Genomic DNA, 71,472 nt, shown 5'->3' with positions numbered 1-71,472 from the left:
GGTCTTTCCGCTTGTGGCACAGAGAAATCAGCAGGCTGCTTCAATCTGAGCACAGTTGTCCTTTAATCCCGGAAAATTCTCAGTCTCTCTTTTTTACATAATAACTTCATTCTATTTTCTTTGATTGACTCCTACTAGTCACATATTGAACCTCACACATTCTTCCTTCAGGTCTTTTGTTTTTTCTCTTATATATTCTGTCTCATTTTTTCTTATTCCCTTGAGGAGATGGTCTCTACTTTATCCCCCTATCCTTCCCTGATTTTTAAAGAATTTAGAAATTATTTTGTATTTCAGAAACTTTTTCATATTCTCTGATTGCTCCCTCTTCTTATAAAACCTTTTTCTTGCTTAGCAGAAGCAATGTATATAGAATCTTTGAGAATACAAAATAGTGGGGGTTTTCTTTTCACAAAAAGAAAGTGTTCTTTTTTTCCCTGTATTAGCTTCATTTGCTTAATATATTTATTTGTTTTTTCTTTCTTTTCCTGTTCCTATGGCTTGGTCTTTCTAGCCACTGGCAGGGATTTCTACAGCACCTGGATGTGGAAATCCCTACTCACCCATTCCCAATTAAGTACAAAGCCACCTCTAAGTTCAGTACATGTGGGGGGTGCTGGCTCACTCTGCGTAGCTGGGGATGTGTCCACAAGGTGAGAAAGCAGAGTACATTGCTTGGGAAACCAGTTCCCATGACTAACTAGCTGGGCTTCTCTTTATAAGTTTCACTGTCTTCTGAAAATAATTGTACTTCCAAAAAGGGAAGTTGATGAGGTTATGGGGATTATTTGTATGCTGATCTTATTGTTGCTAACTAGGAAATAAATTCTTTTTGTGATGGGATAGTCTTCCTGGGACATAGAGGAGCATCTGACCCTTACAGAAGTACAGCGTCTCCTGCGACCGTGTCAAAATCCCTTACACTAAGGAGCAAGGAAATTGAATCAGATATTTCTGTGATGTCAACAAAACCAGAGGAGCGCAAGCCTAGCCTGCAAGCTGGTGTGGCTTTCCTAGCTCATGATGAAGCTGAGACCTCACTGGCAGCCCTGATGGGGACAAAACCCACAGCGCTCCTAGCATGAAAAGATTTGAACCCAAATGAAACAGAACTCTTTAATCACATCAAAATGGGGATGTAGTGTGTCCTCAAAAGTGTTCTCTGCTACTTACAGCTTTCCTTTGCTTCTTTATATCAACATTCCTCAAGCTATGTATAAAAGCAGATGGCTTCCCTTGCTAGTGTGCAGTCTTAGACATGGAAGTGACTTAGTAGTCACCGATTTAAGCTCTAATCTTAGAGACGAAGAGACGGAAGCCCAAGGAAGTTTTCAAAGTGTGATATCGGAGGTCACACCACCAGCTGGTTGGAGAGGATTGTAATTAATGATTTTTGATATTATTCTGGTAGTGATAAGCTCCTCTGAGTGCTTTCTTAAGATCTTAAGGATGGGAATGTCCTTAAACCAACTGCTTTGAGGAATTATTATTTTCATACCCTTTTCTCAGAAATGTACTCCAGATTCCAAAGCTTTATGTATACTTAAAAAAATATTTCTATTACTAATTTTCCTCTATTTGGCTTTCAGTGAAATACAGTAGGGAAATAAGATGACACTTTCAGGGTTTAATTTAATTTAATTTGGAGAGGTCACCTTTCCTTTGGAGTGTTTTCATGAGTCTATATGGTACACATTTACAAGGAGCATTTGTCCCACAAATGACTTCATCAGGATGCAGAATCTCAATAACAAATATTTATTCACCAGACCATCTGCTACAAACACATAAGGTCCCATTTCCATCAAGTGGGCTCCTTGCCATTGTCCCATTTTGATGCAGGTGGTTTCAGAGCAGGACTGCATTAGCTAAATGTAATGATCAAAGCTGCTTGTGATAACAGATCCCTTGATGAATTTATTTCTGCCCAGAATTCTTAGGAAGTAGCTGGATATTGACAGAAGTAGCTGGATATGGACAAACTGTAAGAGAGAAATTTCTAGGTCTGAGAGAAGGATCTTTGAGAATAATAGGGTTTGGGAGTGGAGGTGGGGGTCCAAACCATACAGCTGTTATTCCTGAGGCCAGGAGAGGCCTGCCTCTCCCTGTATGGTGACCGCACTGCCATGCCTTCTGCACCCTCGTTAGTGGTGGCCTCCGTGAGTCACCTGCCTTCCTTTGGACTTTGGGTCATGCACTTGTGAAATGAGGCGTGGGGGGAAACCCCCACAGGGATTGTTGCAGCCCCAACATTCCATGCTTCTACGTCACAAAAAAAAAAAAGTTTCTGGAATGTAGGTCAAGAACAAACCGTTTAAAGTTTCTCTGGCTCTGGCCACAGAGCATTTAAACAGAAGCCTACAGAGTTCTTTACCGACGTCACACCGAAGTTGGAAATCCAACAACATGTCCCGGTGAGAAGTGCTTTAGAGATCTTTTAAAAGCATTCACATCCACTTCAGTGTTTCTCCAGCCCAGGGACGTATTTTATCTTGAGTATGATGCTGACGTTGACTTATAAACACTGGAAGTGCAAATACGCATGTTCAGCTGTATAATATAGTTGGATAATATTGTTTAAATAAGCAAGTTTAATTAAAAAAAAAAAAGAAAACTTCATTCATGACCCATGGACAGTGTTCTGAGCATTTGGAGCTGACACGTGACTTTTGTGTGTGACACAGGCACTGAGAACAGTGAAGTAAACCCGATTCCTCGGCCGTCCACACAGTTGACCGTGACTGCTGACTTGCACGGAGACTCAGACACAACTCCTGCCCTGCTCCCTGGGGGCTGGAGTCTGCCCCTGGAGGTCACATAGCTGTGGTCACCTCGCTTCTCAGCAAGGACACTCCCAAGGAGGCAATGTGGTCCCAGCCTCCTGCCCCCTCACGATTCCAGCGGCTGCAGGAATGCCTGCTCTAAGCCAGAGCTTCCTTGGAAAAACACAGGTTCAACCAAAGCCAGCTGCTGTTTGGTCAGTGACCTGGTTCCACATGACAACAGACAGCAAAGGCAGGCAGGAGCTGTGACACCCGAGTGACGGCCTCCCTGCTTTCTCTGCATTGTGTAACCCTCCCCAGCCTTCATTTCAACCTGTGTTCTCAGGATTCTGTTTTAAAGAAGGACGTGGGTCTAGAAGAAAAAGAGTATTTACTTCAACATCAGCCCAGAAAACTCTTAGGAATGAGCCAGTGGTCATGCAGAAGACGGGCATGTGTTTTCAGGTGGCGGAATGAATAAAATCCAGGGCCCAGATCTCAGAGCCGGCGCGCCAGGCCCCGCACCCTCCCAGCCACGCGGCTGCGGTCTTTCTACCCCCTCTCCCCGGACAAAGCGGTCAGGGCCGTGTGAGGGGGGCAGGGGGACACACTGGCTCCCTGATAAAATGGAAAAGACAGTGATGATGTCCCAGAGATGAAATAAGTCAACCCCTCCGACTCTGGACTCTGTAACTTCAGGCATTTGGCAGAGCTTAGGGAGAGCTGTGTTTCTTCTCGCCATCGGGGTGGCCTCCTTGTGGATTGCACGTGACCGTGCCTCAGAGGGACTCCTCTCAAAATTCCAATTCCAGAGCAAGCTGATCTGAAAAACAGATTAGCGCAGACCGGCAGTGTTGATCAAGCAGGGGTGAGCAGAGCCACCGCGTAGGTCTCCTTATGCTTATGATATGACGACAGGATGTCTGAATGTTGGGGCACCTGGGTAGCACAGTGGGCTGTGTGTCAGACTCCTGGTTTCAGCTCAGGTCATGATCTTGGGATCCTGGGATGGAGCCTGACATCAGGCTCTGCCCTCTGCATAGAGTCTGCTTGAGATTGTCTCTCCCTCTCCCTCTGCCTTTCCCACTCGTGCTGTCTCCCTCTCTCTCAAATAAATAAATAAAATCTTAAAAAAAAAAAAAAAGAATGTCCAAATGTTGCCAGCCCCCGGGGTACCATCGAGGCATCCTGCCTCCTGACCTTGAGGCATCACCATCTGGACACAAAGAAGAATATCAAATGGCAGGTTAGTGCTGGGCCAACCCTCCCAATTAAGTACCGGCCTTGCTTTCCTTTCCCTTCAAGAGCGGCGTGAACCCCATGAAGGTAAACAGTGCTGCATCAAGAGATCTTAAATCAGAGTAACAAAGTCCAGAGTAACAAAGGCTCCTTGGGCAGAGCTCAATTAATAACTTCCAGACCCTGGCCCGGGTTTTGATAGTACTGCGGATATTCCCAAGCAAAATCCTAACAGGAAAAAATGCACTTGATGAGGTTGGGTTTCCATGAGATTATTCCCACCCATAACTGAAACAATTGACAAAGACGTCGAAGTAAATTCGAACTGTCACCCCCACACACCCAGAACCTGGCCAGCCCTTCAAAGACGCAAGGCTCTGCAGGGAAGAACACTCAAGAGTTAAGACATGATAAATGATCTGTGCAAGCAGGCATTTGAAAGTGACAACCAAGACCTAGAGGAGTTGAACAATGTGTTTGTGACGGGTTAGCTTGAGTATGAGTATTGGAAAGACAATGTTTCTCAGCTGCTTCTTTAATTATAGCTTTGAAAGAGAAGGTTGTCAGTTCCACCTTCATGGAGGAAGCTGTCTGGCCATGTCTCCGTTAATTATGGCTGTCTGTGTATCGTTGAGAAGGTTCTCAAGTCCCCGGCCTTGTGGTAGGTTCTGGGCTGGACGGGGGGTCAGTGTAGTTCTTCAGAAAGGGCTGAGGTCAACAGGCCATGCACTTGGCTCACGCAGCCCCCTCTAGCCTTGACGAGAAACCGCAGCTGCAGGAGTGACACGCCGTCTCCACAGTGCTGGCTCCCTGGGCGCCAACACCAACACCCACCATCGTCATTAACATTATTGATGGAGAGCCGCGTGAGTCACCGATGTTTTTGTCGTCTGTCTTTTGCAAAGGGGTAGGCTCAGGGAACAGTTGGACCCACCTGTCGGAAAAGCTCTGGCTAGGAAGAGTTCCAAATGATATGCAAAAATACCTCCCCCTCCAGCCCGTGAGCTGAACACCACCTCTGTTCCCCTTGGGTGTGGGCTTGACCTTGTGGCTCACTTCCAAAGGACAGACTATAGAAAGGAGAGAGTAACATTATGTTGGAGAAACCTGGCAGACTCCACCCGAACGAAGTGATCAAGATTATCATGTCCAGCGATGTCACATCCATGGCATGAGCCCCAAAATGATAGCGACATCACGGCCATGGCATGTGCCCCAAAATGATGCCATCCAAGGGAACCTCACTGTCCCGGTATTCTTTCTAAAAAGACCCTGAGCCCCAGGGTCAACATGAGAAAAACCTCAGAGAAGACAAATCGGGGGGCATTCTACAAAATAGACCAACACTCCTCAAAACTGTCAAAAACAGCAAAGAAAGACTGAGAATCATCTCAGACCAGAGGAGCCTGAGGAGACAGGACACATAGATGCCGTGTGCTTCCTTGGATGGGATCCTGGACCAAGAAAGGTCATGAGTGGGGAGACTAGAGAAATCCACAGAAAGTCTGACGTCTGGTCAGTAGTAATGCAGCTGCCTGAATCTCTTGCTCCAGGCAGATGAACATGGTTAAGCAGGACGGTAAGATGGGGGCAGATTAGGTGAGGGGGGCATGGAACGGGGCTGGGACCAGGCGCAGGTGAGAGAGGCATCTGGGGGCAAATTCAAGGAGGCACTCATTCTCAGGGTCTGGCACGTGCTGGCCTGGCATGACTCTGGGTAGGGACTTTCTGTGCGACATTTGCAACTTTTCTGTAAACCTAAAATTATTCCAAAATAAAACATTTATGAAAGAAAAGGTTCGGGTTGGAGTCTTGCAGTATCCTCATTAGCATGTGGAACTGTGGTTTTCCTGGCAAAGGAAGGGGAGACTCTGGCGCGATGACCAACTGGTGCGACGACAAGGCAGGGTCCCACGAGTGTAGGGGTCAGCCCATCACACCTGCTCTCCAGGGGCACAGGGACCTGCAGCATCGTGTCTAACTCATACAGTGTCAGTAGGCAGTCTCAGAAAACCAACTTGGGGGTGACAGTCAAGCAGGAGCAACCCCGCTAAGGTACCCATGTGTAACAAAACCCAAAGAGACTTCTTAACTTGGGACCTTACAAACCCAATCAAAGTAGCTGTTGAGGATGCTGGCCCACGTGTCATTGGAAGTGTATTGAGGGGCCATACTCACTGCTTACAGCCCAAAGGGAATGATACAGTATGGATTCTGATAAGAATCCCTGAAGAACTGACAACAGCCCTAAATCAAAGTGGACGGCATCTAGTTGGATCTTGACCTCGGTGAGATCCATGTTATTCTGACCACACCCAGTCTGGACTGGTTGGGAGGGCGCTCCAGCCTAGCACCCCATGCCTATTGGCCACAGACGCTCTCAGCCTTTACTAAGAACCCCAAGAAGGAGCCACATAGCATGACAAGCCTCTCTCCCTCCTTTGGCATTCTATGTCTGCTGTCTTCTTGGAAGATGAGCACTTTCACTGGCTGTGTCCTTGACAGATTGCAGCCAGGCATAGGGCAGGATGGAGGGAGGGAGAAAGGAGATTTCAATTCTTTGAGGGAGAAGAGTCATCTCCTACTTGAGTTGAGAGCTAAAATAAGTTCTCCCGTTGGTGCAGTGCTCCGTCATTTCCGGTGTAATGCCACGGAACGCCCACGGGCGAAGCACTCACATGCCAGCTTTTCCTCTTCCAGCGCCCAGCGCCGGGGGAACCGAGGGGAGCCAGCTACCCCGGAAGCAGCCGGTGCTCATGAGGCTGCGGACACAACAACGAACAAATAACCTTTTTCTTTTTTTAATTGACAAGGTGAAAAAGTTTTAAGATCGGGGAATCTTCCCTGAGGAAGAGCTGAATGTCGATGATGGAAAAGAACACTGAATAAACCCAAAATATGTTTTAAGGAAACCCCCAAATGCCTTCTGCATAATATTATCTCCCTCTGCTAGAACTGCCAATTTTGAGTTTCTCACTATTTTTATTTGCTTGAAAAATAATCATTTTTATAAATAGATTTTTAAATGTCAAACTAACTGGCTGAGTAATTTCTCTCTACTTATCCTGAGTAACTAATTAACCCTTGCTTAACTTGGGGGTGCATGTCTAAAGGGTTGGGGGAAGGTGTCATCATCAATAAGCATCCAGAGGAAATAATTCTGGCTTCAAAAGGCTTGACTTTCAGGGCACATTGGTGGCTCAGTGGGATGAGCCTCTGACTCTTGATTTTGCTTCAGGTCATGATCTCAGTCTGGTGGGATGAGCCCTGAGTTGGGAATCCCAGCTCAGTGGGGAGTTTGCTTGGGATTCTCTCTCTCTCTCCCTCCCCCTCTGCCCTCCCTCCCTGTGCGCATGCTCTCTTTCTAAAAAGATAAACAAAATGAATCTAGAAAGGAAGGAAGGAAGGAAGGAAGGAAGGAAGGAAGGAAGGAAGGAAGGAAGAAAGAAAGAAAGAAAGAAAGAAAGAAAGAAAGAAAGAAAGAAAGAAAGAAAGAAAGAAAGAAAGAAAGAAAGAGAGAGGGAAAAGACTTGACCTTCTCCCACCCCGGCAGTGCCAATTCCAATGCCTGGAAGGTAGCTGTCTGTTTGATATCCTGTTGGCTCTGGCCACTCATCAGTCACAGCCCACAGCCAGGGTCAGAATAAGGCGGATTGAAACCACTGAGGAACCACTAACCAGGGGCCGTGGGACTGCTTCCCCTGCAGCCACAGAAAGACCTTGACTTATTCCTCACACAGCAGGAGGCCGCCGCCTGTACCTCCGTGCAGTCTGAGATATGTGGACACCTGCTCACTTGGGTGGTTCTGGGCTCCTTTGATGGGCCAGTCAGAACCAGCTTGCAGCTGGGCTCAAGGGACCAGGAGGTCGAACATGACCCAGGACTTAGTTCTCTAAGGCCTTGCTTCCGCATCAGGGTTCCCTGAGACACACTAGAAATGCGCATTCTCGCCCCTCCCCTAGACCCACACTACAGGAGCCCGGAGTGGGAGCAGGGACCGTGACCTGTGAGGTAATACGCCTTCTGGGTCACTCTGATGCATGTTCAAGTGCCAGAAACCCTGGCCCTCAAATGGACTGTACATTAAAACAAAACAAAAAAACACATTTTAATCACCAGAGTTTAGAATTCTGTCAATACGAGCTATGGCATGGACACTGAGATTCTCAAAACTCCTCCAGGTGATTCCGACGGGCCGCAACAGTGTAGAAGCTTGGAGCTTCCATCCTTCTTTGACTTCCTGCATCATCCAGGCCCAGGATACCCGTTTGTCTCTGAAGGTCAGTGTAGAGCAGAGCTCGTTGTTCTGGCTGCACATTAAATCATTTAGTGAGGTCTCTGAGATTCTCGCTAAGTTGCTTTTTAATTTTATTATGACCATTACTTCTCAGGTAATTCGCGTGTGCAGCCCAGGTTAAGAATCAAGGGATAAGAAACCACACTCCATTCTCAAATGGGTAGAGCTCTCCCAACCAGGCCTTGAATGATCTCACAGATGGGATTAGGGTGGTGTGATATTATGATTTATAACAGGAAATAAATATTTGGTCTTTCTCTCTTCCTGGCATAGAGCTCAGAAAACCTTGGAATTCCCTGAAAGGCTGAGAGCAGTTAAGGTGTCTTTTTTGTGTTAATGACTTTGGGAACAGCTAAGGCTCCTTGTCAGTAGAGCCAACCTCTGGGAAGTGCAGAGGGGCTGGAGACCGAGTTCGGTCACCGATGGCCAACGACTGAACCAATTGTGCCTATGTAATGAAGCCTTCATAAAAACCCAAAACGACAGGGTTCAGAGGGTTTCTGAGTGGGTGAACACATGGAGATTTGGGGCGAGGGACACACCTGTAGAGGACAGGGAAGCCACACCCTTTGTCCCATACCTGGTCCTCTGTATCTCTTCAGCATACCTGGCTGTTCCAGAGTTAGGTCTTTTGATAATAAGCCAGGAAGTAAAGTGTTCCTCTGAGTTCTGTGTGCCCCACTAGCAGGGGAACCCAGGGAAGCAGTCATGGGACCCTCCAATCCTCAGTGGGTCGATCAGAAGTGCAGGAGACAACCCGCACTGTGATCGGTGTCTGCAGGTAGACAATGTCAGAATTGAGTTGCAGGACCCCCACTTGGCATCCCAGATGGCTTGGTGGTGGGGAGCCCTCGCATGTTGGAATTGGTGACCACAATTGGCAGGTGGGAACTCACTTCAGAGATAAAGGTGAGTTCACTCTTCCTAGTAGTTTGGGATGGCTTGGATCTTTGCTGTTCACAGACCACCCCTCTTGAATGACACTTAAGATGAGCCTTGAGGTCTTGCACCTGTCCTGGGACTTTGGGTTACAGCAAACCAAAGACCTCCCCTCCACCTCCCACCCCCACCCCCGTGAGAAAGCCTTCCCAATGTCAGCCCCCTGGCCTGGCCTCTCTTCAAAGCTCGTTCATTGGTGGCATCTTCTCTTCTACAAAAAAGAGGAGAAAGCCCATCTTTTCCCTTTTGATGTTCCCTCTTTGTATTCAGGGGCATTCATAATTAGAGCAATTTTATTAAATCTTTTAAATAAATAATCCCAAATTACATTTTAACGTAGCCTGTTTCACTGTAATTAAAGTGCCCTGGTATATGTGAATCACCCAGAGGAAATCAAGGCCTCCTTTTACATTTCTAAAACAAGTGTGCAAATTCTTACTTAAAAGCACCCCGGCTCAACTGTCCCTTCCTCTAGGAAGGTCCACATGACCTCTCCCAAAGTAAATGAACCCCCTGGTCAAGGGCCTTCTGGCTCCGCAGAACTTTCCCCCCATCACTCAAGAGTCTGCAGCTCTTGATTCCTGTCTGATCTGATTCTCTCTGTCCAGGGAGGACTCGACCAGCAAGGCGGCTCCCTCTTGTATCCCCAGGGCTTGGCCCAGTGGCTGACGTAGTCATTTAATGAGCACTGCTATTCCTCCTACTCCAAAGAGCAGAGCATGTGTCCCTGCTCACACCTTAGCAGCCTTCTCTGAAAAGGTGGGACATGCTGCACCTGAGATCAGGGGGACGTGGGCAGTTGGACACCCACGTGGGTGCTGCTATTTCAGGAGCGCAGGCTGCACAGCACCCGTGGGGCTATCGGATTTTGGTTTGCTCTATTTGGGATTGCTTTTGCTCAAGATGATCCAACACAAAGCAGGGGACATGCCACACTTGAAGGGGTCAGAAACTGCCCCACTACATATTAATAATTGCTACCATGATGGGGAGAGGCTAGAAAGAGCAGACCTTATTTAAAGAGGGTGGGGCTCTTTCTCCTGATTCCCTATGATTGATTGGAAATTTCTGGACAGAATTACAATCTTAGTGCTTGTTTTGGACTGAATTGTGTCTCCTGAAATTCATATGTTGATACCCTAATCCCCAGTGTGACTATATTTGGAGATGGGTCTTTTAAGGAAGTAATTAAGGCTAAATGGGGTTCTTGGTGTGGGTCCTCATCCAATAGGACTGGTATCCTTATAGGAAGAGGAAGAGATACCAGAGCTTTCTCTCCACACACAAGGGAAAGGCCCCAGCAGGACAGTGGCCATTGGCAAACTGAGGAAGGAGCTCTTTGCAGAGACCTCCTCTGACCTCAGACTTCCAGCCTCCAGCACCATGAGAACATAAACCCGTGTTGTTTACACTGCCCTGTCTGCAAAACTTTGTTCCGGCAGCCTGTGCAGACTCATCGAGCAATCTTCTCTGCTTTATCAATAACTATGTGTTTGATTTTATCAAGTAAACCTGGGAAAATAAGCAAGATGATTGACTTCCGAAAGTGGGACTATTCAGACATGAAGCGTGAATGTCCCCTACACTGTAGCATTGGGAGCAGGTGTTAACAGCTAAGACTTCACTCACATTGGACCTCAACTCTTCTGACCTTGTGTCATCCTTTACGCCCTCCCTATAACTCAGGGGTTCTCAACTGGGAGCACTGTTGTCCCCTACTAAGCAAGGGTCATTTGGCAATATCTGGAGACACTTTGGGTTGTCACAGCCACAGTTACGTTGATGCTGGCTTCTGATCGATGGGGACAGGGATGCCGCTAAATGCACAGAACAGCCCCCCACTGCACATGCACACACAGTGACACTGCCCCAAAGTCTGGGCTGAGAAGCCTGCTTTAATTCCACAAATTCAAGCTCTAAGTTGTTACCATGTTTTCAAACCCCAGCTTCCTTCAACTAAACCAATCATTAGTTGAAGCATGCGAATAATTCTATTGTAGAGACCAAAAGAAAGTCATGGAAGAAAATTGGAAAGAAGGAAGGAATCGTTAGCTTTCCAATGGGGTTTATTAAAATCAAACGATTAATCTTATCACATCATAGTGCAAATAAAACATCAGCTACCAAATAAGATGAGTGTTCTTTTTGACGCTGACTGTGTCACCTTGGCATGTTTTCGGACGGGTCTCACATTACAACGACGGCAAGAGAGAGCCCGCACGACATTCTCTCTGTAAATACAATGTCAGCCAGCGGAGAGGCTGGTGATTACAGCCGCAGGAGACCAAGCTTCCCAAGCACGTGCCTTTGCTGCTTCACATTTTACAATTTAATAATATCTCATATAATTATACACTGGGACAGGCTGTGATGTCAGAAACGCACTCCAAACTCTTCTTTGCGGGGGGGGGGTTTCAGTGGCTGTGCTGCACCCAAACGCTTTCCCGGGCTTCAAGATGTTCTAATCTTTTTATAGCTCTAGCTAATAGAAACAGAGACAGCAACGGCAAGGCAGCTGCTACAAAGGACCTCTGCGTTGCATGCCCGTGTCCTCCGTGGTGCTCAGACACCACGGCATTCAGGGAGATGATGCTTGGCTTGTGGGGGGGCGCCACGTGGCTCCAATGTTGGAAACAGCCCGATCCTGCGTGACACAGGCCCAATCTATGCACTGCTCCCTGCTTCTGTGTTTCTCCAGCCCCTGCGTTTGGGTTTCCTGGGACTGCTGTAGCCAAGGACCAACAACTGGGAAGCTTAGACAGCAGAAGTAGGCTGCTTTCGGGTTGCAGGCCAGAAGTCTAAGGTCAAGGTATGGGCAGGGCCATGCTCCCTCTGGAGGTGCTGGGGAGGACTCTGGTCTGGGCTCCTCCCCAAGGCCCGTAGATGGCCAACTTCTCCCTCCCTCCGTGCCTGCCCCTGCATCGAAATTTCCCCCTTTTATAAGGACACCAGTCATATTGGAGTAGAGCCCCCTTTAATGACCTCATACTGTGGACTGAATGTTCGTGTTCACCCCCCAAGCCCAGAGGTTGAAGCCTAACCCTCCAGGGTGATGAAATGAGGAGGGGGTGCCTTCGGGAGGTGCTCAGGGCATGACGGTGGAGCAAAATGTTCTGTGCCCAGCCTCAGATGCAATTGCTCCCCAACCAGGCAGCGTTGAACTCACTCCCGCTTTTAGGAAGTAGTGGACAAGACCGGGACATTGAAAGAATTGCAGGATGCTGGAGGTCTGACCAGTTCCAAAGGCCACTTTCCCAGCCCACCCTGCTGCTGCCAGTCACCTCTCTCTATCCTTGTAATTACAGTGGATTAGCGTTACCTTAGCTCTTCTAAGTCTCTAAGAGCCTTACAGATACCCTAGAGAAAACCGGAAAGCCCTGGTGTGTCGCAAACGTGTCATTGGGAAACTTGCTTCCACACAAGACTTTATATTTTCAGCTTAGGGGACAAGCACAGCCCTTCGGCTTTGTAGTGATTTTTCTGAGTGTTGTTATTATGGTATCGGAGACCCTCTACCTGATTATTTGTGTTCTATTTTTTCTGCAATACAGAATTTCTTGTCTTTGAAGCAGGCTGTGACCCTGTACAACTTGCATGGGTAAATTCACTCTGTCATCTCAGTGAAGACAGCTTCCAGGGCAATGAGCCTCGTCACATGAACCTCAGATGAATGAGGACCCACGGAACCCGTGGGCTGCCCGGACCCTGACTCGGAAGCAAGTGGCTGAGTCAAAACTCCTGATGAAGTCATCACTCTCCCTCCTTATTTTTTGGCTTGCCCACCTTGACCCATGTCCACCTCCCAGTCTGGCCAAAAGTCCTCATGCAAGATGGACTGCGTGCTTTGCCCCACAAATCAAGATATGTGTATTCTGTCGATTTAAATGATGTCCATGACTTAATACCATATTAGCAAATGGAAAAGCACTCTCACGGCAATTGGGTCGTATTTCATGGAACACCAGTGGCAGACAGAAGCTTGTGATCATCAGCGAATTAATAGAACAAAGGGTCGGCTCATGGGCCCCCAAGATGGCGTTCACCATCAGCACCATCCCCTTCTTACTGTTTCATTCAGTGTCTGACGCCTTCCACACAAGCATTCTAGCTTATTTTCTTTCTCATTCTATTACAGATTAAATTGTGTCCCGCCCCCCCCCCAAAAAGATAGATTGTAGTCTTGCCCCCTGGTACCTGTGAATGTGACTTTTTTTTTTTTTAAGATTTTATTTATTTATTTAACACAGATAGAGACAGCCAGCGAGAGAGGGAACACAAGCAGGGGGAATGGGAGAGGAAGAAGCAGGCTCATAGCGGAGGAGCCTGATGTGGGGCTCGATCCCCGTAATGCTGGGATCACGCCCTGAGCCGAAGGCAGATGCTTAACCACTGTGCCACCCAGGCGCCCCCTGTGAACGTGACCTTATCTATGAATAGGCTCTTTAGAGATGTGATGGAGCGAACAGGAAGCCCTGAGGGTGCGTGCTAATCTGAAGAGTAGCGTCCTTGTAAGAAAAGGGAATGCCACGTGAAGACGCTGGGGAAGCCGCTGTGTGAAGTCGGAGGAGCTCGGAGTGGAGCAGCTGCAAATTTAGCAATGCCTGGACTGCCGGGAGCCCCGGAGCCGGGGGAAGCAAGGAAGGATGGAGCTTCGGAGCCCAACACCTTGATGCCATATGTCTGCCCTCCAGAACCAGGAGAGAATAGGTGCTCTTGGTTCAAGGCCCCCAGACTGTAGCACTTTGTCCCAGCAGCGCCGGGACCCTGAGCCTGCGCCGCCTCCTCTTAGCCAATCATCTTCCGAGCTAGAATTCAGCTGGGGCGCAGTGGCGAGGCACAGTCCATTTAAATAAAACTCATCCCGGCAAAATTTTGCTGATGGTAAGAAGCTGAATTCGTTTTAGGCCAAAAAAACAGAACAAACAAACAAACTCTGAAAAATGGATGAGCTCCTCGGTTTTACCAACAGGACACATGAGATGCCTACCGCTGCCTGCCCTCCTGTTTTGCCCACGAGTGGGGATTTGCCATGAGCAGCTGGAGTGCAGGGTGGAGAGGTCGCCACGAGAGACCAGGCTGGCTCTGGGATGAGTGCGGGGCGCCAGGCTGGCAGGTCCAGCCAGGTATGTTTGTATCACCACCGGCCGGCTATCTCCTCTCTCCTTCGGCCGCTCCCTAAACTACGGCTGATCTGCCTGGCTTCTTCCACGACAAAAAGCCCTCACCGGGGAGAGGGAACATGCATGGGCCATGAGACAATTAAGGACTCACACTTGGAGGGCCAAGGAGGGGCTGAGGGAAGACCACAGAGGAAAGAGACGAGACCCCAGCATGCAGCCTTCTACCGCCCCGCTTAGGACTACTTTGAATCCTCCCAGGAGCTAGAAAGGGTGAGTTTTATGAAGCAGGTGCGTCCCCATCAGTCTGCTTAAACAATGGCCATTAATGGCCCAAGCCTTTCAATCTAGAGGATTGAAAACAAAACAGAGGAGGAAGAAGTTGTGATGAGCTTTATTTCTAAGCAGGCTTCTCAAGGGTAACAGCGACCCACCCACCCCACAGCCCTGGCTCTCAGTGGAGTTCGTCGGGAGTCCGTGATCGGGGTAGTGTGGTCAGCTTGTTGCCTGTCGCAGCCAGATGCATGAGTCCTGGTCCTCTGACACTCTCCAGGATGACTATGACTATCTTTCCACCAAGCCCGGAGTCTAGCCCACGAGTGACCCTCAGTGATTCCTCCAGTGCCCACATTTCCCGGGGTTTTTGTGCCAGGTGACCCAGGTCAGCCCTCTCTCAGAACCTGACCTGTGCCCAGTGAGATACCCTTGGGGTGCGAGAGCCAGGGTACGGCCCTGGAGGAGAGCCTTGTCCACATGGGCCACGCTCTGTTCCAGCCACTCAGTCAGCCACATGGTCCATCTGGGGCGCTGTCCACGGCACCACTGTGGACAGGCCCCGGAACAGGAGGCCACGCAGGCACGCTGTGTGGAAAGGCTGCCGCTTAGGAGGATGACGAGTCCATGCCAGCTGCCAGGGAGAGTGGCTGTCTGAGCCCCCAGGCAGGGTCCAGGCCCCTCGACCAGGCCAGCGTGCTCCACCTGAGTTAGAATGCTGGGCACAGCAGCGGCTGTTTACCACCTGCCCATCCAGCCCAGCAAGCCCAGCCTGGCTGCACAGCACACCTGGGGAGATTTTCAAGGGCCCATGGCTGAGCATTACCCAAAAGGTTCTGTTTAAATTCCCTCGGGAAGTGGACATCCGATTTTCCCAGGACAGACCCACACCTCCGCCCAGGCGAGTCTGTGTATCTCCAGGTTGAGAAGAGCTGAACAGAACATAAACCTCTGTCATTCCAGTATCACATCCTATTCTTTTCTTTCTTTCTTTCAATTATAAATCCTAGCACAGGATATCCCATTTAACAGGTGTCCCTTGAATGAATGAATGAGCGAGTGAATGGAAGAGTGAGTGAACAATACCTTTACGTGGATTCCTCAGGTTGAGAGGAAGAGTTTTTTTTTTTTTTAAAGATTTTATTTATTTATTTGACAGAGAGAGAGCGCGCAAGCAGGAGGAGTGGCAGGCAGAGGGAGAAGCAGGCTCCCCACGGAGCAGGGAACCCGATGCAGGATTCGACGCAGGGCTCGATCCCAGGACCCTGGGATCATGACCTGAGCTGAAGGCAGATGCTTAAGGACTGAGCCACCCAGGCACCCCGGGGAGGAAGAGTTTTAAATGCAGTCTGCTAATTCTGAGGATGTAAGGTGGTTACTTCTGTTACATTTTGATTCACTGGAATTTGTCATTTGATAAGAAAGGGGAAACTCTGTATGAAAAGTGAACAAAGGTTTTTTTCACACTCACAAAATTGGCTAACAGCAAACCTGTCTGACTCAAAAAAACCGAGAGTAATTTGACTTCAGAATTAGGCTCACCATGAGGGTGGCCGACACAAGCTTCAACTCGTGTAAACGGGAAGCAAGCAGAACCGGTGAGTGAAAGGGGGACCAGTGAAACCCTTTGTAGGGGTAGCTGTGACGTTGGGTGCGTCTTCATTCAGTAGAAACCCCAGCATCTGATCAGACGCAACTCACCGTACCCAACACTTACACAGTAGGGGAACCTCAGACAAGCAGGAGATCAAGAAAGAACTTTGAAAATGTGTAAGTAATGAAGGAAAGTAGGCACAAGTTAGGTAAAACCAACCGGTCTAGATCTAGAGAAACCTCCAATCACAGATAGAAATGAAAGCATTTTCTAAATGGGTGAGCAGTACAATGAAATCACTGACTGGAAGAACAGAGGGAAAAAAGTTTTCATAAAGAAAGTAACAGTCTTTCTATTACTAATCCATCTTTTTTACTCCACAAGAAAATATATTTAATAATAATCTTACATGAGGCTTCTTTTTTTGTTAAAACCGTGCTATGTTCATTCATTCATATACTGTGTTCCACTGGATTAAAATGTCCTTGCAAACAGGAATGTTTTCCTCCTTCCTAACATGTGCCAGTGCAGTGACTGACGCCATTCTACCGGGAAGCATGTGCCTAGAGCTTCTTATTCTAATTATGTCATTTAGGACAACATATGCATGTATGTACATGATATATAAATAATACTGTATGATATATATTATATATTGTAGATTATAACTGCACTAAACGGAATTATTTTTTCTATTTAATTATTATAGAATAATCATAATTTTATCATAATATTTATATACAATGTAATTATATTTATAATTACCTAAATATAAAATCTTTCAAAGTATATCATATTGGAAACCCTAAAGTGTCTCTGAACCTAAGACATGATTAGCTTTTTGCCTTTTTAGATAGGTTGCCCCTAAAGATCTTTAACGGATGGATGGATGGATGGATGGATGGATGGATGGATGGATGGATGGATGGGAAGGTGAGTGGATGGATGGATGGATGGATGGATGGATGGATGGATGGATGGATGGATAGGTGGGAAGGTGAGTGGATGGATGGATGGATGGATGGATGGATGGGTAGGTGGATGGACAGAAGGATTTATTAATATATAGACCTATATCATGAATCAAATGACATTTTAAAATAGAAGAACTATAAAAAAGTTATCATGCTTGATACAACTACAGTTCATAAAATTCCCCTAACGTTTCTCTGAAAAGACTTCTTTTAAGGCTTCTTTTAAGACTGAAAGGATAGCCTCACATGGTCACGAGTAAATATATAGAATTCAATACTCACCAAAGTTATGATTGAATGGTCAAAGGAATTAAGGATTTGGTAAATTCCCAGCACCCATTAGCTTCTTTAGGGACAGTCACAGCCTCAAACCCACGTGTTTTCACCCAAGTCTCAAGCAACACGACTCAGTGGCAAAGTAGTTCTGGGCAGGGTCTCTTCCGTGCTAAGTGCCATCCTTCTTAGGGTCGAGACAGGTGAACACAGAGACAAGGTGGGGAGTGGGAGGCTTCTCTGGACGTGCTGTATGCCAGACTAGAAACTCAATCCTTTTAGGTTAAAACAGGGGTCAAAACCAGGGCTGGTTTTGCCCCCCGGGAACATCCAGCAGCATCCAGAGACATTTGTAGTCCTCACAACTGGGGTAAGGCCTGCTTCTGGCAGCTGGTGAATCGAGACCAGGGATGCTTCTCAGCCCCCCAGAATGCACGGGACCGCCCCACAACAAAGAAGTATTTGACCCAGAGAGTTAATAATATCAAAGTTGGAACACCCTGCATTGAATTAATTAATGAAGCTTTAGAAACTTGAGATGAAAATAGGGGTAAAGACGAGCATCATCAATGTCTTTTAGATCACGAAGGGAGTGGCCACAAGTATTGACCGAGTGCCTAATACGTGCCGGGAATTTGGGGGAATTTATGATGTTGAATGCTTGCTGTGGTCATTGGGAGGCAGGCTGTTACATTGTTTCTATTGATGAGCAAAGTTAAGTTTCACAGAAGTTAAATAATATGCCCCAAATTGTGATAGTGTCCATGGAATCAGCCCAAAAGACTACTCGCCAAAATGGCTCTCCTTAGCAAATCAAAATCCTTGCCAAAGCACGAAAGACGCAAGTTTAAGGCTAAAAGAAGGACGGACAGCCTCACATGGTCATGAATAGATATGCAGAATTCAATGCTCACAAAAGTTAGTTGAAGCTAAGAACAAATATAGCTTCACAAGATGCCATACAAACGTATTAATAATATTATTAATGGCATTCTTACAGGAAAGTAGGCTGTTTGCGGCGTGTTTCTGAAATTGACATTAGAAAGGACAGTCATATCTTTCTAGAAACTACCTTGAGACTAGGCCTAATCCTGTGTCTCTCACTCAACAGTCAATCAACAATTGCTTGTCAAATCAATCTGAGATTTTGGTGCTCTGGTCAAAGACAAAATTCAACTGAATGGGCTGCAGATTTTTCCAGGCTTGATAATTTGTAAGTTTAGATGTTCGTAGCTAAGAGAAAGAGGGGAAGAAAGGGAGGGAGGGAGGAGGGAGGGAGGAGGGAGGGAGGAGGGAGGGAGGAGGGAGGGAGGGGGAGGGTAGATGAAACAGATAGTGGATGAAGCCAGCTCAGGAAGTGACAGGATTTGGGGGAGTTACATTTAAGAATACATAAACACATCTCAACCACCAATTCAGGGAAATCTCCTTGAAGATGGCGTAATATATTCAGGCATAGTTTCCAGATTTCTCCACTCATGTATTTCTATTTTAACACAATTTTCAAATCTGGATATATTAATACTAGCCCCAAATCTGAATATTTTTAAATTTTACTGTTTTATAAAATTCAGCAAATCTGCGACCTTTAGCTAAGGAGATTTCACCTGTCCTCACGACCCCAGATGTCGTGACGTCTGCATATCGTCAAGAGGTAGATCGCACTTGCTGCTCGGCACGTGGGCTCGTTCCCTGTCCCAGGCACAGCTTTTGTGTATTACTTTTAAAAATAGCCCACTTTGGTTCCGTGCCAGAGCTGGCTCCTCATTTGCTTCTGCACTCGCTTGGAGAGGTTCCCAGACTGGAGGGTCGGCGGAGATGTGTGGGAGACTGCAGATCGCAGCCAAACCCGAGGCAGCCCTAGGCTCCGGGACAACTAACCAGAGCCCACGGACTGCTTCTGTTCCTGTCCCCGAAGCCTTTCCAAGAGGCCTTGCCACTTCGGAGCCTGTCTCTGAAATCCAGGGTGGGACTAGATGTGTCTTTGGGGCTCATCCAGCTCAGAGCAGGGGGAGCAAGGAGCCCCATAGATGCCAGCCTCTCCGGCCCCTACAGGTGCCCGGCTCAGCTCAGTCGGGCCACACCTCTGGCCATGCTCCTGCTGCCCCCTTCCTTCCTTACAGAGCCCTGGGGGCCCGACCCTTCTACCCTTCAAGAACGGTGTGAGGCGACAGGGAGGAAAAAAACCTCTTTATCTCACTGGGTGCATTGTCTATGTTGGGGTTGTGAAGGGAAGGCAGGAGAGGGCGGTGACAAGGAGAGAAGCAGAGGGGAGGGGAGGGAAGAGGAGGGACGAGAATGTCCCCTCTGCCCCTCATACCCTCCACTAAGGACACTGCCCCCATCGGCACAATCTCCAGGCCCCTTAGTGAGCCCCTAGGGTACCAGGTGCTCTGTGGGGTGTTACAGAGGAGGCTACAGAGGAGAAGGCGAGGTCCCTGCTCACAGGCTGGTCATGACTCGCTTGGGGAAAAGAATAAGCAAAACCATCCATTACGGTGATGTGCTTTCCAATGGAGTCACGAAGGCAAAGCTGTAGGACTCAGCTTCCTCTCCTGCCCCCTCTGTCCCAGGCCCACCTGGTTTCCAACCAGAGCTCCAGCACCGCATCCTGGGATAAGCAAGGAGAAGCTCCCAGTGGTACCAGCAACACAGAAGCAAGTGAGCCCTCTGGGGACAGAGGTCGAGTGTGTGTCTCTGTCTGTCTGAGGGACGGTGAGATCAAGGGCTGAATGAACGGCCAGGAAATCATTCCACATGCTGAAGTTTCAAAGGCCACCGGGCTCCCTCTCCCTGCACACAACAGTGTTTGAAGGACAACCACATTCTGTGCGCCAGCAGACTTGAAAGGGAGCCTTGACGACACGGTGCTTCCCAAACTAGCAGGAGAGGAGGGTGGAGAAGGGAAGCCACAGCCGTCTAGAGTAGACGGGGACCCATACTCGAAGATGTCTCCCCGCGTTCTGCATGAACCCAGGCTCGCTGGGGTCGACTCCTTCATCAGGGTGTGCTAGTTTACTGGGACCACGATAACGAAGGACCATTTTCTCACAGTTCTGGAGGATGGAAACCCAGGATCAATATGGCAGCAGAGCTGGTTTCTTCCGAGGCCTCTCTCTTGGGCTCGAAGACGGCCAGCTTCTCCCTGAGTCTTCCCACGCTCTCCCCTCTGTGGCTGTGGTCTGTGGCCTGATCTCCTCTTCTCGTAAGGACACCAGTGGTACTGGATCAGGGCCCACCCGAATGACCTCATTTTGCCTTAATTCCTTCTACGAAGGCTCCCGCTCCAAGCACAGTCACATCCTGAAGTGCTGGGGGGTTAGGACGTCACTGTGTGAATCTGGAAGGTGGGGAGGACACAGTTCAGCCCCAAACAGGGCAAATCTGCGAAGGTGTGTCTCGGGGTGAGAAGGGACTCAGCATTCCCCTCACCCCTGACCCCCGCACACGTACACGTGGCTGACTGATCCAGATAACCGGTACTGCAGGCGACCACAGGTAAACCGAGGCAGGCGAGCCAAGGGTGTCTCAGGGAGCGGTTAGCCCCTCAGGGTGAGGGAGAGGTCATTTTCCAGCACAGAGAACAGAAAGGGGGGAGGGGAGCGGGGGGCAGTGGGGAGACAGGGTAAGGCGAGGGTGGGGGGCGCTGGGGGCCGCAAGGTGAACATGAGGCCTGGGTCCCACCTGCTTCTCAGTTAGCCCGCACCTGGCCCCGCTGCTCGGCCTAGGCAGGCAGTTCAACACGCACATTTCAGGAGAGTAAAATGGCCGACACCGATGGAGAACAGTCCACACCTCAGCCTGAGTGTTTCCTTCAAATCTCAAAAATTATAAATATGTTGGCAAAAAAATGCTCTGCCCTTCAGGACAACATTCTAAATTCTTCTATCCAAAACCCAAAATGTTGTTTATATAATGAGTTTGAAAACAAAAGGAAAATATTAGAAGGCGTTGTTCATGAATTCTGATAAGGATATTATTCTGTTCAGAGGCATCCTAATTATCAAGCTACACAATAAACCTCAATTCCCACAGAGCTATTCTTCTCTATCAGGCAGATGGTAATTGCTTTTTAAAGTGTGTGTGTGTGTGTGTACAACTCGTGGCTTATCTGTTTAAGTTATCTGTTCTGAGGAAGCAATATCTATCTTTTCAAATTGCCTAATTTTTTATTCTGCAGAGGCTAACTCTGAATAAAACCTTTTTTCAAGAAACATATTGCTGCCCAGATGAAAAGGCAGTGCTAGGAAAATAGCATATATTCTCAGAAAAGATGAGGTTGCAGAGTGACGGCTTCAGAGGGAGGTGTGTAAGCCTCCCCCCGACCCCATCTCCCACTCGTGAATGCAGAGGGCAGAAGTAAAGGTTTGGCTCTTCTTTTTAATTATTATTATTATTATTAATAGAATAACATTTATTATGGAAACCAAGTAGAATTACAGACTTTAGAGAGGTTATATTTACTTTCTTTTTTTTATAATAATTTTTTATTGTATTATGTTAGTCACCATACAGTACATCCCTACTTTCTGATGTAAAGTTCCATGATTCATCACTTGCATATAACACCCAGTGCTCCATGCAATACGTGCCCTCCTTAACACCCACCATCAGAATGGGATAGGCTGGTGATGGGTATTAAGGTTTGGCTCTTCTGCACGCTGCGCGCCAGGCAGGTTGGGATGAAAGTGGCCTCCAGCTTTGGCCACATCCCAGGGGGGAAGTGGAAGAGGAGCTCCAGCCATTTTTGGAATAGCCAAGTATTGGTTACTCCCAAAGACTTAGAGGATCATTCCCTTTCTTTAAAAGATGGCTTCATATCAAGGGCTCCAGCTATAGCCCAGAATAATGTCTTCCTGCCTATAAATGTTTCACGGAGACAAATATTTTGTGGCGGAGAGAGGGGATTACCTTTCATTAGTGGAGGACGATGCAGGGCAGAATTTTAACGCTGTAGGTCAAAGCTTATTAGAAAGACATGAAGTCAATTTGGCATTTTCTGAGAAGTGAAAGATGAGACTAGACTAGACCAAATGAGGACAGGAAGGACCATAATAAGCAAACAGCGCTGTGCAGGGCACGGAGAAAGGGTAAGGTCTACTTTGTAAGCCTTGAACACTTTCAGAGTGAAATGCCAATTCAGCCTGAATGTTCACTCACCAGCTACCCCCCTTCAGGGCAGGAAGGGAGAGTGCTGCCCCCGGGCCATCCGGGCCAAAACCAAAGGCACTGGAGGGGGAGGAAGGCCACCTTGACCCACAAGGGCAACATCGGGTGTCAGGGAGTCCTGTGGGGTGCGGCCCCCATGCTCACAAGGGAAAGCCGCGCTATCCTGGCTTGCTTGCCCACGGAACAGCAAACAGCCCGGCTTCATCTTGTGTGTTGACTCAGAGAGCTGGTTTCAACAGAGCGATGCAAGTCTGAGGCAAAGAGAAAAGGGTCATCACAATATCATGGTGCACTAAAATACATCACCCTTGCAAACACAATAATGGGGCATTTGAGACATTTTGTAAAAGGGTCCACTTGCTTCTAATGAATTACTATAGATTTTTCTGTCGTGGTGCCTGTGTATGTAACAGCCCACCCACATTACCCATCTGTCCAAAACACATACATTTCTTGCAGAAATGTTTATAATTAAAATTTATATTTTTAACAAGATAAAGGACAAAATGAAACCCAAACATGGGTTTAGCAGTCTAGAGGCTCTCAGAGTCAGCAGTAGAAATTCAAAAATATCATTTGTTCCTGAAATAAATATTTGAAGTCTCGAACCACCAGCATCATTCCCCAAATATCTTGCTTTCATCCAGTTAAACACTCTTAACACTTTGGGATACTGTGGGATTCTAGAACCATGATGGGACAGCAACAGCCTTACGCCTTAATTACCGCCTCCACATTCCATCAAAATCGTCATGATGTTGGACACTGACTTGTCCCATCTTTTTTCCCCTCGTTCACACTTACTCTCAATTAAGCTAGACTTGAGTGTGGTGTTCTCCACCCCCAGCCTTTTCTGTGTGTTTGAAAGACTTCCACGGCAGATGTCACACACTACAGATACAACCCTTCCCTGACCCCCCCGCCAGGGATTCCAGGAAAAGATCTGAGCTCAGCGACCCTGTGGCATTGCCTTGGCCTTGGCTGTTACACAGCAGTCATGACTCATTCCAGTGTGGGGCAACCAGTGGTGTCCCTCCCACATGTGGTCCTACAGTTTGTGTGGTCACGTGGCTCCAAGCAATGTGGGATCTCTCAGAGGCTGGCTGCCAACCTGAGACCCACTGAGAATCAATCCCCAGCTTAAAAAGCAGATACACAGGACAGTGGGGGGCACAAATCACTGCTACAACAACGACCGCCATAACATGACAACTCAGGTGAGACTCTTGCCCCCCCCCCCTCCTGGAGCGCCTGGATTTCTACATGAGGAAAGCTGCAAAACATATTTCCAGAGAGGCGGCATCACCAGTGGGGATTGCTGTGACCAGAACACAGGTTTTTCTACTCAAATACGCATTCCCGGATTAATTCATCTGTACACGTATTCAATTCTTCAGTAAGAGTGCGTTCAGAAATGCTGTCCGCTGGAAGATAGCAGACCAAGTTTTATCTCCCCTTGCTCTTGAAGATAATCGTTGCATATATTAAAATCTCTGATTTTGCTTTTTTAGCATTGTTTCAGATGTTAGTTCTTTGTTTAGAGTGGCTTTTTCTCAAATGTTTGGTGGAGTTTTATTTACTGTGAATATGTGATTGCTCGGGAATCCCTGCCTGAATGCTGAGGGAGGCTGATTCCGAATCTCTTGTCTCCCACGATGGAGGGTGAGAGGTATCCTTCCAGCAGGAGTGAACTGGTACTGGTCAACCAGATAAGCAACTCCCCTCATCCCTGGATCTCTAGCTACGCCCACACTTTCTCCTAAGTTTGGGGACAACTTCCAACACTGCCTGTTGTTGACACAGCCAGGCTCACCTCGGTGACCATCTGGAACCCCTTCCTGGTCTTTCTCTCCACTTACTCTGAAACATCGCCAAGCCTTGTGGAAGAGCTTCTGTGCTGTGGATTCTTCATTCTCTGACAATCTGCTCCAAGCTGCTATTGTCTTTCAAGGGCTCCTCCAAATTTCAGGTCCACAGATGAGCGTCTTTCCTGTTTTTGGCAGTTATGCTGGTGGGAGTGGTAACTGCTACAGTCAACTTGGAAAAGCGTTTAGAAGATTTCCTGTAAAGTTAAACGTACGCCTAGGCTTTGACACAGCCACGCCACGCCTTTTCATAGACCCGAGAGAAGTGAAAACATGTCCAAGGAGACTTGCACGTGCGTGTGCATAGGGGCTATATGCACCATATTCACAACTGGAAGCAGCCCAAATGTCCTTCCGCAGGAAGGCAAACAGATTGTGGTGTGTTCACGCCATGAATTCTGCTCATCAATAAAAATGAACTACCAACACACACACAACATGGATGAACTACTTTATGCTGATAAAAATCACAACAGAGGGTGTCTCCAGTGGGGGGTGGGGCTGCAGAGGGGTGGGCTGGTCCAGAAAGGAACTTTTGGAGTGACGGAGTTAGTCCGTATCTTGACTGGGGTGGAAGTTACACAGGTGTGTACATTCTTCAAAATCCACTGAGATGTGCGGTTAAGATCTATGCACTTCACTGTATGTAAATTAATCCTCTATTTAAAATAATTTTTAAAATAAGATGCTATTTTTGAGCACGAACTATGCATGGTTTATTTTGAATTATATTTTTCAAAGCTGACATGAAGCAAGAAGACATTTACTGTCTTACACTGCTGATAAGATAAACAGCAAAGAGGTTCAAAAGATCCCATTACATTCTAATGCTTTGAAAATGCATAAGATAAATATAATACATGTTCTCAGTTTCAGCTAATTATAATATTTCACTCACCACCCCTCAGCTGTGCCAGGAAGCAGAACTGACTTTCCTTTCTCAGAATACTATATTCCGACCTATATTTAGACCGAATATTTAAGGTAACATTGAATAGAGGTGCCACCTTGACACACAATACTAGCTGTCATTTCACACTTCCACACAACCAGAAAGTAGCTGCCTTTGCCTCAAACAAGATGAAAAGGACAGGAAAAATGAGATGATTATCTCTGGAAATCTCTTTACGACAAAGCGGTTTCTTCTTCAGAAAAGAATGCATGACTCATTCCATCACTCAAGCATCCCTTCAACTGCCAGGGGAAGTCTATATTCCATAATTACAAAAGCTGCCTCAGACCCTTCCTTCTCTTGCCCCCAAAACTAAGCATAGCCCAAGAGGAGCCATGCGGAGATCGCCACGGTGATGGTTCTCCCCAGGGCCTCCAGGTAAAATCACACACGCTGACTGCCGTTGGATCGGACCACCTGACTCTCCGAGGTCCCAAAAGAACCAAGGTGCTGTGATGTGGGGCTGGCTCCCCATGGATGCTCCAGCGACACCAGAGACCAAGCAGCTGTGGACTCAGGCGGCCCAGGGGTGGCGCACCTGCAGCCCTTCCAGCCCCCACAGCAGTTTCACCTGTGGCCCTTGGGCTCCCGCTCCAGGAGGTGAGTGGCTAACACCTTAGGGAAACACCCCTCTTTCTCTTGGCTTCTTTGGCACCTCATTTCTTCTTTGGCTTCTCAAATATTTCAGAACCCTTGTCACCAGTTATCTGGATTGAATCTCTTGCATGGAAACACAGTGTATCTCCGTGTTCCTCACCACACCCTGATTAACACAGGGCTGAGGACCAGGAGCCGGTTCTGAGGCTGGGCAGACTCCCTAACGGCACTGAGCTGGAACTGGGTGATGGGCTTGATGCTGAGGTCAGTACGCATAGCAGCAGCAGCACACTTTGTGATCACACCCTCTGTGGCCTGAGATGAAGGACACACAGAGCAGGGAGCAAGTAGCTGTGCACTTGGCCATCAGGGCAGAAATGCAGACGCCACTGGGGGTGCGCGGGAGCGCTGCATCTGATTGCTGGGACAGCTTACAGGATAAAAACAGCAAGCCTCGGGATCAGAACTCTGAGCTCAAGAGGAGTCCGAGCCAGCAGGACACTCTGTGATCACCCTAAAAGACTGTCCTGACTCTTACAGCTGCAGGACTGGTACAACTGAAAGTCAGTCCGCAAATTTGATTCTTGGAATTGCAGAATTACATAACACTTTGAATTCACAGCCTTGCCAACCCTCTGATGTGAGAGTTAGGACAGCAGTTGGGAGAAGTAACACCCTGACAACTGACACGAGTCCATTGGGTTGAATCAGAAAGCTTTGAGAACTTACAACCCTAGAATCCCTCGAGGGTCCCTTGTGCGTGACTGCTTTCGAGAAGTAGTTTCTCCTCACCTGGTTGAGGATACTAGCCTCCCTTTGCCTGAAGACCTATAATAATCTTGCCCAAGGAAGTTGCCTTGTGAAGGAGGGCCTGTTGTCCTCAACACTCACCCACCACTTTTCATTGCCACTAAACCTGGAGCCCGGCTCACCCCAAGGGGACACATGCCATGTTGGATCCAAGAGGAGAGATCTTATAATACAAAAGAATTGCGAGATGGTGTTAATTTGTGCCGGCAGAAACCTGTGTCCCAATTCGAAGGGCAGAGTGGGGAATTGCTCGGTGCAGGTCAGAGGAAATGTCAAATAAAGACTGCCTGCACGCATGTTCCGAAACCCTTCATTCTACAGTTCGACTTTCCTAAACTGAGTTTTTAAATCTCTACTAGGACAAGACAGGTGGTAAGGACTTCTAAGTGACTTCCCAGCCTCCCTTGGAGCCAGGTGTGGTGTGGGGTACAAGTAAAGGTGGTGTGTCTAACCTCCAGGGCATTTCCCGAACCAGAAGAAGACAGCAACTGAAGCCACCGAGAAAGCCATGTGGTAACTGCCCTGTCCCATTATATACAAGAGAAATAAACTTCTTATTTGAGCCTTTGGATGACTTTGTTAAAACTTAACCAGTGTTCTAACTAATGTAAGTCACACTCTTAAATTACAAATACTCCTACGGAACTATGCACTACTTAAAATTTCATATGAATAGTTTAACCAAGGTGTTTTTTTCCAGAACCTTGAAGTTAAGTCAGACAGCCTCGTGCTTGGAGCGCCGCCCGCCCGGCACGGACGGCAGACCACCATAATTGATGACCACGTTCTCCAAGCCCAACGCTAGCCCTCATCACAGCACCTCTGGCAGCTTCTACTAATTGATCCAAGGTGGCGAGGACAGAAAATGCATTAACCATCCTGAGTTAGGTTTGGGTAGAAAAACAGCGAGCTGGGTTGATCACTGAAGAAAAAAGCTTTGAAAACTAAGAGCAGCACGAGGGCGCATGAGTTATGGAGTGAGGGAGCGCGAATCGTGAGCACTCACAGAACATGTGCTCAGTGGGGACACCATTGCAAGTGGGAGACAGTCACATTCGGATCCCAGTTGTGGAAGGCAGAGCTCTTGCTTACCAACTATAGAGTTTATCAACCAAAAAGGAACGTAGAGATGTCACTTGAAGAATCTCCACGATGGTCAGGAATTTGTTTTGGAGGCTACACGGCCTAAATGACACCTGAAGGTACCACCGAGTTATCCCAAGGGAAATCTTCCTGCCCTCCTGGCATACAAGCATGTAACGGAACCATCAACCCTGAGCTCCAAAATCCCCCGGGGAGTGACCTCTGCCTCTGAAGTGTCTTCCCCACCCCCTGTCTCCAGGACAAACCCACATTGGGCCCCCATTTTCTAACCGAAAGTTCTGCTGTTACATTGGATTGGCTGAGACCTCAATGTCTCAGTGCCTCGATTTACTCATCTATAAAGTGGAGATATATATAGTAGGTATCACCTTAATGAAAACTAAGTGAATACATAGAGAGCTTGGGATGGCACTTGAGATGTGGCAAGTGCATCGAAGTGCTAGCTTTGATGATCCATAAATGAACGGCATAAATTGTTGTGTGACCTGCTGACATCAGAGATCCACACTACGCTGACTTGGAGTGAATTCTTCCGGCAGGAACATTTTTGAGTTTTGATAGTTATCTTAATACCCTCGCTTGAGAGAATGAACAGGGTATATGAGTTGGGGGCAGGTATCTTGCGGTGGTCTGGTTGACGCCTTGGTGACCGCAAGATTGGAGCTCATGAAGAAATAGACAAACTGGGATGTAGTCTTCTGAGGCAAAGAATAAATGGGCAAACCCCACTTCCACATCTCTTTATAAAAACTGCAACTGGAGAAAGCTGACCCATAGGACCGTTGATTCAAATGCTCATGGGAGAGTCATTGGCAGGGGCAGTGCAGTTCCCAGACAATCAGTGACTATGACAACCAGCTTCCTTTCCTCCCTCCATTCCTTCCATGGTAGATTGGCAAGGCTCTTTCTGCAGACATTCCCTAAGCATCCCCTTCCCTACCCCATCACTACTTGAGAACAGAGAAGCAAGATACCCACAACTGCCTTAGAGATTATTTTATTTAACGAAATGCTCTCAATTCAACTGTCTCAATGTAAACTTAATCAATAAGCTAATTTTTAAATTTGCTAACAATTTCTCATTATAACTGCAATATATTCTTTTTCAGAATATTTGAAAATCAAATTTTAAAAAATTACTATATCAACAAAAGTTAACCTCTACACCTTGCTGGGCTGTGTAGGTATCCTCTCATTTCTCTGGGAAGGTAGACCTTTCTAGAATCTTCTGGGATCAAAGAATGAGGGAGGTTTACAAACTATATGGGTCCTCCTCCCACCCCTGCACCTCCCTGCCATGCTGTCACTGAAGCAAATGTTTGGATCCATCATAATTGTTACCATGTAAATTTTTCTCCAACTCCTCTTTTGTCCTACGCATAGTTTTACGTTGTTGTGGCTACAGTGTGGATATAATTTTGCTCTGCTTTCTCACTTAAATTATTGTGTCGATCATAAATATTTTCATTTTGCTATGTAATCCTCATAACTATAATGTTATTGCTGCATAATACACCCTCAAGTGGATTAGGTATAATTTACTTACCGCTTCCCCTCTTGTTATAAATCCAAGTTTTTCCCATATTTTCACTAACATTTGGCTTTAGCTCTTTCAAGAGTTGATCAGAGTTGCTATAAGTATGATGGATAGATCCTAAGTAAGATGACCGCATCTTGGGTGTTGGTCGGTCCTGCTTTGGCCAGCATTTCACTCTCAAAAAGTATCTGTATTCGGATAACAAAGTATGTGACCACGCTAGTACTAATCCCATTCAAACATAAAGCTCTTACCATAGCTACCCGGGATTTCAGCTACACCATTCCCAAATCACACCGGATGACCTCCCTACTTCAGGTAGAAATGGGCACTGTCGCTGTCATACATGTTCCTCTGAGGCCTCCCTCACCCAAGTTCAGCTGACTGTGGCAATGACAGTCACAGCCATCCTGGTGGGGTTCTTCTCACCAGCCAGGGGCTGGTGCTGATACCCCACCCAGACAGAGTCCTGGCTGTGCACTGTGCTGTCAGGGACAGCTGGTCAACCCAGACCATGAGGCTGGGAGGCAGGAGACCAGGGTGTAGGTCGAAGCACAAGGCTGAGCTGGGCCAGCTGCTGAGCCTCTTCGGAACTCAGTTTCTTCATCAGTACAATGGGTTGGACAAAACCCGAGAGGGCTTCTGAGGCCATAAAATGAGGAAACGTGTAATGCCTGCCCATATCCCCCAATGTCACCATCCACCGCATACCCCTCTTCTTGCAGATTAAATGAACTCACACTACTTTACAGACAGACATGATCATCTTCCTTCTCAACCTATCCTTACAAAACTGAGCTGGACAAAACAAGGTCACCAGAAAAGCACATGAGACCCAGACAAATAGACCTTCAGTCAGTTGCAGCTGAGACTGGGTCACCACCACTTGTCCTGGATCCCTGCACTGCTCTGGGTCCTGCCCACCTGAACACAGCCTCTGGGATCTGCACCTTTGTATACAGTCGTCTCTCCAAGGACCGTGCCTCAGGGTGCAGGCGCCTTGCTCTTTGCCCCAAGCTGGAGGGGATGATGCTAACACCTCTTTTTCCCTGTAGACAACCCTAGAAAACTGAGCTCCAGACCCATTCGATCTCTCCTAGTCTTCAGTGACCTGAACAATTATTTTTTGCCGTGAAAATATTTAATAATTTGGAAAAAGTGAAAATAGTAAAAAAGGTCTTAAAAAAAACGTGGTGGCACCAGAATGAGCGAGTTCTGCTGATGAACTCAGAGGCTCCCCACTTTGAAAGCCAAGTCTGGGAGAGCTGTGAAATTTAGAGTTCTTAGGCATTGAGGTTTATGGGGTAATTTCTCCAGTATTTCAAGGAGAGGGACACGCCTCTCACCGTTGCACCATTTGTCCACACACTGGAATGTGAGTGGCAGCGCGCTTCCTGCAACCTCCGAGCTTCATCAGTCCTCAGGTTGTTCCGGCTTCTGGAGCACTGAACAAGCTTTTTGCTTGAAATTTCACCAGATAAAAAATAAGTTTCAATGGGTTAAAGGCAGAAAGGATGAAGAGGGATGGAAGGGTCCAGGTTGGAGGAAGTCCCCCTGCCCCTCCTCTGGCGATCCCGAGGTCAGCCGCGGGTTCAGGGGACTGGGCGCGGGGGTAGGGGCGCAGAGGGGCTAGCCCTGCGCCCTGAGCACTCATCGGCGCGGCGCTGGATGCGGTTTCCCAGGCAGTTTTAGGAACGACTGGAAAAGCAATGCTCGGCTGTCCCCTTCTCCGTTTCCTGAACGCAGGGACCGTCTCGCATGTTGGACAGGAGGGGAGCCGGGACTGAGGGGGCGAATTCGTGTAACGTTCACCCCTTAAAGTCGTGACTCGAGGGGGCTATTCTTTAGGGACTTTGCGGCGGGCACGCTTCCCGCATCCTCCCCGCCAGGCCCTGATTACTCCATCAGTCTTTATGCAAGCGTCCCCGCTGCTTGTCCCCTAGTCTCGGGCCTCCGCCGACCCAGGACTGCTGTGTGGGACATTGGGCACCATCTAGTCCCAGGGAATCAATAAACGGGTTGCTTTCTACCCTTTCCAGACACCCCTTCCCCTCCGGATTGCTCTAATGAGGTTAAGGGAGGTCGGAGGCTCTGGCCGGGCGCCGCAGGGAGCCCGGATCCCTGACCGAAGGACCCCGAGCCTCTGCGACCCTCATTAGTGCGCGCGCATGCCCCTTCTCTTGCGGGTCCCCAGCCTCCTCCAGCTTCTGCAGGCGGTTCGGCCCCGCGTGGCTACCCCGCACCCGGCGCCCGGCCAGCTCGCCGCGCGCCGCTGTCTCCCCCCAGCGGCCGTGGCGTGTCGCCGCGGGAGCCGGGCGGCTGGCGGGCGGCGGGGGCGGCACGGCGCAGGCAAGCCCGCGGCTCCGCCCCGCGCCCCCCCCCTTCTCCACGGCCGGCAGGGCCGCCCCCTCCGCGCCGCGCTCGGCTCAGACGGAGCAGCCGCCTCTGCAATGTCAGCAGCCGCAGCGGCGGCGACGCGAGAGGCAGCGGCTGGGGCCCCGCGGTAGCCGCCAGCGCGGCACGGCCCGGCGGGCGCGCACGGCGCGAGCCCGCGGCCACCTCGCTGCCTCCGGGGCGCTGCGGGCGGTTCTGCGCGCCCCGGCGCGGCGCTCGGACTCGAGGCCAGCCCGGCTGCGGCCACGCACAAAGGACCGCGGACACCGGGCTCCCGGGGCTGCGCCCAGGGACCGGCCGGGAGACGGCCAGCCGCGCCGCGTCCGCTGCACGCCTGCCCTCGCCAGGCGGCCGGAACCCGAGCCGGAGCGGGCCCCGTCATATGACAGCGGCGACACAGCGGCCGGCGAGCGCGCGTGCTGCCCACTCGGCTGCGCCACGGCCGCCGGCGCCGGGGGTGGCCCGCGCCGCGCCCCGCTGAGCGCTCGTCCGTCGCCGCCGCCCCGCGCCCCCCGGCTCTCGGGCTCCGGGGGCAGGAGCCGAGGGGAGCCCCCCACCGGCGCCGAGCCTAAAATGGCCACGCTGCTCCGCAAAATCGGGCTCATCCGCCTGCACAACCGGGACACCGAGGACCCCAAGCACCACCACAACCACCGCGGCGGCGGCGGCCAGCAGAGCGCGTCGCTGCGCGGCAAGGGCGGCGCCAAGAGCGGCGGCCACAAGCAGCAGCAGCAGCACCCCCCCGGGGGCGCGGGCGACGCGAGCCCCGGGCCCGGCAAGGGCAAGGGCAAGCGCGCGGCGGAGCTGGCCCCGCGCGACAAGCCGCCGCAGCCGGCCGCGGGGGCGGCGGGGGCGGCGGGCGCCGGGGGCCCCCGGGAGCGGGCGGCGGGCGCCAGGGCGGGGCCGAGCCCGGCGGCGGCGGCGGCGGCGGCGGCGGCGGCGGGCTGCAGCCTGGTGCCCGCGGCGCGCCAGCAGCACTGCACGCAGGTGCGCAGCCGGCGGCTCATGAAGGAGCTGCAGGACATCGCGCGCCTCAGCGACCGCTTCATCTCCGTGGAGCTGGTGGACGAGAGCCTCTTCGACTGGAACGTGAAGCTGCACCAGGTGGACAAGGACTCGGTGCTGTGGCAGGACATGAAGGAGACCAACACAGAGTTCATCCTGCTCAACCTCACCTTCCCCGACAACTTCCCCTTCTCGCCGCCCTTCATGCGGGTGCTCAGCCCGCGCCTGGAGAACGGCTACGTGCTGGACGGCGGCGCCATCTGCATGGAGCTGCTCACGCCGCGCGGCTGGTCCAGCGCCTACACCGTGGAGGCCGTCATGCGCCAGTTCGCCGCCAGCCTGGTCAAGGGCCAGGTAAGGCGGGCCGGCCCGCGGGGAGGGCGGGGGCGCGGGGCTCCGGGCGGCCCCCTCCAGACCCGCCTCCGACGGGGCGACGCGCCGGGCGCCTCGGGCCGAGTCCCGGAGCGCCTTCCTCCCCCCACCGCCGTCCCACCGGGTCTCGGGTCTGCGCGGGTCGTCGCGCGCGCTCGCGCTCCGTGTCTCGGCGACAGTTCGCTTACTGTCCGGCGTTCCCCCGGCCCTCCGCCCCCTTTCTCCTCGGTTCCCTGGGCGCCTGAGCCCTCCCCGTCTTCCCTCGCGCCCCATCCCTCCAGCCGCTGTCCTTTCTGGCCTTCTCCACCCCCCATCCTCCTCTCTCTCGCCTCCTTTGCCCTCCACCATCTCCTCCCATCCCCTGCTCCTCTCTCCCTTTCCTCCTTCCCAGCCCCCCTTAGTTTACCCCTCTGCTCGCCTCTCCCATCCTCCCTTCCCCCTCATCTGCTTCGCCCCATTTCGGACCCCCATAATCTCCTGCGGGTGGAACTTGACATGTACCTCAGGGTCTGAATGCCCAAGTGGGTTTATCACCTCTCTCCCCGATTGAGTGTACACACACACACACACACACACACACACACACACACGTCTCCTCCCCAACATCTCCGGTGGGTGCTGTGCAGGTGGGGTGCTGTGCGGAGGCCCGGGGTGCTGTGCGGAGGCCCGGCCTGCTGGAGAATCTGCCCTCTGCTCCGCTAGCTCTTTCTCAGCAGCATCTAGGGCAAAGGTGAAAATTGTGCTCTTGAGAAATTTCACTGGAGAAGCAGAGGTGTGGTTTGAGTGGTTCCTTAAGTGACAAGGCCAGACTCTGTCAAGGAAATGCCACCTGCCCCCCTTCCAGAACCATCACCTCTGGTCCTGGGCTCTCTCAGATCTGTTTCTTTCCTGGGTTTCCTCATGCCTCCAGGAGTTCAATCCTCTATCAGGGCTAAAGATTTTTAACTAGTGGTGAAATGGGGGGGGGGGGAGCTGGAAGCCTGAGTCTTCTTGCCTACTGCACCAGATGGCAGCTTTACCAAAAGAAACCCAGGGAACCTGAGAGCAAAGAATGAATGGATCTTCTGAAATGTGTTCCCACCTGGCTGCAGACAGGGGCATGATGGTTTTGTCTTTCCACACTGTGTGCTCTTGATCCTGCTCGAGTTGGGTGATGTTTTCTTGAATCAATAGTAAACAGTTAATAAAATCATATTTTGATATGGGCATTTGTAGATTTATGGAGAACCGTTGTTTTGTTGAGAAGACCCTGAATAACCTCTCGATTTGATCATTCTGCAGCCAGCGTTATCGGAAGCTATCAGTTCCCTGTCACCTGCCTCTGTCGCTTTTACTGCAGGGTCTTTCACACTGATCAAATCACGCTTGTTCTGCCGAGTTCACTGGAGGTGGAGCCCCTGGGATTCCTCTCAAATAGGATCCTAACTCCTATGGAGGAGGACTTCATTCTTGACCAGAGTCTGTTGTTGCCACGTAATCATCCTGCCAGTCTATCTTTTCTGGGATTCAGGTTCCACTTACTTCTTGAGTTAGGGAGAGGATGGCTCTGACAGCTCTGGAAAGACATCTTTAACTGAGAGAGCTTTAATGCTTTAACATGAGAGGTTCATTCCGAATTCTTTCCGTTCAATGCTGGCTCTGATATAAGGTGCCTGAACTTTAATACGAGTCGCAGGGATGGGTGGGGGCACTTCAGTTCATTTTTTGAACAGGATTTATACAAATGAAGTGGAAGACTATTCTGCAAAATGCCTTTGTTATCTGTTTCTTAAATCATTGCTAATCAGAACTCTCTGGAACAGTCTCTTCCCGTCCTTCATTCTCCACAGTGAGATGACTTTGGGGACCAGGGGAAGAGGAATGTCGTTTTGCCTTATAGAGCCACAGAATTATGACATCTTAGGTTTGGAAGATATCCTAGAGGTCCCTTGGATCACAGCCTGCATTTTGAAAGACGTAGGAAAATAAAGATTTCAAATGGGAAATGAGGAACTTTCTTAAAAAGAGATACATCTTTGTAAATTAAATGGTTTCCATGTTTAAATTAACACTGGGCATAACAGTTGCATGCATGCCTGTGCACTTCTCTTAAAATAAGCAGGTCGTTGGGTCTATAGTCCTTCCTGAATAATTGAAATTGAGAGTCTTGCACAGTTTGCAAGTTAGAGACTTCGGCGTTGAAAGTAATTATCAACATTTTTATTTATTATTTTCAAAATCTCACTTAATCGAACTCTCAGGGGCCTCCATCAAGCATATTGTATTATCAACTGTTCTGAATTCTAGTGTATAAAAGATCTGAACTGAAGGCAAGAACAGCAACTTATGAAAACACCAGTTCAGTCTGCACTGACTTCAACACCCAAAAGACACTGGTGTGGGATACACGTAACCTCCTCAGAACGCAACGTGAGAATAAGAGAAATGAAGTCATAACGCTTCAAGATTCTGTGCGCAAAAGGACTCTAATAGTGTTTCAGGGACCTGAGCATTTCCTTTTAAGAAATCCCGGCCTACAGATTGTTCAGTGCACGCGCCGTAGTTACCAAATTATTTCCGTAGTTAAAGGTAATAGGCTTTGGGAAAGGAATCAAAGTACCTGATTAGGTATTCAAAGAGAACAGGGACTGCTACCAAACCAATAATTAGTTTAAAAGAAAGAATCATTCTCTCCTAGTTCAGTTCCTCCATCTGTTAGCATTTCTTTTTTAGGATTCATTTTTCTTAAGCGACAAAGTTAAGAAAGGCTTGTTTTCCTCTTGCATAACTGCTCAGCTTAACTTTCTGAATTGCGGAAATACTAAATTGATTTTGTTTCTGTGCCTTCAGAAAAATCGTGAAATACTTTTAAAGGTTTCATGGGTAATACTAACAAAAGATTTGCTTAACAGCTTTGTGCACAGAATAAAAGGTTTGGGGTTATCACGTGCTATGATAAATTCAGTCATTCCGTGAGAACTTTACCTGTTCGGCCCACGTTACTCATCTCTCTGTCCTGCTTTATGCGTTGTGGTTGTTTTAAGTGAAATTCATGGGCATGGCTGTAGGATGCATTCGGTGTGGACCTAGTGGTGCACCTGCTTTGCCTGTTTATTGTCTGTTACTGATCCTTCTTTCGACCACATGGAGATATTTTTGGTAATTCTTTTGGTTTCCTGCAATTGAATGAAAAATTCCCGTACTTTTAAAATGAACTGGTGAAAATGTTAAAACTTTAGACTATTATTTATATCCCTTATCATTTACCAAACCAAAAGAAGAAGATCCATAACTCTAGGGTAGGATTTTCGACATTCAGAAGCGGTAAGATGTTGGTCTGGAAAGTTCGGTCAGTTGCAGCGTGAGTACAGTGTTTGCACCTACTAGGTGAGCCCACGCACGGACTCTGTTTGTGGAGAACAGGCTCTAGAAGCTTGGAGGCCCGGTAAGTGCTGCAGGGTTCACTGGCTTATACACCGGGTTTGGAGCCTGGGATCATGGAATGACTGCACAGAGACCCTTTACTTGCAGTTGTTGGAGCAGAAGGGTCCCCAAAAGCCGTTTGAGGGGTTCTCTAACTCAGAGTTCTGTTTTCACATCACTGTACGTCCTGAGTGTCCCCTTTTCAGTTAGTGAGACATTGCCAGGGGCAGGGAACCAGATGGCACTGGAAAGACTGTTCCTCACTCCTCCTCTGTTTTCTCAGAGCCAACCACACGACGCAGGCCAGCAGGCAGACGTTGCCGCTGCTCGCTGCGGCGTGCTCCGTGCCGAGTCGCAGGCTAGCCACGCAAGCACTGCTTCACCTTGCTCGGTGCCCCCCTTCCGATGGTCTCTGTACAGGTGAGGGAACTGTAGCTCTGCACAGTCAGGTGAAATCAATATGTCTTGTTCTAATTCGAGCAATGAGTGGCAAGGCTCTGGAAACGGAGCCACAGTCATGCCACCGGTCAGGAAGGGCAGAGTCAGTGCAGGGGCCGCCTAAGCTGCTGGCTGTCTCCGAGCAGTGGTCTGCTCACTGTGACCCGCGTGATAACCGTGTGTGTCTGCAGAGAGCAGATACCCAGTCGGGCATCAGCAGAAGAATGAGAACAGCAGGACTGAAACACCTTCAGATCTTAGTGTTTGAACTCCAGACTGGTGAGCGATTCCAGGACAGTTGTGTCTGCCTCCCGGAGTTAGTCTCTGGGATCTTTGGATAAAGGAAGCTGGCAGGTGTCAGAATGTGGTAGAAAAGTAACAGGCTCTGCAAATCAGCCGTTTGATGATACGGTGCATCTCTTGAGCTCGACCCTAGGACTTCAGACGCTCTGCACACGAGTGTCGCTGACAACTGTGTGCACGCACACGTGCACACACACAAATGCCGCCTCCTTCAGAACTTCTTGCAAAGTACCAGGCCTGGGAACAGCGTTTTGTTTATGACTGTAGTATCTCCGGGTCGGATCAGAAAAGGGGATGAAGATGACCAGCCTTTCGGGTCCCAAAGTGTATTGGCTTCCAAGCTGTCATAACTGACACACATTTTGAAGCCCTGTATTCATCCACTGGGGCTGCTGGGCGGTTTAAACACCAGAAACCCGCCGTTTCAGTTCTGGAAGGCAGACGTCTGAAATCAGGTGTCAGCAGGGCGGGGCTCCTGCGAGGCTGTGAGGGAGAACCCATCCCCAGGCCACACTCTGTAGCTGAGAGACGGCTGTCTTTTTCCTGTGTCTTCAGAGGCTTGTCCCCCCTCTGTGCGCATCTGTGTCCTAATTTCATAAGGACACCAGTCGTCTTGGATGAGGGTCCACCCTAACGACATCAGCTTAAATTGATTACCTCTGTAAAGACCCTGTCTCCAAATACAGTCACATTCCAATGCACAGGGGACGAGGACGCAACACAGGAATTGTGTGGGGCCACACTATAGCCCAGAACAAGCCCAAACAGGGATTTTGTAACTAATTCAACCTCACGTCTCTAGAGGCTTTTGCAGGTTTGCAAAGTAATGTGAGTGAAGCCAGTTCCTGTGAACACAGGACCACACTGAGGAGGGCGCAGGAGGGCCAACGTGGAACGGAGCTGGCAGCCCTGTAGGGGGAAGCGGTGGGGGAGGGGGGTGTAGAGCATCAACAGTGATGACCAGGGGGTGGGTAAAACCGTGGGTTCACCGAGGAGGACGCATTGGCGGGGAGTTCTTATGAGTCACTCTGTCATTTTGTCCTGCGCCAAGTGTAGGTGACAGAGATAATTGCCCACCCAGGATGACTCTGCAGCTTGAGGTGGCCATGTGCTTGACTGTTTGAAGAAAAAATAGCTTGTTCTGATAGCAAGTAGGACGGGCAGGAGGACACAGACAGGACTCTGATTCCTAAAAATAGTCCCATGCCAAGTTGGCGGGCTCCCACAGCTCGCTCCCTGGCGAGTGCGCACAGCCGGTGGCTGATGGTAAGGTTAATAATAGCAGCGATTCACTTTACCCTGAGTTGTGGACTTTTGAGAATCTGAATTTGCGAGACAAGAATGTCAATGCGTTTCTGGTTATTTTTCTGATTCAGATGAAGGGATGTGAGAGATTTGTTTCTCTTGTTAAAGGACAGCATAGTTTTTTGGGGGGGGGTTGTTTGTTAATGGAAAACGCCAGTAAATAACAATAATTCAAAGTTCGTTTGAAAGCCGAGAGTTCTGCCCTTTTTCTTCCCTGGGAAGAGGCGTGTATGAATCCATGTTCACAAGGAAGGCAGACCCAGCAGTACCACTTTGGGGACAGCGAAGAAACCAGCAAAATGGCTTTCATGTTTGTTTTGTTGTTTTGTTTTCAAGCAGCCACTAACAGTGGGTTCTTGGAGCTGTATTTCAGATCTGGTGAAAGTGAGATCTTTGCTGGGTTAATAAGGTAACGGGGAAGTGAGAAGGACGGAAGGTAGCAGGTGTAAGTTCTTTCCTCTCTGCCAGTGGTTCTCAGCCCCCCAGTAAATTAGTCACCCTGGAAGGGTTGAAATTATTCCAATGCTGGGGCCCAACGCTCAGAGAGTCAGACTTCATGGGTCTAGGATCAGGCCCTGGTAGAGGCTTGGAAACACTCCTGTGTGAGTCTAATGTGTGGCCGGAGTTGAACAAGCCACCGTGGACCAGGACTTGTCCCCTTCCCACGTACATTTCCCCACCAGCAGCCACAACAGGAACTTCACACGGTGGTGGAGGTAATCAACTTTTCACCTTCCCTCCTCCCGCCTTAGTGGACTGGCTGTTCTGGGTCAACCCTGGCGGAGCCCCCTGGAAGCCCTCCTTTTGTAGAGGAGGCCATCATAAAACCAAGTCCTTCCTCCCTGGACCGTGGGGGAGCGTGGGGCCTGGAGAAGGGAACGTGCTCAAGAGAGTTCACTGACCCGTTAGACACAGCTGTGAGGGCTCGAGAGCTCGGATACCCAGAGATAACTAGTAGGAACGAACCAGTTCCTATGGCACAGGTATTGAGTGCTACTGACTACTCTTTACTACACATTTACGGGGCACAGAGTGGTGCCTAAGACACACATAAAGTGCCTGCCACAGAGAAGTATCCGGTAGGGACAATGAGAAACCCATTCATATTGTCTTCAGGGTGCCGGGGTCGCTCCAGTCAGACCTGCGTGGATAGGTGCCCATCTGTTGAGTACCCGTGGACCCGACCCCTGGCAGTGGCCCATGTGTGTGCTGCGGACTTGGGAGAGGTGAGGTCCCGGGGTCAGCAGGGTCTTCAAACCTTCTGCGTGATGTTCGCAGAGGGAGCATTCTCCTTACAGGTGGGTGGGACCCCAGCATTCGGGGCTAGCCTGTGTTTCTGAATGTTCCTTCATTGCCAAGAAACGGGAAGATCAGACATTCCCAAAACACACAAAGGAGTCTTTGTAACGGCAGAAGTGTTTCCAGGAACCTCCGCGCTTTCCTACCCAGCGAGTCAGCAAACTACAATAAGGGTTAATTGTTCTCTAATTCTGCCTCATCACCTTCATTCATTCATTGTCCATTCATTCCTTCCTTCGGCACCCAACTGCTGAGGGCCTACCATGCTGTGGCCCCCGCAGCCACGGTGCCCATGGCGTTCCCTCGGTGACCCTCTGCCATCCCGTGTGTCATCCCTGCCCTCCTCCTGGCCGGCTCCCTGCCCCCCACTTTGGTGAGGCAAGGGGGAGTCAGTGGTGTAGGAGGACCCAGGACCCGAGATTGAGAACACTGGGGAGGAAGCCGATTTAGGATCCACCAGATGGCAAAGGATTGGAAGTGGAAGGCCAGGCATGGCTGTGGGAGCCGAGAGAGGTCACCGGACATGCCCCTTCCCCACCCAGCAAGCCTGGGCATGGGGCAGGGAGCAGAATAAATGGGGGCTCTTCCTTTCATGTTTTCCCACCTGCTTTTCTTCTCGACCTGCTCTCCTGCCTCATTAGATGTTTGTGGTCTCCTGCTTGGCCTCCTGCAGAGCCCCATCCCGACTCTCTGTCCCCTTCTGTTCCCCCTGCTGCCGCCCTTCTGGCTCCTCCTGGCTCTCTCGAATCCTTCATTATGACCCTCATGGAATACCCCACAAGCCCCTGAGTGTGGCCCATGCATGGTGGCCCTCCCCACCTGCTGTGACACCCCCGGAGGTCCGTCCTGCACCAGCTGCTCCAAGCCCTTCGCTCACAGGCCGGCCCCCTCCCCCACACTCACCCGGTGAGGCCCAGGCATCCTGGGTGCTGCAGCTCCTGCGAAACGCCCTTTTCTGCACGACCTCACATTTTCCGGAAGACACTCCTTTCTGCCCTTACCCTGCTAGACTGCATTTACCTATGACAACTGTATTGCCCCTCCCATTGCACAACACCCGACACATCGTGTCATTCCTAGTAAGTTGTTGGTCATGCAGCTTGCTGATCTGAGCAGACGCCCCACTCCCTTCCCTTGTCTCTGGTTGCAGAAGATTGTGACTGTGGACTGGGTACCTACTATGGACAGGCTGCTGTGCGAAGTGCTTGGTGTGCGCCATTCGATTTGATCCTTGCAACAGCCTGTGAGTCGAGTGCTATTGTTATTCCCATTTCACAGAGGCGCAAACAAGCTCACTGAGGGCGCATCTGTGCCCCGGGCAGATGGCTAGTGAAGGGCAGAGCTAAGTCGTCATCAGGCCGTCCAGAGCCCCCACCAGGTGTCAGGAGCTGCTGCGTTGGCAACGGGGAAGCCACCCAGCCACGAAGCCCATGCAGTCGGCTTGTTCCTCATAGGTCCCTATGCACCTTAGAGACGCTTTGCAGGGATGCTGTGCTAGGTTTTGCTACAATACTCAGAACTGATCCCCGAGGGAAGGGATAATGTGCGCATTGAATCTACTGAATTACCTATTGGTCCAAATAAGCTCATTGTACACATTGTGTGAACTAGAAGAATGTTTTACATCTTTCAGAACCGTAGGAGAAAGATAATTATTGTTGCTTTATTTCTTCTCTCCACGAAAGGGAGAGGCACTTTAAAATTTCTGAAAACCTCGAGAAAGAAATGCTTTTTGAATATAATTGCTACATTGGTGAAACAATTCAGATTGAAGAAATTACTACTGTAAAAATAATTTCTGTAAGATAAATACTAATTCTCTATCAATATTTGGCAGGCAGTCCTGAGTTTTTTGGTTTTGTTTGTTTTTTTTTTTTGAAAGTTCTTTGATGAGAGAGGTAGGGAAATACTATGTTAGAATGGATTAGTGTACACTTTAAGTTGAGATGTACTCAGCTCACTTGGGAATGGGAGGAAGAATTTCCAGAAAAAATGTTAAGATGGTGCTTCCTGTTTTTTGATCTTGAAAAGCAGACATTTCCAAAAATCAGAATATGGAGTTATAGAATTGATTATATATTGGTTATGATAAAAAGCAGCTATTACTATTTTATAAATTTGGACGCGTTGTACACATAATTATGAAAACAGTTATTTTTGTTTTGCTGACACATGAATTGGGGTGAATTTTGAGTGTCAGGCTGGATGCCCGTTTTGCTTCCCAGGAGACACCAGTCAGAAACTGGATGTAATGGGGGCGCCTGGGTGGCTCAGTCGTTGGGCGTCTGCCTTCGGCTCAGGGTGTGATCCCGGCGTTCTGGGATCGAGCCCCACATCGGGCTCCTCCGCTGGGAGCCTGCTTCTTCCTCTCCCACTCCCCCTGCTTGTGTTCCCTCTCTCACTGGCTGTCTCTTTCTCCGTCAAATAAATAAAATCTTAAAAAAAAAAAAAAAGAAATTGGATGTAATGGTACCAAATAAATAGTAATTTCTGCAAGGATTAATCTGTATTGAGGTCTTTCAGGATAATGACATACCCTACTTCACTCTGCTTCCCAGCCAGGGAAAAGTAGAAATATTATGGAGGAAACTTGGAATTGAATTTGTTACAAGCTTAAATTCTTTGTAACTAGTTGCATATTATAAGCCTTTAAAATGTAACTTTTAAAAGTACTCAAATAATAATTGCTTTCATCTCCCTTTGTGCACGGAGGCTTCTCTGTGGCAGTGCATTCACAGGCAGAGAACACTCCTCTGGGCTGGGAGCCCCTGCAGTCCCGCCTGGGGAGAGCAGAGCCCACTGGGTTAGGGTCCTGGGGAAGTGCCCTCCACCAGCCTGAATTAGCACAGAGGAGGGCCACTCTGGGGCCACCTCTGAGGGCCACCCCACCCTTCACAGATCTGCTCCTTTATTCCTTGATCACTTGTACAAAGTATATTGTGAAACATCATCATCTTGGCTCATGGGAGACGGTTTCTCTAACTGCAGGATCCACCAGTGAGGGTATATAAAGCTTAAAGGAAATTATTATCATTCCTAAATAAAATAGATCTAATAAAAAGCGAGTTTGAACTCTGCTGGATTGAATTAGGGTGATTATTTATTTATTTATTTATTTATTTATTTTAAAAGATTTTATTTATTTATTCGACAGGATAGAGACAGCCAGAGAGAGAGGGAACACAAGCAAGGGGAGTGGGAGAGGAAGAAGCAGGCTCATAGCAGAGGAGCCTGATGTGGGGCTCGATCCCATAACGCCCGGATCAAGCCCTGAGCCGAAGGCAGACGCTTAACCGCTGTGCCACCCAGGCACCCCAGGATGATTTTTTAAAGTAATTTTGCTGAAGGAGGAACCCTGGCCTCTGCCTTCTCTTGATCAGGAGAGATAAAGGTGTCTTGTTAACTATTCTCCCAGATGCGTCTAAGAGGAACCAGAGACCTCCAAGCCCCTTCCTGCCACCTCTGACTCTGACGAGGCCACCTAGAGGACTGTATGCCCCCTTGGCATCTGGGGAGGCCTGTGGACCCCCCCCTCGGAATAATTTTTTTAATGCACCAAAATAAAATTCACAGACTTTCAAAGGAAATCAATTATACTGAAATACATTTATCACAGTTTTAAAGTGTTAGACTAAAACAGGATATTAAGAAGCACATCTTTATTAACATATTTAATATTGAGATCTAGGGACAGGTCTGACAACTCCTCTAATTGGACGTAGTAATGTCATTTCAAGATATCTACACCAACTGTAATGTGATTTTGTCAAAAAAAAATCTGGTTTTCTGTTGGTGACAACGTCAAGGCATTGCTAACGCTGCTGTGGTTTGTTGCCTTCGATCATAATTAAATGAAATGCTGGACTGCAGTTAGGAGGTAGTGAAAACAAAGTCATTTTTCCCATCCAAGTTTATGTACCCTTATACCGTTGGGGATGCGTGCATGGCCCCAGGTTAAGAACTCCAGAGAGCACGTGGCTCTCAGTGTCCATGGCTGTCTTGGGAAAGCTCTGGAAGCTTATCATGCAGCTTCTGTACAGAACACTGGGGATGAGGTTGAGGAGTTCAGCGTATATGTCAGTTCTACCATCACCCTGTTGGGTGGAGTGGGGGTAAAGTCATGGACAGCGAGGCAAACGCAGGGCTCCCATACTGTCCGTCTCTCCAGCCTGTTTTGCTACTGGGCAGGTAGCCCCCTCCTCAAGCCTCAGGTGCCCCACCTGAAGATAAGAAGTGTCACCTCATTTCACAGGTGAATTGTGATGCCCAAAGGAAATGACGTACACAAGCGCCGCTCACGGAGGAGGTGATCAGTAGCTGGTCCTTCTTCCGCAGAAGTTGAATATGTAGTGAAATAAACATGCAAGAGAAGTCTCACCAAAGACCCAGAATTAGACTCACATTCATATCTATTACACGCAGGGATCTGCTTACGTAACTGTTGGCATTTCAGGGCAATATTGACATCCGGGTGGCTCAAATTGTTTCACCCTTGCCCATGATCTTACAAATATTCCCCAAAATCTCAGGATAGCCTGACACTGTGGGCTCACTGTGGGCTCTTGTCCTGGCATCTGTTGGCTTTCCATCCTCGAGTCATCGGGCTCCATGAGGAGCTGATTTCTGATCATAACCGTGACCGTTTATTGCCACAGATCTGAGGGTTGTCGTTCACCTTTATGACTTTGCTCTCTTAAGAATTCTATTTGTTATCAGTATTTTTATATCAGCTTAATTTTCTTGGCTGCTGCTAAATTACAAAGTTACACACAAGAACGTTATTTAATACATTTATTTCATCACATCTCAGTGCACACCAAATGTTTTCGTTAGCCGTTAAATATTGAGATGCTCTCTTCATTATGGAATATGATAGACACTGGAACACTTGGGTTACCATTTTGTCTCAAGATGAAGACCCGACTCAGAAATAAAATTTAAAATTGTGTAAAAGGCCACAGGTCAGCTGGATCGCCTCTGTACCGTGCACAGAGAATTTCACTGTGGTCAGGCATCCTTTGCCTTTCTCAAACACCTTCAGGAAAGGCCTTGCTTTTAGTGGAGTTCAAGGGAAACCTAGGTGAAACGTTCAACCCACCGGATTTGAATTTCCTCAGAAACATCCGGGAGCAAATATGTGACGTTGTGACGGTCAGAAGCCAATCAACAGTGAACACCCGTGTCTGCCTCACATTCTCACTACCCAGCTAGGGCCCTGAGTGTTAAAACCAGGGTAAGTCTTCCGGCATTGGGTAGGAGAGCACCCGGATGTCTCCAGGATCCTTGTGACCCCTAAGACTCCAGTGGGTAGGAGCAACATTCTCGCGAGGAGAGGGGATGCACACAGCTCATAAACAGGGTTTATGCGCTGTTTCCGTTGTACTCTTGATGATTTTCCTGTAGTTGAGCCACACTGGGATCTGAAACCCAGCCTCTGAGGTCATTAGAGGCATGAGTGTTCTTCCCCCGCCCCGTGTTTCTCAGCCTGCTGCGCACGTCGGTCTAAGAAGGGGTGTTCTCTTGTACGTGAAAACAGAGTCTGTAATATCTAAATCGGCAGATGGGCTTCGGTGGGTGTGGCCATAACTGCCTCTCGGTATGGACCGTGTTCTCCATCATAGCCGGCAAACAGAAACACTTCTACCCACCGTTGCCCAGACTGATCTTTCACATTTCCGTATATTTCTCTTTCTCTCCCATCATCGACTCTTTTGGTTGAGATCACATCAGTTGCCTGATCCTAAGAAAAATGTGGAAGGACCTCAGTCCGCCCCTTGGCCCCAACCACACACCCCTGAGTCTCAGAGGCTTGCTGGCCTCCCATTCAGAGAAGCCATAGGGCTCTCCAGGCTTCGCTGGAAGGACAGCCCAGCAGGCTGTGTGCCAGCTGTTACTCAGCACTGGATGGTTTTGCCCTCGACGGGCTGTAAACTGCACGAGAGCAGGCGACACTGTTGAACCTTTAAGGCCTGTGGCAAAAGGGACAGAGGGTGCCACTTCAGAACTGCGTCTTGGACAGCATCCAGCCAGGAAAGGCGCACACACCCGGGTGTGGGAGGAGGTGTACCAAGGATGGAGATGGCTCTGAGAGACGTGAGTGCGGGAGAAAAGCGTGAGGGTTCTGCCAGCAGGGGCTGGCCCAGGGCGGTGTCTGGGGCGGGCCAGCGGGCACAAGACAGACCCCATCCCAGAGCATTGTTGGCAGCTTTACCATTTCCAGAGCACTTCCACGGGCACGGCTTTCTGGAAGTCCAAGACAGGGAAGGATTCCGGCATGAAGAGGACGATGGGCCGGCAACCAGGAGGGGCCAGGCAAGTGCCTGTTTTCCAGAGCTCTCACTGGTAACGTGATTGAACCAGACCACCACTTCTCAAGTAGGAACTAGGGACTCAGAATTCCAGGGCACTTCTTCCTCCCTCCGTATAGTCTCGTTTCTGTAGCCCCATCACGAAGGAGTTGTCAAAGATCCAAGTTTGAGAGACCACTAATTCGGGAGAAGGTGGTCCTCTGTGAAGGGCTGGGCAGAAGCAGCTGACAACAGGACCTGAGGAAGAAAGGACTGCCTTCCCTTAGCGTGCACTCAGGACAGAATGGGCCTCATCCCAAATCCCCGTGGGCCCGCCCCCATAGGTTCAATGGAAACTTCCACTGTGTGCTGTGAAATTAAGTTGCCCCAGAGGGTTCAGGGAAATGTGAAGATCTCTGCAGCAGGGAAATGCTTCTGAGGTTTCCGGCTCTTAAATCTACCGGGAAGACTGTTATTTTGTAGTGTGTTTGCTCTTACAAGGAAGGATGCAGTGATGGTAACTGGTCTGAGGAGTCAGGCATGGCTTGAGAGAGCGACAAGAAGGGAGACTTTTCCTGCAGTCACCTTTCTTTCAGAAGTATGACTCTCTCCATCGTCCATTTATTGGCCGGTCCGCATCATCCTGCCTTCTCATGGGATCTGGTCTACATGGCCCCACGGAGTACTGCTGCTGTGTACCCAGTTTTCTTGTCCTTAATCTCCTTTCAGCTCCTTGATTTCGCAACTTTCTGCTCTTCTTCAGATTCAGTAAGTCACAGTATTTATGGGTAGATTGCATTTTAGAGAATAGTTCAGAATATTCTAGAACGTATCACTCAGGTTGGATAAACAAAACCTTTAAAACCTATTTCTTGCGAACCTTACACATGTGCCATGTGTTGAACTCCTAACAGGGTAATCTGAAGAAAGTCTGGGGAAAGAATGGGGGTTTGGGAATGCCTACAGGGACAAGAAAGGACCGCTTAGATGAAGATGAGGGTGGTGTTTGCCTCAGGAGGGACGCCCTTCCATGTCTCCATGCTGGTGCAGATGTCAGACATCGTTGGCTTGCGGTGTGGCCACTACCCCATCCCACACTCCGTGGGCTTCAGGCCCCGGTCAGGCCACAAGGGACCAGGAGCTGGGCCTTGAGCCAAAGAGTTCCCAAAACCCAAGCTAAAGCTTAGCATTTGTGCTGTGAGTTTAAACTGAAGTTTTTTCCCCAGAATATTCTAAGGGTTTTTTTTGTTTTTGTTTTTGTTTTAATTTGTAGAATCACCTCATTAAGCAGGGTTGGGAAAAGTAGGCGCAGCGAACGCACTCACCTGTAAACAAAGATCTCACTGACGTTGATTGAGCTGGATAACATTGGCATTTCTTTGCCATTTAAATCGAATTCTGCAAGAGATTTAAAATCCTGCACCAGACAAAATTCCAAAATCCTAAATTCCAAGGTCGGAGTGGTAAGTCGTTGTCCCATCAGTGGCAAAGAAATGAGAAATAGCTCCTAGTCCATTCCAGTGGAACTTTCCAGCACACATATTCTCTGTCTGTAAGGCCACCGTCATCGGAAGTAGCTGACTCCATGTAACGCCTGCTTCGTTTCTTAGCCGACTCTTTACACACACTCCTGCCGGGATTTCAGGGCAAGGTGGAGTAGCAGCAGTGCTGAGATTATGTCTACAGAAGAACGAGTATTTTAAGTTCATAACAGAAAACCAGGGAATTAGCAAAATGGAACTCACCAAATTGCTGTCCCACGACCCAGTGTTCTCAGCCTGGGCCTCCACTGCCTTGAAGGAGAGGTGCTCTGGAGCCCGAAGGCGGTGGGGGACGTTGCACTCCCCTTACCACCAGCGCTCTGGAGGGCGCTCTGAGGGGCTTCTCCGTGCTCCCAGGCAGCTCCCCCAGGACCCAGCAGCTCCCACTCAGGGCGAGGGTGGAGGTCACAGCTGGAGGACAGGAGCCAGCTCCTCCTGCTTGGGAATCAGCACAGGAACCCAAGACCCGGTCTCCCCACCAGTTAGGTCCCCCTGTACCACATGATGCCCACTCAGACTTCCCGACTTAATCCCCATCGGGCTTCAGTGAAAATGGAAACTTGACTCATCATTTCCCCAACTTCAAACACTCTTTCTCCTCCTGTGCAGAGCATTCATCTAAGCCACTGCTGTGTTTATCCCCTCCCCGCTCATTGCCAGCTGTTGCCCTCTGCTGTTCAGGCCCTAGGGTAGCCTTGCCTCTGCTCTCCGTTCTTCCCTCTGCTCCCCTCTCCTCCCTTCTCCTCCTTGGTCTTCCCTTAGGCTCCCCATCCTCCCCTCTGCTTCCCCCATCCTCCCCACTGTTCCCTCATTCTCTCCTATGCTCCCCCATCCTCCCCTCTACTCCCTCATCCTCCCCATTTGCTCCCCCATCCTCCCCTCTGCTCCCCTGCCCCCCCCTCCACTCCCATATCTTCCACTCCTCTCCCCCGTCCTCTCCCCTGCTCCCTCCCCACCTGCTCAGGTCCCTGGACAGCAGGGAGGCTGGAAGGTGGTGAGCACCCTGACTAAGGGACTATATTAGGGAGACCCAGCTCAGTGTCTTTGCAGTGGGTCTGCGTGTCCTTTCAGCTCCGCACTTTCTCCTCACACACTGGAACCAGAGTCCACTTGGCATCCCTGGGAGGACTCAGTGAGCTGCCCCAGGGAGGAATTTGGCTTCCCCTTTAGCACCCCAAGGCCCAGTCTCCTGTCGGAAGGAACCCCAGCATCCGTGCAGGCCCATCTCCACCTCACCTCCTCCGTGCAGCCTCTGCTCTCCCCCTGCCCCAGCTCTGGCTGAGTGCTCCCTTCCCTGTGCTAACCCCAGAACATTCTGCTCCCCACTTGCTGGGCACACACTTCCTCCAGAGATCCCTGCCGTGTCTCCCAGCCTGCGGACGCTCCTCCCAGGGGAGCACCTCCCCATAGGAGGAGCACGTTGGTGGGGCTCCAGGGGGCCCGTGGAGCCCGGGAGATGGCCCAGCCCGCAGCTGGGAGTCGCTGCACAGCTATCGTAGAGAGACTGCGGCGAGGACCTTCAGGTACTGCAAGATGGTGAATCGTCGAAGGAAGATTACGGGTGTTGAGCGCCCTGTAATTGCAGTGTCGGAAAGTGGACATTTTTTGCAACAAAATGACCCTTGATCCAAAGGCATTCGCTGGTTGACACCGAGTACCAAAATAATGTCGCCCCAGCATCCTGTGCATCCCACATGACTTGAGTTGTCTTTTCTTCTCTCAGCACCACGTTTAGAGGTCATGGTGCTTCAGGAAATGAGAATTGGTTTTATTGTTTTTGTTTTGAATCACGTGCCCTTGAAATGTCATCATCCTACTGGCCAGAAGACACTTGAGGGGGACACCTGACAGAGGCCAGGGTGTGGGCTGCAGGAGACAGTGAGGGACCCTGCTCCCCGTCCCCGTTCATTCATCCTGTTCCGGTGGCTGTTCCTTTTGTCCAACAGTCTTAATGTGAAGGGTGAGATTTGAAGAACTTGTCCGCAGGTCTTTTCCTTCATTTCTTCCTGGCCTCATCCTGATTGGAGGTTTCTGTGCCACTCTGTAAATTCATTCTCTCCCTCTCTCTCCCTCCCTCTGTCCCTCCCTCCTTCCTTCCCTCCACCTCTCTCCCTCCCTGTATCCCATGGCCCTGTCTTCTGCCCTACCTCTCCCTTTCTCTCCCTCCCTCCCTGTTCCTTTTTCTCTCCCTCCATCTCCCTATCTCTTCCCCCTCCCCCCCAACCTCTCCCTTCTCTCTTTCTCCCTCCCTCCCTGTCTCCCCCTCCTTCTTTCTCCTTCCTTTTCTCTCCCTCTCTCCCACTCCCTCCCTCCCTTCCTCCCTATCTCCTCCTCCCTCTCTGTACCTTCCTCCTCCCTCCCTCTGTCCCTCCCTCCCTCCCTCTCTCCCTCCCTCTTCCGCTTTGTCCCCTCCTTCCATTCAGCTGTGACTTTTCTGGTTGGAGCCTGTATTAGCCCCTATTATTATTGAAGGCCGCTGGGATCACAAGATACCACAGACGGGTGGCTTAAACACAGACATTTATTTTCTCACAAATCTGGAAGGTGGAAGTCAGAGATCGAGGTGTAGCCAGGTTGTTTTCCCCTGAGGCCTCTCTCCTTGGCTGTCAATGCCCTCTTCTCCCTGTGTCCTCACCTGGGTGTCCCCCAGTGCGGGTCTGTGTCCTGATCTCCTCTTACAAGGACACCTGTCAAATTGGACTGGGACCCAAGCAGATGGCTTTGTTTTACCTTAATCACCTCTGAAAAGTTTCTGTCTCCAAATATAGTTAGATTCTGAGGCCCTGGGGGTTAGGACATCAACATATAAATATTGAGGACACAACTGAGCCCAAAACAGAGCCTTTCTTTCAAAGCACACATGAGTGTCAACTGTGCCGTGAACTTGCAGTCTCACCTCCCTGGTTGTCAGGGGCCTGGTGCTGGGGCCGCGCTGTCTCCGGGTCTCGCGTGTGATAACTGGGCTCCACGGGGCTCCTGTAACCGCACGTCCCTCCTCATGAGCTCCAGCTTTTCCAGAGTGCATTGTTTTTCTTGGCTTTCCCAGAACGTCTTTCTTTTCTACTTTTTCCTGATAATCATGATTGCCTTTATTTTTTTAACTTAAGCAGGCTTCACGCCCAGCATGGAGCCCAACACAGGGCTTGAACTCATGACCCTGCCTGAGATCAAAACCTGAGCTGAGATCAAGAGTCAGTTGCTTAACCAACTGTGCCACCCAGGGTCCCCTTGATTGTCTTTATTTTTCCATGCTTACCTTTTCCTTCCCACCTGTAGGGACTCTTCTCCCCATGCTTTTATCCAGCTGGGGAACAGGGGCCCCATCCCTCCTCTGGGGCTCTCCCCCAGCCCCCCTTTCTTGCCGGCCCTATTTGTTTGGCCCCACTTGCAGGTTTGCAGTCTCCATAGACACCACACCCTTGCTCCCATGCCACTCCGCCCCGGCCCCGTGTGTCCCAAGTTCTCCCCTCTCTCTCCAGCCCTTGCTGTCTCAACAAACTTGCCCTCACCTGACTGTCCCCCATTCTGTGGCTCCTCTCTGGCTCGTGTTTCTGTGTGTCTATGTGTGCCTCAGGGAAGCCTGGTCAGCTCAGCCCTGGGGGCAGGTGGGCAGGAAAAGGGGCGCCCCAGCACATGCGTTCATCTGGGGCTTCAGAAAAAGAGGACGTTGGGTGAATAATAGGGGGTACAGATAATTCAGGAGGACCAGAAGGTTGATGGTTGTTTCAGACACCCACTTGAGAGTCGGTGATCCTGGAACTCCATAGTAGTGGATCCCCAAAGGTTGAAAGTAGAGTGAATATGTTTTAAGCCAATTAATTTTTATGCTGAAACACCCAACAGGATGTATTTTTTAATCAAAAGTTACTTTTATCATTGTAGAGGTCCTCGTCAAACCCGAAAGTAGGATGCTTTCTGAAAACCCTCGATTCCGTTTTTAGAGTAATTTTACTCATTCACATTATAGTTGCATCATCAAACGACTCTTAGTTGTTAATTTTATTGAGCAAATTGTTTGAAACAAGCCCTTGGCTGCTTTTGGTGATATACCGTGTCCGTCGTAGAGTTTATGGGGAGGGCAGTTTGCACTTCGCATGCTTTCCTATTTTATTCAAAGTAGAGGAATCCACCAAAATATGCCCCTATCTCTCCACTGGCCTGCTGCCAAGACCAGAAGAGGCAGGGCCCCCCTCCAGGAGGATTCCCCAGCAGAGCTAACAGAATTGACGTGCGGAGACATGGCCCTCTCCCCCAGCTTCCTTGGACTCCTTGTGGAGCTGAAGTCCACCCTTATAAAATCCTTCCTGTCTCGTCTTCCCAGAACTTTGGACTCTGGAGCAAGGGGACTGGCTCAGGCACCAGCATTGAAGGGGGCAGCAGCGCGGTCTGAGCCTTCCCTACAGCGCCTTATTTCTGAGTCCGGACTCACAGCTGGCACAAGACACCCGGCATCATTCCCACGGCTGACCACGGAGGCCCGCTGATCCCACGGGTTCCATGAGCAGAGGGCTTTTCCATTAACGTCACGAATATCAGAGCCCAGCAAAATATCAAAAGACTGAGTCCTTAATATATATAATCCAAAGCTTTTTATAAAATAAAAAGGCATATTAAAGTGTTTATGTAATTTTCTTATTCAAACAGTATACACTTAGATGTTCACATTTTAATTTCAGGATGATATCCCTGACTTTCACAATATCATAATTAAAATGGTCTGTAGGGTTTTTTCCTTCCACTACATGCGTTTAGCCAAACAAAGCAATTAAATGACAAAGAAACTGATTTTCTCTGTTTCTGTTGACTTTGACCTGCCTTCTCGATTATAATGGTTTCTTAGGAAAGTGGGTTTCTCTAATGCAGTTCAATTTAACAGCATTTATCGAGTTGGAATCAGATGCCCTTCTGCAGTGAAAGTGAAAACAAGAGACGTCATAGAGACTCAGGCCAGACCCTGCGTCGGTCAGTGGCTGTCAGAGGCCATGAGCACCGGTGACGAGCGAGATGTCTGAGTGGGGGCTGAGTTGCAGGTCGGTAACTGTGTACCGGCATCAGGTCCAGATACACAAAGGTTCTTCTGAGATGGGGGATGGTGTAGTGACCTGGACGGGCCCCTCAGAGCACCTGCCCTGCCCAGAGGGCGATTCTGGGAACGGGCCTTTTCCTTCTCCAGATGGTCCACACGAGTCAGGCCCTGCGATGAGCCAGTTCTATAATATTATAGTCTTTATCATCATGATTTGGGATTCTTGCTGTGAACATCAGTGGTTCTATATTTCATCAAAGGACCAGAAAAAGAGTAGGTTGAGTGATAACGCACAGCAATGTAACGTTGTGTATTTATTCTGACTTCAGAGCTCCTAAGAGCTTTTTCTGATTATAGACATGCTTACTATACAAAACGTGTGCAATACTGGAATTTACAAAGTAGAGACCGAAAGCTCTGTGATCCTGCCAGCCAGAAATACTCACGTGAAGGTGGTCATCGACCACTCTCACACATCTGTTCTCTGGGGAAGACCCCAGCATCCTCTGGCTCGTGGTACCACGTAACAGCCACAGCTCACCTCCTTAGCCTGGCCTTAGGAACACACGTGCAGACTTTCCTGGGAGCGATGCCCAGACGTGACTCGCTGACATCAGGCCTGTGCATGCTGACCTTCTCTAGGGCTTGCCAGAATCTTCCAGAATGGCTTCCCTGGCCAGTCCACGCACTTCCTCGAAAACCCTCCGTGTTATCCTCCATCCTGAGTCTTGCCCTCAACAGGTAACAAGTGGTATCTTACCTCTGTTTTAAAATCTTTTTTTTTAAAGATTTATTTATTTATTCGATAGAGATAGAGACAGCCAGCGAGAGAGGGAACACAAGCAGGGGGACTGGGAGAGGAAGAAGCAGGCTCATAGCGGAGGAGCCTGATGTGGGGCTCGATCCCAGGACCCTGGGATCACGCCCTGAGCCGAAGGCAGACGCTTAACCGCTGTGCCACCCAGGCGCCCCTTACCTCTGTTTTAAAGAGTACTTCTCTTATAACCGGTACATTTGGACATTGCCCCCTGGACTTGTCAGTTCAGATTCTTTATTTTTTGCCCTACTTTACTTTTCATTTTCTGGTTATCTGGCTTTTTCTTGGAATTCTCTGTTTTCCAGATACAATTTCTTGTGTGGGTTTTAGACATTGTAAATATTTTCTTCTAATAGATGCATTTTCTTTCCCTTACTCTCTCTCATCTTTTATTTAAAAAAAAAAACCCTCCACTTTTGACGTTGTTCCTTTCTCCATCTTTTTATGGTAATATTTGTATGTGAAGACCATTAGATCATGAGATATGCCCTTCTATTTTCTTCCATTGGCTTTGCAACCTTGCCTTTGCATTTAAATTTAGCCCATTGTCTTCGTGCATGCTGTTAGGTGGAAGTCCCACTTCCTTTGCCTCTCTGTAGTGAGCGCGTTTCTTTGTCCCTGTCTACCGATCCACCTGGCCCTTTTCCACTGCCTTTGATTTGATTTGATTTGATTTGATTTGATTTGATTTTTTGCCATTTTATCCTGTGACAAGTGCCCATGTAAATCTGACTCCCTAACTGCCTGCCCCCAGACGAATACCGGACTGCCTTAAGGAATGGCCTCCTAGTCTAACATCAGATAGGACAAGCCCTCTTCTTTGCTCTCCTTTGCTTTTTATGAATCATTAATGTTCCATGTAAGTTTTTTTCAATTACTCATCCAGAGTTTTGCACACAGTGGTGATTTACTTCCTGCGGCAGAGCATCCCCTGAAATCCAGCATGACCCCGTGAACACATACTTCCTGCACATGGTCTGACGTGGCTCGGTGCCCCTTTCCATCTTGTGGCTTCTCCATCTGGAGCACGTGGCGCCTGAGCTCCCAGGGACAGGGGATGTGGATGGGCCAGCACATCCGCTCCTAATGGCCCCACCCGGAAGGACATGCGTCACTTCCGCCTTGGTCCACTGGCCAGTACTGGCCACGGGGCCACAAGCTGATGGTGGGAGTGGGGAAGCACACAGCTGTTTGTAGAGCACTAACCTGTCCACCACGTCGAGTTCATCAAAAATAGCCACGTCTTCACTCATCAAGCTGTACCCAGTAAATACGCGCAGCTTTTTGTATGTCAATCATACCTCAATAAAGTGGTTTAAAAAAAATAGCTAAGCCTTTAGGATTTTCCGTGTAGGCAGTGGTACCATCTACAAGTAATGAGGTCAGCGGAATACTCCATCCCGGTGGCACAGAAAAACTCTCAATACCGTGAGAGGCAGATGGACAAAACCAGAGAAAACTATTATTTTTGCCAGTTCAAATACGAAGACAGAAGAAGCTTGATTTTTGTATATTTGATCTTAACACGAGCCAACATAAATATGAAATAACAAAGCCAGGAAGATTCATTTGAAAAACTGTCCTTCCACCATTTAAAACATCCCTGCAGAATCTACCTGGGGTCAACTGTCGTGTCTCCGGGAACGGGCTTTGGGGGGTGTGCTCCTAACTCCCTCGGCACCTCCTTAGCGTGCCCCGTGACCCACCCCCACAGACGTTTTGACTGCAAACACGACAACACATCGCAGGAGCTGTTTTCAGTAAACAGGAGAGATTTGACTTTGAAATGCCAGTTTTCTGAATGTGTTCACCTTATTCATGACACTTCCTGGAAAGCTGTGCTGGAAGTTGAGTGCGGGCTGAAGTTTCGAGCCTGCTAGCGCCAGGGGGGGACGCGGGGTCTAACCGGCAGTGCCAGCCGCCACTGTCTGTGCATCTGTGGGGTTACCTGTCCGGCGCGGAGCCCTGGTTCTTAGGCTCTTCCTAAGGGCAAGTGCAGGCCGGGGGTGGTGTGGTGGGAACGGGGCAGTCCACATCGGGGGAGGTCGGGATGTCCCGGCTTACGCAGAGCTATGGACAGTTCTTAGAGCCGGACGGGATGCTGGTTTGTCTGGTGACTGTCCAATCACAGTTTGTAGAAGGCACCATTTCCCAGGATTTTGCATCATGGGGTTCCAGCCTATTCCAGAACTAGGCTGGGGGTGTGGAGGGACACTGTCATTTACCATTTCTACTGCCACCGAGAAGTCACTTGTCTCTTCATTCTCCACCCGATCATTTGCAAAACTGCGACGAGGATACGTCGTGGGTGAGGCGTAGATGAGCTAACGTGTGTAGAAGACCACGCAGGACCCGTGCTGGGAGGTGGCAACCTGTGTGTACTACCTTTGTTTTGGAATTCTAGCCGGGACGTGAAGTAGCCTCGAGGTCAACGTTGATAATTCTTACAGATGCGTCATTCGCCCCTTAGGAAGCACGCGCGCACCCCCGCTGGATGCTGGGTATGTATTGCGCGAGGCTGGAGGTGAGGACACGGGTACCCAGGACCATGAGTGGAGAGGCCAGAGCCTCGGGTCTTCGTCATGACACGTAGTGACAAGCAGTTTGCAGCTCAACCTTATACCCTAAATTCAGACCTGTATAAGTTAGAGGTTCATTTTGGTCCCATTACTAGAATTCCCCAAATCTGTGGGGCTTGGTCAAGTCCAGGAAGCTGCTCCTTTAGTGCGCTGGATAACTTGGAGGGAACGTGTAGGAGTCAGACTGTGTCCCAGCACTTCTCCGTGTGGTGGTCACGTTCCCCAGTGGCCAGCCTGCATCTCCGCTCCTGCACTGGGGAACGGAACAGGGGTTCTGTCTGCCTCACCAAGGGGCCGGATGCAAAAGAGAAAGGTCATTTGAAAATGATGTAGAAACTGTGGCAAGCTTCACAAGGACTGTGATCCCGCTGTGAGAAGTGTTTCCTTTACCAGTGCTGTAGAACAGAGGTGACCCTCGCGTAGCGCCTGAGTGAGCCTGGCGATGCCACAGACGCGCCACCCCTGCCGCTGGTGCTTTCCCATGCTCACTCCACAGCAAGGATGTGCCCCGCGCATCGCGCATCCCCCGGTTTCTGCAGCTGCCGCTCAGCGTCCAGCTGGGTTCGGATTAGAGACAAGCCCCACCCCCACGTGCGCAGGAAGCGAGGGTCACCACGGAAGGAACTGGAAGAAGAGAAAGACCTCCTCCTCTGGCCCCAAAGCTCAGCGCCCTCATACAGAGGAGGAAACTTTGGGAAAAAGAGAAAATGAGTGTAATCCCGATTGGGTGTGGGGTTCGGGTCGGGTGGGCCTAGGAAAGGACTTGACAGTCTCTTATAAGTAAATAAAGTGACCTTTGTTTCTCCACAAGGGACTGACACAATTGGATATATTGCCTAAAAATCGATTTAGTGTTTAAATATGATTATCAAATGCACCAATATCATGCAAACCTACCCATGATCTAGGCACGTTCTGGGTGTGGGCCGCTACAGTGGGCACCCCGTATTTATATTCCCATCACCTGTTGTTGCTACCTCAAGCACAGCAGAGTGGCTGGGAGCGTGGACACTGGGACCCAACTTCATGAGTTCACAATCCAGTTCCACCGCCTACCTGCTCTGTGACCTTGGCAATTGAACTCAGCCTCAGTTTCCCCATCATAAGGGACATCATAGAAGTTCCTCCCTGCTGAGGACTGAGTGCGTCTGTACATGGCAAGCCCTCAGGACAGGGACTGGCACGAGATTTACCTATGTGGTGTTATGAAGTGGGTACTGTTTGAAGATCCCCAGTAATGTATAAATAATGACTGTTTGAATTCTTCACTTATTATAATTTTTACCTAGTCAGAAAGAAAAGATCCTGTGGCAACACCATTATACCAATAAAAAAATGGAAATCAGAACATCCCCAAAGTAATGACCTAAAAGTAATAATAGCCATCCTAGTTGCTTATAGAAAATCACTTTTTAATTTTTATTAGGTCAGCCAAAATCAGTCCCTCAGTCTTCTAAGCTGAACCAGAGCCTAGAAATTTGAATTTAGAACCAACTTCTGTTCTTGATTGCGGTCTTAGGACTATTTTATGACAACAGAACACTGCATTTTCCATCAAGATCCCTACTCCCTGCTTTCTCAACACTTAGCTATTTTATGCCATATCTTTGCCCTGTGTTTTCTTGCAAGTAGAAACCGTGTGTATTGGGACTGTCGCCTGCATAATGCCAGCAGATGTGGAAAGGTGGGTTGATGGTGTGTAGCCCCAAAATGGTTTGAATCCTTTCCTTTAACCTGTTATGCATAGCACACCGCCAGTGGATTCTAAATGCTCAGAGCTCTTAATTTAAGGAGAGACCAGTGTTCAGCGCAGGGTGGGGGGTAGGAAGGCAGGGGTCAGGGTTAATGGAGGGGTGGGAGCCGGCGGGGAGCCAGAGGAGGTCGGGTGGGGGAGGGACTGCAATGCAAGAAGCATAGAGTCCAGCCATGGGGACAAAAGCTAACGTCAGCTGGATTCACTTCCACCGTGCAGAAATGCACAGGCTTTCCAGAACCTGCCTCTGTCATGGGCGCTGGGTTTTACCTCCAGACCCTCCAGAAGGTGTGATGTATGAAAATGCTGTGCATTTTTTAAGTCCGTGCATTAGGACTGCTTGAGTTAGGGCGAAAGCTCGTCACCCAGCATGGACGGACATGGCTCGGAACACTCCCGGTCCTCGGGAGTCAGGCTGGCAGAGCGCCTCAGGTGTTGCTCAGGAGCTGGGGGAGTATCTGGAGAGCTCAGGGGAGCTGGTGTCCCGCACCCTTCCCTTCTCCGCAGCAGCGTGCGGTCTGACGGTGGCCAGGAGGTGAGGGGGCGGTGCCTCCTGTGGCTGCCACCCTGGCACCTCAGCCCCTCGTGAGCAGCCGGTGCACAAAACAAGCAAAATGTGTTCTCAGGCAAACGCAAGGTTCCAGCTGACTCACTCTAAGGTGTTTGCGTATTAGAAGTTCTCTAGCGCTGGGAGGGCCAGCTTCGCCCCAGGGGAAAGCAGCCCATAGGAAGACTCCATCGGGGCGGTGGGTGGCGGGCGGCCGAGCTGGCATTGCTGTGCTTGGGCGCTGTGTGCACGGCCCCTCTGCGAGGACGCGTCACCCGTGGTCCCAGGAGGCAGAAACCCGGGGGGCGGGCAGCATCCCCACGTGCACAGAACCCGCTCCTACATCACACATCCTGAGCGTGCGACAGAGGGCACACATGCCCCGGCATGCACAGGCTCGTCCTGGGGGTCCCCGTACTGCTGCCTTCACGACTTGGAGTAATCTTCAGTCATGTCGGGCTAGTGAGGCCGTCTGCTTGCTGTGTCCTCGGCAGGAAAACGTGCCTCGGACCCATAAAGGCAAACCACAGCTGTCTCCGCTGGACGCTAGCAGCCACCAATGACGGGGTGCCGTGCACAGGGCGGGAGGGCCCGCTCCTGACCTAGACACAGGTAGAAATGGCTCTTGCCCCGAGTCCAGTGACCCCAGCTCCAGGGACTCAGAGCTACAAGGGGCCACCACGCATCGCAAAGACACGCGTGCCTCCTGAAACTGGAAACCATCTCGAGAGGAAAAGCGTATGTTCCCTTGGTTCCTGTGAAAGCCTTGTGTTACTTCTTGATGTAGTTTTTCCAGAACAACCCAGTTTGGGATTATTTTGTCAGACTCACGAAGCTCCTGCCAGCAGGGCCAGAGAGCGGAACACAGCTGCCCCCTGTTTTGACGGGTGAATGCCGAGTGATGGCTCCTGTCACATTTTCCAGTGACGTTCTTGGTCTCCCTCATATCTTTGGAGGTCCCTGCAGTGGCATGTCACTGTCACTATTGTCTGTGAAGAGAGCTCGCTTCCACGCAATGCTGAGCGGCGGGAGTGGGTGGAGGGTGTTGCTGGTTACGGAGGGTCAGAACACCAAGCAGACCCCTGGCCGGAGGTGGGTCACCTCTCACTCTCATGCGGTGAAGCTGCAGGAGTGAGTGACCCTTGCCAGCAGCCCTGGCTTCTGTGGGACAGAAGGCACGAGACGAGCGGAGTGGGCATCTCACCTCGCTGGGATCGCCAGCTCTGCTGATTCCCAGCTGCCCGCGGGCCCTGCCCTCCCTGGAAGAGAGGACGATCTGGCCTCTCCCACCAAGCTCCCCCCACCCCCAGTGCGTCCCTCCTCATCCTCTTGTGGAGCAGCCGACAGGCTCCTTAAACCAAGGCTGCGGGCGGACAGAGGCAGCTCCGGGCACTGGGGCATGTGGAGCTGGTGGGTGGCCACAAGTCAGCATGAGTGGGGTCCCGGCCCCCAGAAAGGAGGGTGCAGTGAGGACTGAGCCACTGGGAGTGAACAGGTGGACTGAAACACCAGTGGGCACTGGGGGAATAGTGTTGATCCTCACCCTTTTCAAACCGTGTTCCAGGAGGAAGGGGAAATAGGTGCCCTAAGGAAGGTCCAGTGTGTGGGGGTGATGGGTGGCCTGGATGCTGACCTGGGAGGTCAAGCTGGTAGGAGAGTGCCACGTTTCCTGCCAGTCATTCACGCAGGGTAGAATGATGCCAAACGATCATCCGAAAGAAGGCCGGGGTTGCAGAGGCTGATACAGTCAACACGCACGCTCATCCCCACGGAGCCAGGTCCACGGGAGAGAGATCCACGTGAATGGGGATGTGCCAGTGTGTGGAACATCCGGTGACAGCAGGGACAGAGGTGTGCTCCTGGGACTTCGCCAGAGCCCCACACGCAGGCAGCTGGATTTAGCTCATAAGTCAGAGGCCCTGAAGGAGTGGCTGTTTTGTGCTGAACAAATCATTCAGCCTTGAAAATGGAGCACCGTGTCCTTGGCTTGGCCCATCATCGAGCTCCCTCTGCATTCTCTGTCCAGCAAAAATGGAAACTAGACATTGCCAGCCGTCTTGAGGGACAGGGACCGTGAGTGGATGGGTGTCTCACTGAGGAAGGCCCACCTGCTCAGATCACATAGGAACCAGAGTCGAGGAGGGGACCAAGGTCCACAGTGTGGCGGGAAGAATGGGCAGGTCCAGGGCACTGATCAGCTCGGGGTTTAAACAAACCGTGGTAACTATGAGCTGGCAGACCCGGAGCCCCATGTTAAAGCGGGTGCAGGTAGATAGAGGGGGTTCAGCGACCTCAGCGCATCCTGTGTCCAATGGGAAGAAGGTCAGGCTGGGTACCATTTTATGGAGTAGATGGTCAGTATCTCGTTTTCCTTCTCTTGCATCTGCAGCCGTTCTCCTTGTTTCTGAGAGCTGGCCTGGCCTTAGGCTCCAGTACTGCGCTGGAATCCTGTGTGACTCTGAGCACATTACTTGACCTCTCTGTGTCTGCCTATTCATCTGAAAGTCAGGGTTGATTATAGCAAAGCCTCCCTGGTGGGCTTTCACGGAGGGTTTAAGGCGTGTGTTCAAACCCCGTCCCGAGAAGGATGTCTGGCGCATAGCCACCATGACTGCCTTTACTAAGTACATCTAGCTGGCACTTACCGTGTTCTGGTGCCGGTAATGAAACCCACGGGGACCCAGCTGCTTAAGCAGAAGCGTAAGGTGGTTTTTTTTTTTTTAATGATTTTGAATCATTTCAAATTTTTCAATTTTTTTTGAAATGATTATCTGAAGTAATTTAAATTTTTAGCGAAAAGTTTCTTTTTCTCTGCTTGCTTCTTCCAGGAAAAGACTGTCTCAAAAAAAGATTCTCTCACTTTCTTTAAAGTGCAGAGAAAAGAGATGCTTGTGTTTTGCATCAAAAATACCCATGAACCATGCCTTTGGTGCTGCCAGTGGCTTGAGGATGTTTTATGATCATATTAAATAAGGTAGCTCCAGTTTCATTCCTACTGAATATTATCCGAGTTTATATAAAACTGATGCTGGCTTTGACATCCTGAAATGTTCACAAATTTGAGAGAAAATATCTGAGTACTTTTATTACCTAGTCATTGGGAAAATATTAGAGACTCTAGTAGAGAATAGGCTACCTAAGATTATTCGATGGAAAATTCTAGAATGTTCGAGTAAGTAAACAGTCCTTCTTGAGTGAAGTGGATTTGTATCCTGGGTGATATTCTGGAACTTTGCCCTGGTGAGAGTCAATGCCATGGGAAAGCCGGTCAGTGATCCTGCCGGGACAGGGAGCTTGACTCTGGCCAAAAGTGCTCATTCATTCATTCACCCCTGCCTCTGCCACTCAGGCTCCTGGGTTAAGCCCTTGTGTGTCCCCCTCACCTGGTCTCATCTGGTGCCTTCAGCAACCCTGCACGAGATCTGTTGGGTGGTGGGCATTTTATAAAGCTTTGGGAAATACAGGTTATTTCCTCGGGACTTTTTTATAGCCAAGCTGTACTTAAGACCCAGGCTTGTTTTGTGTCGATGTGCCGAGATTGCTAAAGTATAAGGCCAAGAAGAGTTTTTAAAGTTCCAATTTCATTAAAAATCAAGGAAGCATCACACACACCGTGGGTGGTTTTCTGGCACTCACCGGGCACCTGTGTGCCAACTGCCAGCCATGGCATTCCTGACACCCCCTTGCCTGTCCCCACCCATTGCACCCTTAGCTCCTTGCTTCTCCTCTCGCCTGACCCCCCCCCGCCCACTCTCCTCTCCCTCTCCTGGGGCATGTGCTAAGACAGGGTGGCACTGGCTCCACCATCACCATGCCCCACTTGCACCAGGGATCTCACTGCTGCACACGGGCCAGTTCCTGGTTTTCCTTCTCCAAAGGCTCACCCCCACAGTAGGTGTCACTGTGCATGGGACTCAGGTATGGAGACAGGGAAAGCAGGTCACTCGAGGTCTAGTGGCTGTGCCCCCTCCTTCCACTCTCCCCCTGGGGACCCTCCCCATGTCTATCATTTGGACTCCATGATGAGAGAGCCCTAAACACTACGTCCACCAGCACCCCCCTCCTGCCCTGGGTGCTCCATTTCCAATACACATCCCAAACCCAGGCAACTGAAAGGGACTCAGGATCTGATCCTGGAAAGCTGTTTCCTTCTGAATCAGAAACCCAGAGTGCCCCAGGCCTCTTTAGCCACAGGATAGGTTCTTCTCTAATTGGCCAACATCTCACACCTGACCAGCTAGCCACCTCCCAAATGACCCATCCCAAAAGAAAACCTGACTCAATGATTTGCCACCCATGGGAGAGGGCCAGAAGCGGCAGGACGGTGGTTGAGGATCTATCATGCTTACCTCTGGAGTGAGAAGCATTGTGTCCCCCAACATGTATTGAAGTGCTGACCACCCACCCCCCCACCTATGAATGTGTCCTCCTTTGGATGAAGGATCTTAGCAGATGTAAAGTTAAGATGAGGTCATGCTGGCTTAGGACGGGCCCTAATGCAGTAGTCAGTGTCTTGGTAAGAAGAGGGAAGTTTGGAAACAGAGAGACCCAGAGGGAGAAAGCCACGTGAACATGAAGGCAGAGATCAGGATGATGTGTCTGCAAAGCAGGGGTGCTGAAGAGGGCCAATAAGCCACCAGAAGCTAGGGGAGGCATGGCACAAATTCTCTCCTAAAATGCCCAGAAACAGCCCTGCTGGCGCCTTGATCCCAGACTTCTGGCCTCCAGAACTGTGAGAAAATACATTTCTGTAGATTAAAGTCCCCTGGCTTGGCATTCTGTTACAGGAGCCCCAGGAACGAATATGCTTCCTGTCCCTGCCACCTCTCTCTCTGTCCTTCCAGGAGCACCTGGACACACACTCCCCAACTTGTCCTTTGAGTCCACCCCCTGAGCACCCCCTCCAGGCAGTCTTCCCTGCCTGTCTAACCTTGAGCCCATGGTAAGTGCACCCGTGTGCGCTCGCCCAGCATGCTCCCTGCTCAGCCCAGAGCACACTTGGCCATTGTGGAGACATTATCACGACTGGCATGGGGCTGCTATGGCATCTGCTGGGCTGAGGCCAGGGACACTGCTGAGCATCCTACAGCACACAGTTCCGCCCCCACAGCCAAAAAGCAGTCCAGCCCCAGGTGTTGGCAGGACCACATCGTTTTGCACCTTCCCGTTCTGCCCTCCCAGCCCCTCGGTGCTCCCCTCCCTGCCTTGGCTGGTGCTGGGCAGGCTCCCGGCAGGCGGGGGTATCCCACTGTAAACTGACCACCCGGCAAACGGGCTTATGCAGCCTGGGGCTTCCCTCAGTTACTGTTGGCTTCCGTCAGAGGCCATTTCACCGCAGGGACCCTCATAGCCCTCCTTGCAGTTTGAACGTCACCACCACAGCCACACACACGCGCGCACACATGCACACAGAAGTCACTACACACACATGAGCATCCGTGTGCACACTCGTGCACATACAAATACACATGCTTGTGCACACATATGTACTCGGGAGTGGGCACACACATGCCTGCACACACTCACATATCCATGTGTGCACATGTGTGCACACACTCTGATGTCCACGTGTGAGCACATGCGTGCACAGGCATGCCTATGCCAACACGCATACTCAGTGCACACACATTCTCAGACCCGTGGGAAGTGCTGCGGAATCAAAGCAGTGCGTTTCCGCTCCCAGCTTCTGTTTGATGCCTCGTTGAACGGGATCCAGCTCAAGTCCCTCCCTCGCTGGCCAGCAGCTCCGTGTAAGTGTTGGGCTTTGGAAACATTTCTTTGAAGCTGCCTCATCTGTTGTAGGGTCTTATCTGTGCTCTAGAACTTTGTAAGTTGATTGGCTTTGCACGTTAGGCCTTAAAGAGGGGCGAGATCATGGCTGCCTTTCTAGGCGGAGCTCCTTTCAAAGATCCCATAAGGGTGCCTCCCCATCTTCCCCACGCCCAGCACCTTCTGTGCTTTGAGTTTCTCCTGCAGAGAGCCGCGTTAGGGAGCGAGGCTGACCCAGCACAGCACGGGTTAGAAACCTGTGTTGGAGGGGTGAGGGATTGTGAGCGCTTTTAGACTCACAATTACATGTTCAGAGACTTTGAAAACAAGTAGCCGCTCTGTAATTCAGCCCAGGAAATGAGTGAAAGAACCCCGAAACTTCGCATGAGAAGTCTGGAAACTCTATTTTTAAAACAGCAGAAGCCTATAATTCATGGGAAAATGAAACACAGAAATGCCACAAAAGTAGGTTTCCAAAGAAAAGTAAAGTAGTAAGAAAAAAATCTAATCAAGGGAGAAATATAGAAATATAGACATATAGTGTATTTATCTCAACCTGTTAAAATAGACATTATTGAAAAAGCTGGGAAATGAGCCATATAAATGCAAAATACTGGATTTGCCTGAAGACATTCCGTGACAGAATAAACCAAGTCATATTATCCACACGACAGAAATCGTGTGTGTGTGCGTGTGTGTGTTTTCAAGAGGCCAGAATGAAGCTGACTTTGTGAAAGGGTGAGATGTTCTGTGATCATTCCAAAATTAAAAAGCCCCACTTATTGTGTCCAACCTGGCATGGCACTGTGCCAAGCATCTTACGTATTTTATATATTAAATCCTTCTAAAAATCCAGTGTCACATCGTACTGTTTTTATGTTTATTTTACAGGTGAGGAAATTGAGATTCAGGGAGGTTAAGTAACTCACCCAAGGTCGTACAGCCAGGAAGCGTTGGAGCAGGGATTTGTTCGAAGCTAGGTCTGTTGAATTCTGCACTCTCACCCCAAGACACACACACACACACACACACACACACACACACACACACACACAGACTCCATGCCCCAAATTCACCAAGTGTCTTTTCCATTGTTCTCTGAATATAGCCAACTGTTTCACCTTCTGCTCTAGGACCCCTTATGCCTGCCGCCATGGCCTGGTAAGCACCTGCCATATATCAAGGCTCAACTCAAGTGTCATGAGACATAGAAGCCATTCTTGATGCACAGACAACCAGTGCTGCTTCTCCCCTCCCCCCAACCCAGTGGTGGAGCCCATTCTCCGCTCTGAGCTGTATGAGGACCAGAATCATTTCCACCTTAGAAAGCCCTGCAGTCCCAGTAACCAGCAGTTCCTAACTTGGGAAAGACTTGTAGTAATGCTCTGCTAAACGAATAGGTAACGAATGGACTCCTCCTTGCTCTGCGCCATCTTTATTCTGTATGCCAGCCATTCTCAAAGGGGGTGATTTTACCCCTGAGGGGACATTTGGCAGTGTCTGGAGACAATTTAGGTGTCATAACTCGGGGGGGGGGGTGCTGCATTTAGTGGGTGGAGGACAGCAATGTGGCTTAACATCCTGCAGTTCACAGGACCACCCCCAACAGAGAAGGACCTGGCCCATGATGCCGACAGGACTGAGGCTGAGCAGCCCCGATGTGCGCCTTCTGTCTCAGCGACCCAGGCCGTGATGGGCTCCAAGTACCTACAGGCAGGGACCAGTATCACTTTGTCTTTCTAGACCCTGCACCCGACATAATGAATGAATGAATGAATGAATGAATGAATGAATGAACAAATGAATGAACGAAGGAAACTCAGTGTGCACATTGGGGTCATGGAAGCCACATAAGATCAGGGGACTGAACTGAGGACCTGAGTTTGGAGTTGGATTAGCTGTGTAGAAAAGTGTAGAAATGTGTAGCTGTATAGAATTTTTTATGTTAAATTATTGTGATTGGCCCCCAAAAAGCTATGAGACCCCCCAAAAAAGTCAAACCAAAGTACCAATTAATGGTTTTGTTTGACAAACACAGCCCTAGAGAACCATACTCTTGTTAGCCCTGTTCCGCATTAGCGTTATGGTGCGATTTTTAAGGTCGTTAGGGAAAAATCCTCTGGTTGCTCATAACTATGTGTTTACTGTCTGGGGCTCAGGAGAGAGAGGGTGTCTACTCATCTAAACTTTTACTGACCACACAAAGCTTTCACAGTGGGTTGAGTACATTGTCACATCCGGGTCTTTTCACATTAAATACAAGTAGAGGTATTTTAGGAGAAACAAGAGTTATTCTAGGAAACCCTCCAGAAAAGACTCTTTGGTGATCAGTTAAATGGAAACAGACAAGGACGAAATATGAATGTCATGACAATGAGAAAAAACGTTCTCAATTAACTGTAATGCAATTTACATTTTCCGAAGTGCTTTTAAGATCAGTATCTTATGTGACATTCATAATGATGCTGGGCAACGAATACTGTCCCCGCTTTACAGAGGAAAGTGCAGAGGGTCAGAGCAGTTAGACCAAGGTTTCCCCACAGTCCATGTTGCAGGAGACTGCGCCTGGAGGGAAAAATGGGAGCCGGTTCAACGTCAGAATGGCCTTGAACGTCAGGGGCCCCGGACAGATGGAGCACCCCCCTTCTCGGTACAGTGAGCACCTGGAGAGCATCTCAGCAAACATGGCTCAGCCACCCTGGCGGGGCCAGCCAGTGTAAGCAGTGCTTTCTGAGCTCAGTGTTTCCCTGGGTGATGTTTAAACAGCCAATCGGAGGAAGACAGGCAGTCTGTGAAAATAAATCTGTTAACTATAAACTAAAATGCCAGAGACAGCAGAGGAGGGGAAAGGTCTTCATGGGCAGCTGAGGGCAGCGAAGACCCAGGGATCTCCGGCGGGCTTAGAGCAGGCTCTGTCTCCTGGGTGCTGCATTGACTGAGTGCTGGGGCTTTATGTTCATAATATTTCCTGGGAAGAAAGGGAAACAAAGAGTGGTCTGTTCATTTGGGGTTTTGTCTGTTTTTTGTAATAGTTGGGACTTTCACAAAGAACAGGCAAAGTATGTGTTCACGCCAAAAGCGACAGAATATTCCAAGATTATCATGAGCTTGTGTTTGTCTGGCTGTTTTCAGTTCAGAATTATCAAACCATACCACAAACTTCCAGAGTTATAGAGAATGATAGAGATGGCTGGAATTTGCATTTTATGCAAAAGAATATAGCCTGATATTTGCTGTCCCTTGATGTAGAGATTGATGCTGGCATCCCTGCAAAGATGAATGAGCTTGTGTTTAATGAAACAACTTTCATCTGATCTCAACCCATCAGGATGATAATTATAAATGTATTAGCTCTTCGTGGTCCCTTTTTGTCAAGTATATCTGTACCACATAAGCAAAGTGGGAAGTTCTAAAATTAAAACTAGGAATCATATCCTGGAGAGGCATGTGGAAGTTTCTGGAAGTCGGTAAATGGCAATCTCCTGTCTTCTCTTCCAGTCTTCCTTTGGCCCTTTAGCAGTGCATTTGATGTGAACTGAGCAACAGTTCCAATGAGGTGGCATTGCCCTTCATCGGCCAGAAAGATGTCCAGAGGGGGCAGGACACAGCTGTAACTCGGGACTTCCGGCTCCTTCCCTGGGCATGGGTCTCAGTCTCCCGTGTTGAAAGGACAGATGTTGAACCATATGTCCAGAATTTAAGAACACAAAACAGTCTTCCATTCCCAGTTTTAGTGGTTGGGTGCCGTTTTCCCCGTGGATGGCAAGGCTGGTACGGCTGTCTTCCCCCCAGCAGTGTCCGTGGGTTATCTGAGCCGGCTGAGATTGGGCAGCCCTCGCCTGCCCGTCATCACACAGGTGGCTGCCGCCCTAGATGCCTGTCCAAGGAAGCACCAGCCAGGCCACTGGAGGTGAGGCCTGGCTCGGGTTCAGGCCCACAGGTGTGCCGTAACAAAGCCGCTACGTGCTGGGAACGCAGAGGGCCCGTTCGGGGGGACTTGTTAGTGAGGGGGTACAAGCAGGAGACTGCTGGCGATGGTGCGCGTGCTTGCTGGTGGCAAAACTCAGCCAGGGCTTTCTGGGGTAGCTCCCCCCCAATCTGCAAAACGCGTGCAGGAGACGCTCAGGAAGACACGCAGATCCCCCAGGAGGGGCTAAGGAGGGTGCGGAGAGGCTGCGGAGTGCCCGCTCATCAGGAGGCCTCCGGCATCACGGCCGGGCTGGGTAGTAGGAGCCTCGGTAGCCCTCACGGACTGAGGCTGCAGCACTGCCCGAGCTCCTCCTGCCTTCAGTCTGCTCCTCCCCTCAGTTGCCAATTAACCTCATTCCCACGGCTTTCTGGAAAGGAGGGCCTGGCCTGAGACACGGTCACATCAGTAGTGCCTTTGGGTTCCCGCTTCCTCATGATCTAGAGCCTTCTGTGTCCATTCCAGGATGGATTAGACACTCCCGTCCCCTGCAGACGCACATGTCCCATCTTTCCAGCCAGAAACACCTGCTCCCGGCGAGGGGGGTGGGCCTGGACCCCTACTCCTCTCCCCCGATTGTGTGAGGGAGCGCCGGCCCCTCACCTTTGCTCCCTCCTGGGGCTCCCGGACAGCCTCCCTCCTCCTTGAGAATGGCTTCCCCCGTCTTCCCATGAAGTGGTTCCCCGTGACATGAATTACAAGAAACTCACCCATTGTTCCTGGGCTTGAATTTTAAGAGTTTTGAAATGTGTGTGTGAAAATATAAATGTGCATATCTAACTGAGATGTGTCTCTGTCTCTGCTGTTGTGGGGGAGGGCGGGAAGTCACAGCGCAGCGCCCTCCGTGGGAGGGAGAGGCCGTGGGAGCCTCTTTGCCCGGGGACACCCCGATGTCTCTGTGGATGGCGGATGCTCTCCTGGGACAGCCGGCCCTCCCTCCCGGGCTGCGGGGAGCGGGGGGCTGTCAAGCAGGTGCTTCCCAGGCCCAGGGACGAGGCGTCGGAGGAAGCCAGGCTGCACCCCTCCCTCCCCGCCAGCCCGGTGCCCCTGCTCTGCTTGGCGCCCGTCTAGGGGGTTCTAACCTGGTTTTTCTTTCCCTCTCCCACAGGGGCGGATCTGCAGAAAGGCCGGCAAATCAAAAAAGTCCTTCAGCCGCAAGGAAGCCGAAGCTACCTTTAAGAGTTTGGTGAAGACGCATGAAAAGTACGGCTGGGTCACCCCGCCCGTGTCCGACGGCTGACGTGCCCGACGTGTGGGAGACGCTCCAGCCACCTGTCCACACACACGAGTTCCCAACATCTCCTCCTCCACGCCGAGCATCCTCACCCTTTTCTACTGCAGCCGGAACTGAATCCTGAATGCCAAGGAGACGTTTAAGTTATTTATGAACAGATGTGTTGACAGGGAGAACGAGGGAGCCAACGCTGTTCGGGATTAGGTTTCGATTGTAAATGAGTGGCCATCTCTAAGTCACTTTAGAACCACTGTTGAGATGGTGACATTCCCCAGCCCGCCTGCCCCTCCGCCCGCCCCCTCACACTGCCCATGGCTTCTTCCCAGACAGCAGCTCCAAAGAGCGGGCAGGAGCCCTAGTGCCTGCCGCTCGACCCACTTACTGTGCACGGCACGGTCCCCACGTCCTAGGAGCACCCTGCATCGCTGTGCTCTGTGTCTCTGTTTCTCTCCCTGGCAGGTCGCCATAACTTGGAGACGTGTCTTTCTGTGGCCCCGTGTGACGACATGTAGACCTCATTCGTGCTATGACCTTTGGCTCCTGAAAACACAAATTTCATAGTGCCAGGTTCTTGTGATTTAACACAGCAACCGCCCCCTCGGTGAAAGCGCGCTCTCTCTGCCGACGTGCGGTGAGCTGCTGTCCACCGGCGGGGCAGTGCCCGGGGCAGAAGGCAGGGCGGCGGGGGCCGCCACGGGCTCCCTGGGGTCCGCACAGGGACAGCCTCCTCGGTATTCGGAAACGCTCCGACGACACTGCATTCGTGTTCCTGTCTCCTCCCAGCTGGTCGACCCACCACCACAAGCAAGAGACAATTTCCTGTTCCCTGAAGTCATCGGACTCATTTTACTCTCCGTGCTAGTGACAGGGGATGCCAGCTGCCAAAGGACACCAAGGGATGGTCCGAGGACTTGCATGACCGGGTCTGTTCCCTCACCCTCCTGTCACTTGTGTGTCCCGGGAGCTGGGCTGCGTGATGCGTGAGCGCCCTCGCTGTGATAGCAACTCCCCGTTATTCCATCGCCCACACTTTCATTTTTCTCTTCTGTTAAGTTACTTAGAACTTTCTAAGAAACTCCATGAAGTGAGGAAACACTGTTTATAACAATACGTGGGAAGAGGTGAAATGTTCATCCCAGGTGGAAAACCTTATTGGACACATTTTAAATAAAACCATGCATACCTGACACACGGCCTCAAGAATCCAGTCACTGGGGGTAGCTTTCCCTTTAACACATGTCTTCTGTCTTTACAATTCAATATTCCAAATACCATGACAACATTCTCCAGCAAGTTACAAAAAAATGAGTCTTAGGAACCCACAGTCTTTGCAAAAATGCAGTGCGTTAACATGGTCCCCAGCAGCCCCCGGGGAGGCCATCAGAAGGTAACAGGAAGCATGAAGGGTGGGTTTGGCCAAACTCGGATGCTGCCCGTTATATTTTCCCACTACGAGGGAAAAGAAATCTTTGCTGATTACATAAAATTCTTTGGGCAGTTTTGGCCAACTCGGGGACCTCTTCACTTGTCCAGGGTTCTCAGAGGTCCAAGAGACCTGGCCTCAGAGGACAGGGGTCAGCTCCCAGTACGACCAGCCATTCACCAAATCTACCCTTTCCTGCTACTTTTATTTATTTACTTTCTAACTGCTTTCTCACGTGCCCCCAGTGCGCACGCAGCTCTGTCCGGACCGGATGGCGTGTACAGCGGAGCATGGCTGCCTGAGCACGTTCCTTCTGCGTGATAATAGTCACGAAACTCGATGACGGAGAACTGAAACCGTCCCTTCATCTGATCCTCCCAAGTGGAATTCTCCATCCTGGAAACCTGACATTTAGCGCATGGTCTTGGGCCCCCGGGCTGCTTGTCATGGGATGATGCTGTGGGTTCCAAAGATAGAGGACAGAAGCAGCTTGCTGGGAAAGCACCTG

General features: G+C 50.0%; 1 protein-coding gene across 1 annotated transcript; it reads left to right on the top strand.

The window, feature by feature from the left end:
* Positions 1–31,903: 31,903 nt before the first annotated feature.
* On the top strand, positions 31,904–70,728 carry UBE2QL1 (ubiquitin conjugating enzyme E2 QL1). The gene is made up of 2 exons (XM_045795923.2): positions 31,904–33,256; positions 69,416–70,728. The coding sequence occupies exons 1-2, from the start codon at positions 32,471–32,473 to the stop codon at positions 69,545–69,547; spliced, it is 918 nt and encodes a 305-aa protein (XP_045651879.2). The 5' UTR covers positions 31,904–32,470; the 3' UTR covers positions 69,548–70,728.
* Positions 70,729–71,472: the final 744 nt, after the last annotated feature.

This window comes from Ursus americanus, chromosome 15, assembly GCF_024610735.1.
Source record: "Ursus americanus isolate L20-20 chromosome 15, mUrsAme1.1.p, whole genome shotgun sequence".
Classification (NCBI taxonomy): Eukaryota; Metazoa; Chordata; class Mammalia; order Carnivora; family Ursidae; genus Ursus; species Ursus americanus.
The sequence above is the reverse complement of the archived record's forward strand: the minus strand, read 5'-3'. Positions and strand labels throughout refer to the sequence as shown.

Bases quoted from the DNA above. Each gene is read 5' to 3' on its own strand.
- UBE2QL1 (XM_045795923.2), top strand. From the start codon at position 32,471: ATGGCCACGCTGCTCCGCAAAATCGGGCTCATCCGCCTGCACAACCGG. The intron at 33,257-69,415 runs GTAAGGCGGGCC...CCTCTCCCACAG, and splicing joins CCAGCCTGGTCAAGGGCCAG to GGGCGGATCTGCAGAAAGGC.